The following is a 70889-nucleotide window of genomic DNA, read 5'->3' on the forward strand; positions in this document are numbered from 1 at the left end:
ATCATTGTGAAATAATACTTATTTACTTTACCAAAGTAACAAAAGATTTTAAAAGCAAATACAAATCACTTAAAGGCAAAGAAATTGACATAGTCTGTTAGTAAAAGCAGCATTCCAAGAAAATTTTGTTCTCTTAACAGAGAGAGAGAATCAAATTTCAGTCTACTCTCAATTAACATGGCCTGATGGTTTATATAATTGTAATCGATCATACAGCCTTTTTGCTCACTGAAATTTTTATAAGGAGTCTCAGACTGAACTTTTAAAAGACCAGGAAAGTCACACCAAGGGCTTGTCACAGATTTCGCTTACCAGATCTAGGTGAATTCCTTCCTTTTCAAGGTCCCCAAAATAACTTGAGATTTCTGTACCTGTTAGTGATGTAGCCTTCCTAATTTATCTGATAAAGCTGTTGGGAACCTAAGAGTTTCCAATCTCTGGAGGGAGCAGGCAGAGAGAAAAGATAAATGTTTCAATTCTGCTTACAAAAGTATAATTTACCAAATTACTGTAAGCCATAATTTGCTTGATGGGAAGGTTTTCCTCACACCTGGAAAACATAGATTCAAACCAGTAATTTTTCAGATAGAAACCATAAAAATATAACCATATTCACCAGTTCATTTTGTTCTTTTGTTAACTTTTTATGAAGCCATCAGGTTTTTGCTTGTATTTATCAAAAGTCCTTTCTGTAAATCTTCTTGAAGAGGAAGTGTTTTTGCAAAGGCATCAGAATAAAACCATAACTGTCTATAATGATAAAAGACTTAAGAAGACACATTTAAAATCTGATTACAATGTAATGTAATTTGACAAAGTAACTTGGCTACTGCTGTGACATACAACACCTTAAGATAATAACTGGATTTATGACTGATAACATTTTACCAGGACATATCAGAACTTTAGGAATCCCATATAATTTCTAGAGTATCTATATTAGTAACATTTACCATACAATATAACCTAAGAAGATTTATTACTCATTTGACAATACTTCCCGTGTAATTTAACATACCCAATGAACCTAATTAGTTTAATATCTCTCCTTGGGATGTTTTAGTATCTTATTTTATTTGGAAACGGCCTAGTTATTCAATAAACTTCCATCATTTAACTTAATTTAGCACAACTCTAAATTTTCAAGTTGTCGAGCATCTGGAAGGATTATTCTTAAGTTGACATTCCTAAAACATACTTATTCCTAAAAAGTTTACCCAGAGCTCTTATCTCATTTGTATTGTCTTAAAAATTTCTTCACATCAAGTTACTTTCATTGCTGACAAATTTGCAACAGATATAATAGGATCTTATTTAGTTCATATTAAACCTAGGCACAATAAAACTACTATACTTGATGACTCTAAAGACATGTCTATATTAATTGGATCAAGAAACAGTAACACCAGGTATTAATTTAATACTGAATATTTCCCAGTTCACGAGAACCTAGAATTCGGTTAGCTTAATTTCTCTTGTATTTAGAATTGTTTGATTTGTAAGCACTTACTTTTCTTTTAAGTCAATGAAATCGAGCTCATTTACAAATTAACGTCAGCAGTATTATCCAAAGACAAAGACACATACTGAGATATACACATGTATCAAGACAAACACAGATCTCATAGTTTTCCACTTGGGGCTTAAAATGTCTCTGCCCCTTTCTTTCCCCTCGCTTGAAGTTCTACTAATTAACCCAAAGCTGAAGTCTCAGGCAAACTGGGCTGTGTTTGTATCTCAAGGACATGATAAGAATTCACTTCAAGCTTTCTCCTAGGCATATTTGTGTTCTCTCAGGGTCAGGATTCTGAAAAAAAAAAAAATTTCAACAAGCTAGTTTTTTCTCATTGCACATGCAAAAAGAACTGGTTTTGCAATTTCAAAAAAAGTTTATTTTAACCAATTTTCTCTGGAGTCTAAAGAATATTGTGGCCAAACTGTCAGAAATCATCTTTCTCTTTCTGTAGTCATAGTTTCATAGCTAAAATATAGACCAAATAGTGCTCAAATTGACCCTAATAACAGGGGCAGACTGGCTGATTAAATGTCCTACCAGGGCTTGTTTCTCTGGGGAGGTGGGGTCTTAGTTTGATGAGAAGATTCTGGAGGAGTGAGGGAACTTGCAGGAGCTGGGGAAGCTTCGTTCCCTCCTGAGAGTTGGTTGAAGTTGGAAGGGGATCATTTAGAATGTTAGGAGAGATTTTTTTTGATCCCTCAGGCTTTTGATTGTGGAGCCTCCTAGAGCAGGATTATAATAAAGGGAAAAAGTCCTGAACATAAGGGAACCTCGGTCCATTTTCCCCATCCTGTGGCAATAAAGATCTAATTATAAGAGACCCATTTTTTTTTCCCCATTGGATCATAGCTATAGGTCGACCAGTCATTTAAATTTTTCTCCAAGTGTTCCCAGGTGGGTGTGGAACCTTAGAGGAAGCGCTTCCCATTTTAGCTCAAAAAGTTAGTAACAGATGTCTGTGCGCTCAAACCAAAGTAAACAAACCAAACCAAAACCTCGCCAGCGGGAAGTCACAAAGTAAAACAAAGAGCAAAGGGACACCCCAAAAGGATGGCAAAGAGATGCCCAGAAATCAAAAGCCAAACGGCAAAATGCCCCAAACGTGACTTCCAAGTGACGTTTGTCCAAAACGGTGCCTTACAAACAGAATTTCCCTTCACAGCGAGAATTCCCCAAATTGGAACCAAAGTTCCCCAGATGGACAGAGTCAAAAGGCCTCAGTTGTGCGCCCTGGGGCACTTACCAAAATGCTGGTGGGTGTGTCGCGACGTAACGAATGTAATTGCGAGAATCTTCCTGATCCTCCAAGAGGATCAAAGTCTTCTCGGAGCAGAAGTCCGGGCTGGCTGGTGCGGGGAAGGGAAGAGAGGGTGTCCTTAAGGCAAAAAAAAAAAAAAAAGCCTCAGCAGCTGCTAGGGCAACGACCCCCTGTTCTCCGCCACAGCTTTGGAGATCTGCAGCCTTGCCGGCGGATTGGGTGAGGTGGGACGCGGCCCTGCAGCAGGGAGTCCCTGGCGATCTGGCCTCAGAGAAACCCCCAGCCGTCTGCTCTCCTGAAGGAGGCTGGCAGGCTGGCATGGAGAGAGATCCCCGAGCATCCAATCAGGCCAAGGGGCCCTGCGGGGCTGCCTGCCCGCGACCATATCCTGGATGAGCCCCCAAATTTTGTTGCCAAAAAAAACCACCGTGGCTCTCTGCACCAGTGCCGAACAGAAATACAGAGACAGAGTTTATGGAAGAAAAAGAAAGATCGCTTTAATTCTTTGCCAGGCAAAGGGCAAAACACAGCAGGCTAGTGCCTCCAGAACTGCGCCCCCTTCTCTGGGGAACAGGGCAAGGTTGTAGCGCTGGGACTCGGGGTCTGAGGCAGGCGATAAGGCTCAGAGTAATTAAGGTTTTGCATTTCTTTCTTTTTTTCTGCAAATTTACGGCCAAAGCTGGCGTCAGGCGGCTCAGCAACCGGGTCTGGTGTCCCTGAGGTTATCTGCCCGTGACCTTTCTGAAATGAAGAATGTTACAAGGGAGAGTAGAGGGACAAGAATGCCGGGCGTGGAGTGTAATTCATACGGAGTAATTAGCTTTGCGAAGGACAAGTCTAGCTACAAGTGTTTCTTAGTCTAACAGCTAAAAAATAACCGAGATTGCTTAACTCTTTCAGGCCTGTTTAAGTTGCTTCCCTAGCCTGTTCATTGTTCCCTTGTTTTCTCCGTTTATCAGAAAAGAAAACTCTCATTTCTATTTTTGCTGCTACAAGGGTCCCAGCCAGGAGTCCCCATCCGGGTAGCCCTAAAGCCTGTCCGGCTTCACCACACTGCCTCTCCCCGCCCCCATCTCTGCTTTCAGAATCCCAGTGAGGCAGCCGGGTTGTCCTAGGCCCTCGGGCTGTTGTCAGGCCGAGATAGGACAGCTCCCTGCAGGGCTGTCTTATCTAATCAGGTCTCTCGCGAGTTGCTGTCTCCCCAGGACTGCCCTCCCTCACTTGCCTTCCACCTCTTTGTTCTCTTCTCTTTCATCCTACTCCCCTTTCCTCTGGCATCCTGCACAGCGCCTCGCCTCTGCCCTGCCCGATCAAGTTTTGTAAAATTGTCACCGTGCTGTCTTTCAGTGGGGGATTCTTTCGGAGGTGATTCACGCCACTGTTCGTACGGAGCCGGCTCAGCATGTATAAGGAACCATTTATAAATGCAGTTGTAAGATAACAGTGATGAATTTAGTTTCTGGTTCCCTGAGCTGTTCTGGCTCTTTTATTGTCCTTCCTCACCAGCAATCTGTCCCTTCTTACTCTCCCATCAGACATTTTAGTCCCACTGATGAGTAAGCCATGGGAAAGCAGTTGTACATAAAATAATCATGGTGGTTTTTCAAAGCCCAGGATCACAGGTGATTGCTTTCTCACTGGTCCTTTTTTTTTTTGACTGTGTGTTGGGTCTTCATTGCCGCGCGGGCATTTCTCTAGTTGCGGCGAGTGCGGACTACTTTTTGTTGCGGTGCGCGGGCTTCTCATTGCAGTGGCTTCTCTTGTTGCGGAGCACGGGCTCCAGGCGCACGGGCTTCAGTACTTGTGGCTCGTCGGCTCAGAGAAAGCCCGCGTGCAGCAGCAACGAACACCCAACACAGCCAAAATTAAAATAAATAAAATTTTAAAAATAAATAAATAAATCTAATTAGAACCATACCCATAATATCAAACCCTGTTACACACATCTCACCTACCCAGTTACTGAAGGCTGGCTGACCCCCTGGTTCCAATAAACTTTCGAGTTTACTGACGCCTAACCACGTGACATCCGCTGCTTCCCCCGTCCTGTGCTAGACTGTTGCTTCCATCAACGTATTGCCAGTCTTATTGTGCTTAATAAGACGTGACTCAGCTCTTGCCCAGCTGATGAGAGATACACATTCCCTGGTATTCTTCCTGCCAATGAATAGTTGGCTTCAAACAAAGAACTACTTTTTCCTGTGAAGACCGTTGCTGCATTTGCTGGAGTCCTGTCCTGTCTAGAGCTTCCCTTCTAGCAACTGCCCCACCCCCGGCCTCTTTCGTAAATCCTGGCCCCCTGCGGTGGCCTTACACATGCCATCTTTGGTGTCTGCTGTCTCCCCACTGTGTTGTATGAACTCACATTTCCTACTTCATTGCCTCAGTTCCTTTTCTTGTCAAGTCAGGACAGCCTTCTAGCAGATCTAGCTGTTTGCAGCCAGAACAAGTTCTTCTAGCCAAGGCTTGACTTCATTCATTCCTTCTTTTTTCAATATTATAAAGCTACTCATGCAAAACAGACAAATCAGTGAAACAATAGGCCAGAAGTAGAACCTATTCTAAGTAAGATGGAGGTGATTTTAAAAGGGAATCACAGGACTGCCCTGGTGGCGCAGTGGTTAAGAATTGCCTGCCAGTGCAGGAGACACGGGTTTGAGCCCTGGTCCGGGAAGATCCCACGTGCCGTGGAGCAACTAAGCCTGTGCACCACAACTACTGAGCCTGTGCTCTACAGCCTGGGAGCCACGACTACTGAGCCCACGTCCCACAGCTACCGAAGCCTGCGTGCCTAGAGCTCGTGCTCCGCAACAAGAGAAGCCACCGCAATGAGAAGCCCGTGCACTGCAACAAAGAGTAGCCCCCACTCACCGCAACTAGAGAAAGCCCGCACGCAGCAACGAAGATCCAATACAGCCAAAAATAAATACATAAATAAATTAATTTTTAAAAAAAAGAATGATGTAAAAAAATTTTTAAGTTTAAAAAAGGGAATCACAAACCAGTGGGAAAGATTGTACAGGACCGTGCAATAAGTGATGTTGGACCAATGGGTTAGTAATTGTGGGAAAGAAAATAAATCTCATTTTAGACCCTATTTCATACTATACTTCAACATTAATTCCAGGTGAATTTTTCAAAGCTATATAGAAACTGGAGGTGAAGAGGGGGTGTTATAAAAAAAAAAAACGAAAGGGCTTTCCAAGTTTAGAAGCAACAGAGTAATTCCCCAGGAGAAAAGTTTTAATATTTCTAGGTACACCATCTAGCCTGTACCAAATTAATGACTAATGTGTCTATTTTAAAGAAAATGGTAAAAATTAAAAGGTAAAATAATTTTGGCAGAATACAACACACATAAAAATAATAAATAAGCAAATATCTATTATATTAAGAACTGATTGAAATAAATGAGAAAAATGGAGAATAGTTAAGTAAACTATGGTACATTCAGCCAGTGAATATTATACAGCCCTCAAGAACTCTAAAAAGTGGTAAAGGGCTGTATAATACAAATACATGTGTGACAGTTAAGTGAAAACAGTCAGGATATAAAATTGTAGTTGCAAGTGTTTATAACTATATAAAAATGGAAAATCATACACAAGGGAAACTGAAAAGAGAATATCATAAAATGTGGTAGTATTAGGTTTGTAGAGGTCTTTTTTTTTTCCTTTTTCCTCTTTTGCCTAAATTTGGGTTTATGCTCTATGGTGAAATAAATTCCTTTATTTTTAAAAATCATCTGTTTTTGGAATGTAAAGTCACTGGGGGCAAGAGGGCCTGGGAGCCCTTCCCAGAGGGTACGCTCTGCCCCCTTGGTCCAGGTGGTCCCTGTGGCATCGCCCGTTGGCCCCAGCTGGGGAGACACTGCACTGAGTGTCGGGGAGAAAATGTGCTTGATCCTGAGAAGTGAATGTTTTAAGTAGAGTGTGTTCCTCTCCTAGACTCTTTGGACTGACAGACCCAGTACAACAGAGATCTCCGGAAGAGTTTTCCCTCCCAAGTGACAAGAAAATGAATGTCATCTCAGGGTTAATATGAGCCCCAAATTCCTTTTGCTTGATAAAAGTGGGGTGTCCCTAAAGTCTGCCTGGAAATCAATGCACCAAGATGTGAATTTGTCTGCTAAGCTCATCGTAACATCTAATCATTGATTGAGTATCTACTACGTGCCCAGAACTGTGCTGTGGTGGTTTTAAAGATATGTCCACAAATTCTTGGATACTTCTCCCGCAAAGAGGTGGAGCTTAATCCCCCTCCTGTTAGGTGTGGGTTGGACTTAGTGATTCACTTCTAGCAAATAAAATACGGCAGAAGTGACAGGATGTCATTTTCAAGATTAGGGTATAAAAAAGACTGTGGCATTCCTCTATCAAGAGGCTGTGCTTTCCCTCTCTCTCTCTCTGGAGTCCCTCACTCTGGGGGAGGCCACCTGTCATGTTGAATTTGAAAAGACATCCAGTATGGAGAGGCCCACATGGCAAGGAACTAAGCCCTGCCACCAGCCACGGGAGTGAGCCTGGAAGCAGATTGTATTCCAGTCCAGCCTTTGAATAACTGCAGCTCTGGTCACCACCTCACACACAGCCTCATGAGAGACCCTGAGCCAGAGCCACCCAGCAAAGCAGCTCCCTGATTCATGATCCACAGAAACTTCGAGATAAATTTGTTGTTTCGAGCTGCTGAATTTGGGGGGTTATTTGTTACACAGCAATAGATAACTAATACATGCATGAAATATCTTGCCTACATGAATTATCACCACAACCCTAAGAGGTACTAGATATTACTCTCCCCATTTTACAGATGAGGAACCTGAGGCTGAAAACGATGACACAGCAAGTCAGTGGTGTGGTGTTTTGAAAATCCACCTCCTCTGAGCCATCCTCTAAATATTAAACCATTAAAGCAACCATCTCCTCACCACCATCCTATGAATTTTCTTCATGTGAACACTGGGTTACAAGAAATTAAGAGACCAAGCAATTGCCAAACCTAAGAAAGTGTGTGGTTCCCACAGGAAGGCAGAGAAGCGTTGAGATGCTGATTCCACAAAAGGTACCCTCAAAAAGAGTATTAATCCACTCCACCAGACCAGATGTCTTGTGATACAGGTAGGGTGGGATGACTCAAGATGAGAAGAGGAAAGCTCTGGAGTCTAGAGTACCAGCCCTGATGAGGCTTCAGCCTCAATCAGGATCCTCAGTTCTCTGACCAATTACAACATCATCCCCAAAAGCCAAGTTAGATTCTTCCCTAGAAAAGCAACCAGAGCCTGCATCATTTCACTGCAAACACTTATATTTTTAAATAGGGTAAAAATGCTGACTGGGGAAAGATTTTTGTTAGGCTGTAGGCTTTAAAAAAGCATTGAAGTCAATCCGGCATCCCAGACGGAATGTAAATCTGCTACAAAGTGAAGCTGATGGACAAATATATGAGGTGCTTTCGCCCAAGTATTTAATCCAAGGACATCATAAAACCGATCCATCAACTCTGAAATAAAAAATAGCATGCAACAGATGTATTTAAGCAGGGAAGAAAGGACCACAGACTGTCTCACTCCTCTCTCAATTCTGCATGAATAAGACGGATTTGCCCACCCTTCTGGAGAAAGCCTCAAGCTTAGAGGCCAACTACAAAATCTTTCAAAAGTCTGTCACCTGCTTTTTCATTCTTTTTGAGATATTCCATCTCAGACCAGTCTCTCAAGGCATTCCAAATCATGTAAATTAATTGGATGCAAAGAGTCCCACCAACAACAACAAAAAAAAAATGGCCATGCAGTATCAAAATAGTCAGTGTGTCATAATCCACCACTGTAGTTTAGAAATAAAGCAACTACAAAAATGTATGAGATGAGCCCCTTAACACCAGCCATGTTTAAGTTTTAAATAAGTCAGTCTGTCAGAAGAGGTGCCCAGCAGCCTCCGCTGTGAGACACCGTGGTAGAATAAAGACGACCAAAAATTCTACAAAACTCCTATCAAGATATGAGGTCTGGGGGACTGGCGGTCCATTGGTTAGAACTTGGCGCTTTCACTGCTGCACCCCAGTTCAATCCCTGGTCGGGGAAGTAAGACCCCACAAGACATGCGATGCGGCCAAAAAAAAAAGAAAAAAGTGAGGTCTGTGTCACCTCCCCTTGAATTAGCGTGGCCTCTGGGACTGCTTTGAGCAAAAGAACATGGTGGAAGTGATGTCACACCAGTTTCTGTGTACAGAACAGTAACAGTAAAGCGTCTGTGCTGGGCATCTGGAGGCTAAAATGGAGAATAAGAGAATCAGAATCTCTTTCCTCCTGGAGCTTCCAGTCCAGTAGAGAAGATAGACATTAGACAAGCAATAAGTCCTCAGGACATAGAAAGGAGAAGTGTTGAGGGATCATATCCTGGTCCACTCCCCTCTATTCCCACCTGTGAGGTTGTGATTTATAATTTAAAAATATATATATTGGTCTTCATCCCTGTTTCTAGCACAGAGTACCCAAAACCCTGGGAATTTCCTAAGAGAGAAGAGTGATAAAGGTGTCTGTATTAAGAACAACAAGAAAAAAGCCAATTTCTTTTCCTCCTGTGTGTCTTCTTTACTACTCACACCGAACCCTTCACCCCACCAAGCAATCCTCCACGACCCCAGGTGGCGTCCTACAATTTAACCCAATTCTGACACTATCTATCTGCCTGGAGGTCTGCCAGGACTTCTGCCAGGACTTCTCCTCAGATTTGATTAATTTGCTAGAGTGGCTCACAGATCTCAGGAAAACTGTGACTTACACTTACCAGGGTTTTTTTTGTTCGTTTGTTTTTTAATTTATTTTTGCTGTGTGTTGGGTCTTCGTTTCTGCGCGAGGGCCCCCTCTAGTTGTGGCAACCGGGGGCCACTCTTCATCGCGGTGCGTGGGCCTCCCACTATCGCGGCCTCTCTTGTTGTGGAGCACAGGCTCCAGACGCGCAGGCTCAGTACCTGTGGCTCACGGTCCCAGTTGCTCCACGGCATGTGGGATCCTCCCAGACCAGCGCTCAAACCTGTGTCCCCTGTATTAGCAGGCAGACTCTCCCAACCACTGCGCCACCAGGGAAGCCCCATTTACCGGTTTTTAAAGGATGTGATAAAGGATACAGATGAACAGCCAGATGGAGAGAAACAAAGGAGAAGGTATGTGGAGAGCTTCCATGCTCTCTCTGAGCACCCCAATCTCCCAGCATTTCCACGCATTCACCAACCTGGAAGATGAACACATAGATGAATTCACTTGTATTGTCTTGTTTATATATGCACAAGGCATAGCTATTAAATTTCACTAAATAAATTTAAAAAGCTCTTTCAATAAGCATAAAATAAAAATTGTGATAAAAAAATTGTGTCATAGTGTAATCATTGACAGTTTTTGTTATCCTAAGTTCCATCAGAAAAACAGAAGCCACACAACATATTTCAAACGAGGAAATTTAACGTAAAGAATTTGTTATACAGGTATTGGAGGACTTAAAAGGCACAGGGGATGCTGAGATAACTCAGAGATAATAAATGCAAAATCCAGCAGCACCCCTAGGATGGTGCGGAATGTTGAGAGTGGCTGGGACCCAGACTTTGCAGAGGAGGCATTGCTTTGCTGGTGCTGGTACCTCTTGAGGGGTATGATGAATCTGGTTCTGGAGGGTGGAATCAACAGCTGCTGCCCGGTTGAGTCGCCCTTGCTTCTGGACAGTCGTAAGAACAAATAGGAAGCAAACAGGAAGGAGCAAGGCCCTTCTCCTTCCTCCTGCCTACTGGTCTCCTTCGAATGACCCTTATTGGCAGAACCTAGCCAGCAGGCAGAGGCCAAGTGCAGTTCACAGATTTCTAGCCCTGTTATCGTAAAGCGGAATATAGAAGAGTGGACCTGGGGCTGAGAAACAGGAGCTCAATAATTGGCACAGCAGTTGTTTTTATTTCTTAGTGACACGTAAAATAACAGTGCAACTTGTATTTGATGGTCTTGTAGGTTCTGTGAAATAAGACAGTTAAGCTATTAATATGGCTGCTGTGACAATGCCCAAAATACTAGTGACTTATACGAGATATGTTTAGTCCTCTCCCATGGACCAGTCTGGGCACGAGCGGTCTGGGGCGGGTATGCGGCTCCACAGGGTCAGGGACTCAAACTTCTACCTTATTCCTCTGCCATTTTCAACTCTGTGATCCAAAATAGTTACTCCAGTTCCAGCCAACACATCTACATTCCAGCTAGAGGGAAAGGGATGGTATTCTCCAACCTTTTAAGGCAGAGGCAGGCAAACTACCACCCAGGGACCAAATTTTAAAGCAGCTATTATAAATATACAAAAGGGCATAAAGGAGGATATGCACATAATGAATAAATGAATCGAAAATCTCAATAGAGAAATAGAAACTATAAAAAAGAACCAAATGGAAATTCTAGAACTGAAAAAGTGCAATATCTGAAATTAAAAGTTCACTAAATGGGAAAAAAAGTTCACTAGGTGGGTTTAACAGCATATTGGAGATGACACAGGAAGGTATCAATGAATTTCAAGAGAGCTCAGTAGAAAGCATTCAATCTGAAGAACACAGAATAAAAGAATTGGAAAATCAAAGAGCCTAAGTGATCTATGAGACAATATGAAGAGCTCTAATATATGTGTAATTGGAGTTTCAAAAGAAGAGATAAGAGTAATGGAACAGGAAAAAAATTTTTGAATTTTCCCAAATGTGGCCAAAGACATAAATTTAGAGTCCAGAGTCTCAGTGATCCCCAAGCAAGATAAATACAAAGAGAATCACACCCTAGCACATCATATAAAATCTGAAAACCAAAGATAGGGAAAAAAAAAATCTTGAAAGTAACTTAGAGAAAAACAACACTTTGCACACATGTAACGACAAAACAGATAACTGCATACATCTCATTGGAAACAATGGAAACCAGAAGACAGTGAAAGGATGCCTTTAAATTGCTAACACAAATGGAAAAAAAAAACCCTATCACTCATAATGCCATATCTAATTAATTATTCTTCAAGAATTAAAGCAAATAAAGACATTTTTAGATCAACTAAAATGCAGAGAACTGATTTCCAGCATATATAAACTATAACAAAGGCTAAAATAAGTTATTCAGGCTGAAAGGAAATGATATCAGATGAAAACCTGGGTCTCTTCAAGAACTGAAGAGCACCGGAAAGGGCAAATATATGGGTAAATATTAAAGATTGTATTTTCATCATAATTTCTTTAAAATATATATATGACAGTTTAAAGCAGAAACATCAATATTATATTATAGGGTTCTTAGCCTGTAGATGTAGCACATATGAGAAAACAGCATAAAAGACAGGAAAGGATGGTAAATGGGCCAATCTAGTTGCAAGGTTCTTACATTATTTTATGTGTACAATATTAACTATGGAAAATTGAGGATGTACACTATAATCCCTAGAGTAGCTGCTAAATATAATGCAAAGAGGTACAGCTAAAAAAACCAATGGATAAATTAAAATGGAATTCTAAAAATACATATTCAATTAACGCAAACAAACTGTGCAAAGGAAGACCAGAAGAACAAAAGACACACAGAACAAACAGAAAACGCAAATACTTGAAAACTAAGAGTTGACCTAAATCAAAACATATCAATCATTATGTTAATTGTAAGCAAACTAAACATTCCATTTAAAAGGTGGAGATTGTCAAGATGTGTAAAAACGTCAGACCCAACTATATGCTGTCTATAAGAGATGCACTTATATATATAATCACAGGTAGGCTGACAGTAAAAAGATTGAAAAAGATATATCAGACAAACAGCAATCACAAGAAGGTTGGAATGGTTCTATAAATAGCAGATAAAGTAAACTTCAAGACAAAAGAGTATTGCCAGAGTTAAAGAGAGACATTTCAAGATGAAAACACGGTCAATACATTAGGAAGATAAACAATCATGAAGGTGTAGGCGCCTAATAACAAAGCTTCAAAATAGATGAAGCAAAAATGGACAGACTTAAAAGGAGAGTTAAAAGCAGACAGACTTAAAGGGAGAAATAAATTCACAATCATACTGGATTTTAACAGCCCTCTCTCAACAACTGATAGGATAGCTAGACTGAAAAATCAATAAAGACACAGAGAATCTAAACAACATCTGTCAACCACCTTGACCTCATTGACATTTAGAGAACATGCCACAGAGCAACTGTAGAATAGATATTCTTTTCAAGTGCCCATGGTACATTCACAGACACACCACAGGGTGGGCCATAAAGCAAGCCTCAATAAATTTCAAGATTGAAATCTAAGAGCGCTTACTATGAGCTCTTTACTTGCACTACCCCATTCAATTCTTCACAATAACCCTAGGATATTGGTAAGTATTATTATAAGTCCAATAATACATAAAGAAGCAAAGGCTCAGGAAACTGAGTCACTTTTATTCACTGGACTTCACTGTAACTTTTGGCAGTGACACAAACTAAAGACAAATACACTTAACATCAGACCTAGCCCTACCACATCCTTGTAGGTCAGTGGGAAAAACTTAGGACCTGTGGTCAAATGATCTGAGATGGGCCTGCCCTTGCCTCTAACTAGCTATGTGCCCTTGGTAAGTCACTTTTCTAAAACTTGATTTGCACATTTATAAACGACATCTGAGGTACATACTGCAAGCCCCATTTTACAGATGAGAAAACCAAGCCTTAGATGGGTTACATCATACTGCATGTGAGTGACAGAGCCAAGATTCCGATCCAGGTCCATCTGACTCCAAAGCCCATGTGTTCACCAATCTGGGCTCCACCAATCTAATGCCAACACACCTGAGACATGTCTTCCCAGCACAAGTCTGAGATTTGCACCACCAGGTGAAGCCTATAATAAGACCAAATATTTACAGGGAATTCCCTGGCGGTCCAGTGGTTAGGACTCGGCATTCTCTGCCTGGACTGCCTGGCGTCCAGGTTTGATCCCTGGTCGGAGAACTAAGATCCCGCAGGCCGCGTGGTGTGGCCAAAAAAAAAGACCAAATATTTATATTAAAGGGTAACCTTTTCAAAGAGTATTTACACGTTAATTTTTATTTAAAGATAATATGAAAGACATAGTAGAGCTAAGTTGTTAAGCATACATACACCTCCTGGGGCCAGTCTGCCTGGGTGAGTCTCGGCCCTGCCACCTGCTTGATTCATGATCTAGGGTAAGTTATTTATCCTTTCATGACCTCAGTTTCTCTCAGGTAAAATGTAAAATGCAAGTGTAACAGTATTTTGCTGTAAAATGTGACTAATGACAGTATTTTGCTTACTGTGAGGATACGATGAGTTGAAATGTGAAAAGTGCTAGAACATTCGGGAGGCATGTGTTCAGGACCACAGATGTGCTGGCCGTGATTTCATTATTACGAAAGTTCTTAATCCTTCTGCAGAGTAAGCACTGTTGGAGCCTCATACAGCTAAGGAACAATGCAAGAAGGGTGGACAGATGTGCTCAAGGGCACTCAGTGGGTTAGGGGCAGAGCTAGTGAGGAAGTATATAGTTCCAGTTCTGGACCAGGGCTCATTTTTCTACCCCATATCTGCCCCTATTCAAGGATGGGAGCAGGAGAGCTCCGAAGGGTGAGGGAGGCAAAGGCATTTGGCCAAGAGGAAAGGTCCTTCTGTGGGTACCTCCGCCAGCCTCTCGCAGCTGCGAGGCTATGCCCAGCAGAATCTGAGCCACCAGGACCCAACCAGGTGGGAACACGTGAGGAGTCTCACCCCAACAGGGGGTGGGACCCGGAATGAGCCCCGGTGCCCTGGTGCCCCGGCCCGCATGTGTCTACTGAGGGCACTGGCGGGGGCCAGGGAGATGACAGCATATGCCCCCCTACATCACAGCCATGACACTCGGACCTACCGTCCCAGGCGGGAGCAGCTGCCAATCTAGGAGTCGAGGGTCACGTCACTGTTCCAGTGCCAAGTCTTTATGTTCAGAAAGGGGTGAGGGGACATTGTGTAATTGCTGGAAACACGGCGGAACATGAAACACAGGAAACCAGCTTCTTGAATTGCACAACGTAAATCATGGTTCCAATTGTCCTGCAACAGTGTTTCAAAACAAACCACAAAAAGCAGCAATTGCTATCAAGATGGGAACTGAAAACAAAGATACTCCGGGACAGCGCTCTCCAACCTTTTTGGCACCAGGGACCGGTTTCGTGGAGGACAGTTTTTCCACGGACGGGGGTGGGGGTGGGGGTGGGGAGAAGGGGGAGATGGGGAGCGGCAGGTGAAGCTTCGCTCCTTGTCCGCCGCTCACCTCCTGCTGTGCGGCCCCGTCCCTAACAGGCCCCCTGCTCTAGGAGCATTACCTCTTGAAGAGAAACTCACTGTCAGCTTACACGTGGCCCACCATCTCTCTCTCTCGTTTTTTTTTTTTTTTTTTTTTTTGCGGTACACGGGCCTCTCACTGTTGTGGCCTCTCCCGTTGCAGAGCACAGGCTCCGGACGCGCAGGCTCAGCGGCCATGTCTCATGGGCCCAACCGCTCCGCGGCATGTGGGATCTTCCCAGACCAGGACACGAACCCTTGTCCCCTGCATCGGCAGGCGGACTCTCAACCACTGCGCCACCAGGGGAAGCCCTTGTTTTTTGTTTTTTAATGGCCGCCCCACATGGCTTAGTGGGATCTTAGTTTCCTGACCAGGGATCAAACCCGGGCCCTCAGCAGTGAAAGCACAGAGTCTTAACCACTGAACCACCAGGGAATTCTGTGTTGTTGTTTTTTAATTTTGCATGTTTATATTTACTCTCAATTACATTTTTTAAAATAAAATTTTAAATGAATTTACCTATTTTTGGCTGCGCTGGGTCTTCATTGCTGCACACGGGCTTTCTCTACTTGCGGAGAGCAGGGGCTAGGGGGCTACTCTCGTGGTGTGCGGGCTTCTCACTGCAGTGGCTTCTCTTGTTGCAGAGCACGGGCTCTAGGCGCACGGGCTCAGTAGTTGTGGCACGTGGGCTCAGTAGTTGTGGCTCACGGGCTTAGTTGCTCCACAGCATGTGGGTTCCTCCCAGACCAGGGCTCGAAGCCATGTCCCCTGCATTGGCAGGTGGATTCTTAACCACTGCGCCACCAGGGAAGCCCCCCTCTGGGTTTTTTGAAGGTGCCTTCCTCCAGCCGTGAAATCCTCAGACACATGGTCACTGAAATGTACCCATCCCACAGCCCTGTCCCCTGCAGACTTGAGGGAGCTGGTATCCCAGGACTGTGCCCAGCTAGTAGCCTGGCTTGCCCTGGAGGAGGCTGTGAGACCACACTGCCACCATGTGGGCACCTCCGCTTACAGCCACAGCTGAAAATCGCTGCTGCCTGCCCCGCCACCAGCTGCAAGGGTTTGAGCCCCACATTGCCCTCTGGTGGCCTAGATTGGCTGGCTGGCCCTAGAGGTTGGTGGGAAAACGGCAGCAGCCTAGGGTCAAATCAGATCCTTGCTCGGGGATCTAAAGTACAACTTTAAGCTTCCACCTCCTACTATCTGGGTGACCCTGGACAAGCTACTTATCCTCTATGTGTCTCAGTTTCTCTATCCATAAGATGGGGACTGTAAGAGTAACAACCTCACAGCGTTGTAGGATTAAATGAGTTAATATATCGGGTGTTTGGAACAGTGTCAGATGTCTGGTAACTCTTCAGTAGATCAGTAGCTTTCAAACCCTTTGACCATGATCCACAGTAAGAAATGCATTCTTTATCACAACCTAGGACACACAGCTATATATATATACATAACACTAACAAATATTTCACAAAATAATACTTATAACATGCAACATACTCTGACAATTCTGATTATTTTTTTAAAAGCTGATCATAACTCAGTAAATTGATTTCTCAAACCCACTGGTGGCTCACGTCACGCAGGCTGAAAAACACTGCAATAAATAAGTAAGTAAGAGGTAGCAGAAGCTTTACCCTAGCTCAGGCTGCCAGTCCTGGCTTCCTTCCCTCCCCTCGCACCTGTGCCCTGAGCCTGCCTTGTAACTGAGCCGGAGCCAGGCCAGGTCAGCTCTGGCTGGGCAGATGAGCCACCATAGAGCTGAGGAGACCCTCTGCGGCCTACTGTGAGTGCAGCCTTCTCGCAGGTTCTCGCCCTGCAGGTGGGAAAGATATGCCTTCACTCTCACCAGGCACTAACAACATGGCAGGTCCTGTGCTCTATCCTTCCTGCAACCTCACAGCCCTCTATGAGGAAGGCGTCATTCTTCCCATTTCTCAGCTGAGAAGCCTGAGGTCAGCAGAGGTGAAGTGACTATGGACTATGGATAAACAGGACTGGTCCTCCTCTGGAATTTGGAATGTGAATTAATCAGGGAAATCGGCCTTCCAGAAAATGCTGTGAAAATGCTAAACAGGGTTAATCGGAGGCTCTGAAAGAGAAAGCACTGGAGACACAGGAAAACCGAAATGGAAAGAGGCAGGGTGGGAGTGCCCCTGCCACATGACATCTGGCATTAGCAGGAACAGCTGCACCAAAGGACACTGACCTCAGGAGAGGCAGGGGCACCGGTGTCCCATGTGGATCACCACTGTTGGCTCCAGTCCTAGGCCGGGGCATTGGCAAAAGGAAGAGGTCAGACAAGGTGGAGGAGACCATGCCTGCCCACGCCCGCCCCTGGTCTCCTGTGATGGATGAGGAACTCTATTTAGCGGAAGGCTGAGCAGGGGATGTGAACCTGTTCCAAGGAGTCCATCACCCCATTCCAGAGGAAGGTCCCTGCACAGCTGTGGCTGTGGCCCTGCCTGCCTGGGGAGTGAGGCAGTGAACCTGCCAGTTGGACAGAGGACAAATAACAGCACGATGTGGCCAAGATGAGCTGGAGAAAAACATGGCAATGATTTTGGAAGGGCACAATGGGCCCATGCAATGTGGTGGGGGAAGTAGGATTTGGAGTCAAAGATGTGATTTGGGTCCCTGCTCTTTGTTCACGGAAGAAATAATCACTGAGCACCTATTACGACGCTCCAAGCCCCAAAGTAAGCATTGACGCACTGGTGACAGAGTGGTGAGCATAGCTGCCTCCCAAGTAAGCAATGGAGAGACACAGACCCCCAGGTGCTTATAGTGAGTGAGGAATAAAGAAACTGTAACAATCCAGGGTACTGAGTCTGGTGATTGATAGACACACAGGGGCTGTGGAAGCTCAGTGGACGGAATCTACCCCTGCTCGAGGAGGATCAGGTTTGTGTCTCCAGAGACGATGCCTCATCTGGTACCTGGTAGCATTTTCTCAGATGGACAGTAGAGGGAAAAGCCTTCCAGTTGTAGGGAGTAGCAAGTGCAAAGCGCAGGGATGGGAGAGACATTTAGGTGAACTATGGTTCTGTGATTCCCACTGGCTGGAGTGGAGGTGTGAGATAGGGCTCTGCCAATTTACCTGCCTCATGACCCTGGACAAGTCCTGGAACCTCTCAGACTATAAACTGCTCCCTGGGATATCAAAAGATACTTGGTTTAATTAGCATCTATGGAACATCCTCTGTGAGCCAGGCACTGTATCAGGTTGGTGCTGGGCATATGGAGATGTGTCAAAGCTACAAATCCCTACTCACAGGAAGCACATGGTCTCGTGGAAGAGACAGACACTATGCACTGTGTTACTAAGAACCATGAACAAAGCACCGGAGAGAAGGAGGCAGTTAACGCTGCTCAAAGAAGAGGTGTTGAGTAAGTGCTCTACCAAGTGGACAGAGAAAAAAGCATTTCAAATTAAGCAAAGGCAAGGAGGAAGGAAAAGGCATTGATGTATTCATAGAACAGGTCAGGAATGGTTGTAAGGTAAGGTACAGGGTGCAGGGGAGACAAGGGGTGACTGTGACACCAGCCTGGGACACACAGGTGCCTGGACCCCTGTTGTCCATGGCAGTGACAGTGGGTGGGAAAGCAAGGCCCAGGCCCAAGCAGGTTCACAGGTCACCACACTTTCTGTGGGGTCTCAAAGGCAGGCCCTCCAAGTACTACCACCATCTGGCAACTTGTCCGGGCCCAGTTCCCCAGCACTCCAAAGAGACAAGCTTGAGGAGCCTGGGTGGAGGACAAGCCCAGCCATTTATGTCACGTATTGGGAAACAGAAGCCCCCAGGGGCATGGTGACTTGCCCGAAACCACGAGGTTATACAGTCGCAAGTAACAGACAATGGCCACAAAGCGTCCTCTTGTTGCTCCGAAGCCGCACTGAGACAATAAGACAAAGGGGTGCGATGCTGGCTGATATATACCGCAACAAGAGTTTGCAAACTCCAGAACCAGCCCTCCCTCCCGCCCTTCTTCTCCAACTAGTACCTCCCTGTCGCTCCCTCCTCTTTCACCTCCTCTTCCGGACCCTCCTCTGGGGCCCGCCTGCCTCTTCCGGTCCCTCCCCCTGAGGACCCGCCCCTCTCGCCGGTCCCTTCCCTAAGGGCCCGCCCCTCTTCCGGTCTCTCCGTCCAACAGCCCTTCTCTTCCGATTCCTAACTGAGGCTTCGACCCCGCCTCCCGTCACGCTGCAGAAAGGCTTGCTCTAGGTAGCCTGTGCCCGGAAGTGACGCCTAAGGCCCTCCCCCGAGGAAGTGACAACAGGAGTGCCCTTGACCGGTGGGGAGGGCCGCGCTGTGCATGCCTCCGCTCTCGCTGCAGGGAGGTAGGAGGCCCGTGGGGGTGGCGCGAGGTGGTGTCAAGGCGGCTGAGGCACTCTGCTGGCGCGCTCCTGTGTGGGCCGGCGGCCGAGCGGACAGAGACCTTGGGCTGGGGGAACTTGCTATCCGGGGAGCCGGGGTCCCTGGGGGCGTCCAGTTCCTTCCACACACACGTTCCTCCTTTTTTAGTTCCCCCCTCCTACCCCGTGCCTCTTCGTTCCTCCTTGAATTGTTGCGGTTCCTCTTTCCTGATCCTTTGACAGCCACCCCCTTTGTCCTAAATTTCCCATTAAAACACTTTGAAAAAAAGTAATCGATAGAGTAAGGACTTCTCAGACCGCCGTGGGTTCCAACGTTGATTCTCATTTAATAATTGGGTTATTTTGGACATGTCACGATTTACCTGAGCCTCGGAGTTTCCCGTATACCTCTCTTTTAATGGTGTATTGACTGCCCCTACTCTTCCTGCCTCTTCCCCTCACAGATGGCTCAGCGGCTTCTCCTGAGAAGGTTCCTGGCCTCCGTAATCTGCAGGGAGCCCTCTCAGAGTCGGTGGGCACCCCGTGCGTCCAGGGCCCTGCAGACCCCACAACGCAGTCCCGGTAACCTGACAGTAACACCCAGCCAAGCCCGGTCAATATACACCACCAGAGTCTGTACGACGACCTTTAACATCCAGGATGGACCAGACTTTCAAGACCGAGTTGTCAACAGTGAGACGCCAGTGGTTGTGGATTTCCATGCACAGTGAGTCCTGGGAGTTGGCAGAAGACTGGGGTATCACTCGTTCAGGTATTTGTTTATTGAGAGCCCGCTATGTCTCAGCGCTACATTTGATTCTTCTCATATGTAGACTCATTCCAAAGATTGATGAGACCCAATCCCTTCTCTCAAAGATTAAGTATAGTTTGGCAGGAGACAAACTAGTAAACAATCTTCAGAACTCACTGTGATCGGTGCTGCGAAACACTTATGTTGTGTATCTCACTGCCCGAATGGCCCCGGTCATCTTCAGCTTGGACCAAAGCAGGAAAAATATGACTCCAGCATCATCTGACTTGTGGTGTATCCCAGTTCCTGGCCCGTTAGAGAGCTGATTTTATTTTAACATCTTGCCACCTAACCTGGGAAGGGCTGGCAAAAAGTTACCAGTGCCACCGCAGTGGTGCCCAGGCATGCAGGGGATGGGCAGGAATTTCTTTCCAGTGCTGTGTGAGTTTGTTTTAGGGATGTTTAAATGTCTGTGGCCTTCTGATTGTTGGCCTGGCCTTCTTCATTTCCGGACCTTTGAGGCCTGGCTAGACGCCTGACTCCAAAACTACTGGACAAACCCCTCAGAATGGGGCATCCTGAAAGAAGCCAGAGTTAGAAGTTGGAAGGCCTTTTGCGCAAACCAAACCACTGACAGATTCTTTTGCTTTCTTTCCCATTCTTTCTCTGACTCACTGTGTTGCCTTGGGCGGGCCATGTGGTGTCCTTCTGCCTCCCTCTCTTCACTTTGATAGGAGATAAGGTCTTGCAGACTGGGTTTTTAGGTGTTGTGAGTTCATTAAAATCTCTGAATGCAAAGGGTTTAAAGGCTGAGAATAAAATAGGAGTCACCAGTCGGGGGTTCATGAAAGGCAGAGCTGTCCTGCCCTCCTGGTCTGATGAGCATACCGGAGAAGGCTTCTAAAATGGATGAAAAGTGGGGTGATGCCTTATCTTCTTCCCCATAAAGGAGGCAGGGGTTGAGTTTGTTCATTCAGTGCCAGGCACTGCCCTTAGTGGCACGTACTTAGAGATGACAGTCTAGGCTTACCATCTAGAGGGGAACATCTGTGTTAGTGCAGTGACGGCAGTTGACAGAGGGCCTGGGGGATCACAGGGTAACCTGGGGCTAAAAGAAGACACTTGGAACACAACCTTGGATGCAGTCCCAGACCTTGCACAAGTCTCGTAACTTGTTTGGGCCTCAGTTTCTTAGGAAGATGTTTTCTTTTCCTTTGCAGGGTTGAGGGTTCTGTGTAGTAAAAGCTGAGAAGGTCCTGGCACAGTGGCTGGCAGTCGTAGATACTCCCTAGCTACTGGTTTCAGTTCCCTTAGTTCCGAGTCCGTGAGGTGTTTGAAGTAACTCTGCAGCTTACAAAGCATGTTTATCCACGTTGTCTTAATTGATTTCTCATCATAGCTTCTAGATCCAGAGTCTCGCTTTCAAATGAGGAAACTGAAGCTTCAGAACAATCAGCTGGTTGGCAGGAGCCTGTCTTTGAACCTAAACCTTTTAACTTCAAATCCCGCTTTCATCTATATGACAGTGTATTTCTTTTAGATATAGTGAAATACGTGAAATGACCTTTCTAAGAGTCTTAGGATGAGGCCCGTGTTTTAGAAATCCAGGACCTGTAAAAATTTCCCAATTGCAGAGTCTCCTGGAGTTACCTGGCATGTCAGCATTACAGGTTAATATCCAAACACTGTAAGCAGAGGTGATGAGGCCAGACAGTCCCTCGGAAAGATGTGGGTCAAGGGAAGGTCCTGGGAAACCGTAGACTGACTGGCGAGCGCTTTTGTGACGGGATGCTTCTCCTTCCCCTTCCGAGGTGGTGTGGTCCCTGCAAGATCCTGGGGCCAAGGTTAGAGAAGGTGGTGGCCAAGCAGCATGGAAAGGTGGTGATGGCCAAGGTGGATATTGACGACCACACAGACCTCGCCATAGAGTATGAGGTATGTTTCGGCAGGGGATGGCCACGGGGCAACTGGTGTGGGGATGCTTGGGGCCACAGGGTAGCTGGAGACGTCTTGGGGGCCGCCAGGAAGCCAGTAAGGGGGTGTCTTGATTCTTTCTAGAGATCTCAGGGGTTCAGAGCACTTCAGATGTGACTCCCTTGGTCCTCTGAGCCTCCTGTCTCTCTTCACCACCTTTAGGCAGTGGGATGTGTGACCCCAAACACCAGGTTTTTCTCGGAATCTTGGGAAGTTGATGCCCTCCCTCATTCATGGATTCATCCATCCATCTGTGAGCCCTACGGCGTGCCAGGCGTACATGATTCTGGCGCAACTAAGATGAGCTCCTTGTCCCCGGGGTTGGGGTGGGGGAGTAAAGGGGATGGGGAATGTGTCACGGTAGAGGGACCCTCTGAGCAGAGCCATGAAGGATGGGAGAAGAAGGCAGGGCCGAGAGCACAGCGAACACAGAGACGTGAGCTGTTCTGTGCCTGACTGGTTCGTGCGTTCCTTCAGCAGACACTGTGTTCAGAGTCCCTTTGAGGCCAGGGCTGTTACTTGGTGGTGAGGATGTGGCAGTGAACAGAGCTGACAGAATCCCTGCCTGTGTGGAGCCTGCATGCGAGTATTTTAGGTTGGGCATCCACAAACTTGTTCTCTAAAGGACGAGGTGGTACACGTTTGAGGCTTTGCAGGGCATTGGTCTCTGTTGCAATACTCACCTGTCGTGTAGCACGAGAGCAGCCATAGAAAGTATCTAAACAAATGGGCGTGGCCGCGTGCGGGTAAAACTTCATTTACGAAAACAGGCAGCGGGCAGCAGGTTTGGCTCGTGGACCACCGTTCGCTGATCCCTGCTTTAGATAATAAGTGCCGTGGAGAAGAAGAAATCAGGAGGGGGGGTGGGAGTGCCGGGCACAGGGCTGGGGAGGGTTTCCTTTTTTAAAGGGCGGGCTCGGGAAGGCCTCGCTGAGAAGCTGACAGCTGAGCGAAGACCTGGAGGGAGTAAGGACTGAACTGTGCCGCTCTTCGGTCAGGGTCTCACACGTGTGCGCACAGAACCTCAGGGCCTGTGTGCCTGGAGCAGGGCTTGCCAGAGGAAGAGGGGCAGGAGATGCGTGGGATGCGGAGCGTCCTCTGGGCCTCGGAGGCCACTTTGTCGTTGGAGAAAGGGGAGCGGTCCCTTGTGGCTGGATGGCCACGGTGAAGGGCCGAGCAAGCGGTGAGAGGACAGCCAGCTGGGAAGGCCGACTGCCGCCCAATTGGAAGGGGCCTGGATGGCATTATTCCGGAGCCAGGGTCGCCCCTGGTGGCCTGTGGGCCACATCTGGCTCACTAGCTTGATTGGTCTGGCCCTCAAAGTGTTTTTGTTTTTTTTTTTAAATGCTGAATCAGATGCTGTTATTTAAAACTCAGAAGATTTTTCGGGAACATCCTGATTTCTCGTTCTCTTGAAACATCTAGATCTGGCCAGAGTGAACTACATCCCTCCCTGGTAATAAGTGATGGAAAGAGGTGGCATCTCTCTTTTCTCAGAGTTTGGAAGTCCAGGTTCGACTCTCTAGACCAGGCAAAGTAGAGATGCCCATCCTCCAGCCAGTTCCTGTGGCAGGAGAGGGGTGGGGGTGGGGGTGAGAATAGGCTGGCTGCCCGCGGAGCTGGGGCTGGGGTGGTCACTCAAAGGAAAAGCCGGCTGCGCTGACCGGAGGCAAAGGAAAAAGATGCTGGGCAGGCAGAGCCACAGATGACGACTGCAGGTGATTGGGGGGATATCACCAAAGTAAGACTATGCATGGCACTGGGTGACCGGGGGCCGCTTACAAGGGCTCGAGGGAAGCAATGAATTGTACTTTTTTTTGTTTTGTTTTCAAAAGCTCTCCCACTGATTGCCCAGTCAAGGGGGTACTTGTCTGACCATTTAGGGGCCCCTAGCTTTCACTGCTTGCCCCTCCCTCCCCCAGAGACCCACGGCAGCTGTGGGAGTGAGGGTGTGGACTTCTGGTGTGAGCTTAGGGCTGGAGCTTCTGGGCACCCCAGGGTGATGGGCGGGCTCCAGGCTCCCTCCCTCCTGAGCTTCAGCTTCAGGCAGTGGAACTTAGGCCAACACATCCTGAGCCCCGACCGTGCCTCAGCAACTGGAGTAGCTGTAAGGATACAAAAAAGAATCACCCAGTTCCTCCAGCTGTGGCCGCACGGGTGGTGAGAATCCCCAAGACCACCCCACCTGCATTCCAGGGAGCCTGCATTCCAGGTGATGTACGGCCGGGCCCTGAGCCCTGTGGTTACGCCTGGGAAGTGTGGTGGGGGAGAGGTCCTCTTGTAGGGTCTTCTCCCTCCGTCCACTGTCCACATAGTACGGCGTCATATAGAAATTCCTCAAGGCTGCTGGGCCCACGTCCCCTGGACCCGGCCTCCTGGTTTTGCCAGGTCCTGGGCTGATGTCATTGCAGGGTTTAGGAAGCTCCGGTGGGGATTCTTCCTGACCCCTCCCCGACCCCTTTCCTTCCTTCCTTCCTTCCTTCACACCTGTTGTTTTGAAGAGAGTCTGAGGAAGAAGTTTCAGCTAAGAGACCCATAGTGCCTCCTGGGACAGCTTCCTCCGAAGCCTGAAGGCCTTTTCCGAATGGTGGGTGGACTTGGAGAGACTGCTTTCAGTTATTCAGGGAATATAATTCTTCCCAAGCTCTCCTGCCACCCCCAAGCCCAGCACACACCCTCTTCCCCTCCCTCCACACTCTATGCTTCAGTCAACTGTCCACCCTAGAATTTCACCATCTCCCAAAGGAGAGGGAAGGGAAAGTGGCCCGGGGCCTTGGGGTGCCCCCTCCCACTCTGCACCGCTTGGCTTGGCGGAGTGAAGAGCTCTCTGCTCCCCGTCGCCTCAGGTCCTCTGCTGGGTGCCCCCCAGTCGTTCAGACCCTGGGGAGAGAGCAGAGCGGGCTGCAGACCTTCATGCTTTCTTCTGGGGCTTCTTGCTGCTTGCCTCACACCTGGAGTTTCATCCTTTCATTTCTCATCTTACAGAGAATGCCCTTTAAACAACATTATAAAAACAACCAAGTAGCAATAATCTTAGCATAGAAACAAACCACTGTCAATATTTGGGATACCTCATTTGAATTTTTTATTTGAATTTTTAATGGTCCACACATCCTCATAGACAGTTCATTGAATAGTATTTCAGTATTATTGAAATAACGCATAGCTGGAATGCACAGTACTTCCGTCATTACCATATTCCCTTATTTTGAAAGTTTTCTAAATCAGTACTTTCAAACATGAGTATGACCTGGGATATTGTTAAAAAGCAGATTATGATACAGTGGGTCCGAGAAGGGTCCAAGATTCTGCATTTCTAACAAGCTTCCAGGTGATGCCACTGCTGGGAGTCCAGGACCCAACATCGAGGAGCAAAAGCCCTGAAGCTCTGGGCCGGCCTTCTAGGGGAGGTGCCGTCAGCGAGTGGGTTTGGACAAGTGGATAATGACACGAATCCACCGTTACCGTCTCACACAGAAGAGTTTCACCATCCTAAAATCCTCTCTGCTTGACCTTTTCCTCCCCTCTCCGCCTGAACTCCTGGCAGCCACTGATCTTTCTACTATCTCCGTAGTTTTGCCTTCTCCAGGATGTTATATAGTTGGATTCGATTCTTTCAGTAATAGTTTTTCCAAGAACCCTCCTGTATCCAAAAGCTTCTACAAAGCATTTGGCCTTTCTCATTTGAAGCATGAGATCCTTTTAATGCTTCCCCACACATCCCTCCCTGCCCTGCTGGGACTCAATGTTTTTATCTCCAATCCCTTGCTCTTGGGCCGAGGTATAACGTAGTTTGATGTCACGACAGCAACGTCACACAGATCTTGTTTCAAATTCCAGCCCTATCGCTTAGTCACTCAGCCTTTGAGCCTCAGTCTTCTCATCTGTAAAATGAGCCCACGTTGAGGCAGGAGTTGATGAGCCAGCACACACAAATGGTCCGGGTTGTCCCTGACACGTAAAAAGCACCAGTATGTGGCTGCCGGGGTGACAGTGACCTTTTCCTTTGTGTTCTGCAATTGGCCGAGGAGGAGGTCACCAGTCTCCTGTGACAACTAGCACTGTGCCCGTCCGCCTGTCCCTCGGGAGGTCCTTTGCATTTCACAAATGGAGGAAATTGGGGTGAGACGGGAGAAGACCAGGCAGGGACACCAAGCTCAGTGGCAATGTGGGCTGGGGGGCTGCAGGTTGGTGGGAAGACACACACGCACACCCCTACGCCTCCTGAGTTCCCGGGGCCTTCAGCCAAGCATGGAAGCCTCCAGGTGGCTTCACGAGCAGGAGCTCAGCGCATCTTAGCGCATCTTTTCATCTCTTCTCCGGCCTCTTGCTTCCCTCAGTGGCACCGGAATTGAGAGGGGAGCTGAATTCTCGCCCCACCGCGATCCCCTTACACTTACATTGCCCTTCCAGGAGAATGTGCCAGGGACCTGCGCACTTCCATTTAAGGCAGTCTTTACAGGCACCAGCCCTTCCAGATTTGTGAACCAGACTCAGGGTCAGCAAAGCCACATCCTCCTCCTTGGGGGTAAGGGAAGTCCAGTCACAGCCCAGGTATCCCGGAAGTGTCCTAGGAAATCCAGCTTCTCGCAGGCCCATGGCTCTGTGTGTGTGAGTGTGTGTGTGTGTGTGTCTGTCTGTATATCTAGGCTCAAACCTCAAAGAACTCCCTTGATCAGTAATGACTAGATTTGGGTTGTCATGAAAATACAGTTGCAGCGTGTCTGCTGTACACCCAGCTACAGCATGGTCTGTGCGTGTGCAAGCACACGTGTGAGTTTACACAAATGCGATTGTAAAGGGAATCATCTAGAATTCTGGAGAAGAACTGAGTCTACTCCAAGCCACCTCAGTGAGCACAGCGTCCTGCTCAGAGGGAGGACGGTAAAAACAATCAGACCACTGCTCAGACATTGAGATACAGTTTTACCTCAGTTAAAGACGCACAGGACAGCGTGGGATCCAGCATGGGTGAAGTGGAGCAGTACCTACCTGAGCCTTGGGCCTCAGTTCAGAGCTGCCGGATGTGAGGCCGCTGCCACCACAGACCAGTAGAGGGCGCAGGAGACTGCATGTGCGGGCCCGGGGGCGCCTCCAGGGACTGCATCCTGGAAGGACCCCTTCTGGGCCTGCAGACGGGCAGCCATGTGCTCAGCCTTGCACTTCGTGCTATCACACGTGCCAGGGGCGCGAAGGACGGAGCCAGTGGTGGCGCCATGAGCAGGGGCACGTGTGGTGGTCAGCCCACCTCCAGGTGGGTCTGCCTGCACATTGCCTCTGGGAAGCGTGTCAGCTGCCACCAACAGCAGCCCCAGGACAGCCTTGAGGGCACCTGAAGGCACTAACAGGGACAGGGACTCTTGTCATCTTACCTGTTGTGTTTGTCCCCAAAGCCCGTTAGAAGAGAGGTGCACAGCCTGCCACATACTGAGACTGGGCCGGTCAGGCCCGCGCTTCTGTTTTGTAACTGACATATGCACAGTCAGAACGTTCCAAATCTTAGGCCTGGCTTCCCAGGGTGACTCATGGGCAGGACAGCACTCAGGGCACGTGAAGAACTGGTACGTTTGTAGAAATCGCTACAAATGTAACTGTAAATGTAACTACTTTGTAGTTACAAAGTAACTACAAGTTACTTTGTAGTTAACTTGTGTGTTAGAAAAGTCTGTGTTTATTTTGTTCTGTTTATATAGTTTTTTCAGATGCCATCAATGCCAGGTGGGGAGCCCAGGCAGCAGAATGCGCGATGCCAGAGCAGGTCTTGGGCCTCATTTACATACCACGTGATCTGTACAGGTCCCCTGGGGGAGCTTGAGAAAATGCTTCACAGGCCAAGAATGTCCAGCCCCCCTAAAAAATAAATTTAGGTTCACAAGGCTGAGCCCCTCCTCCCACACTGCCCAGTGTGAGTCATTGAATTTCTGGAGCCTGTTAACCATCGTGGCGTGGAGCTGAAAGAGGTTGTGCGGGGCCCTGGCTTTTCCTTTTGTGACGTGCCCTCTGTGGCCTTCATTTGTTGAGTGCCCACTGTGTGCTGGGCACCGTGCCGAGTGCAGGGCGCTGTGCTGAGACTTTGCAGAGATTAGCCCGTTCAGCCCCTACGCCCGCTAATATAAGCCCCAGTAGTATCTCCATTTGCTGATGAGAACACTGACACTTAGAGTGATGAAATGGCTCGCCCAGAACGGCCTGAGATTGGCTCAGCCGGCCCCAGAGCGTGAGTTCCTGACTACTCAGCTTCATACCCAAATCTTTAATCCCTGTCCTAGACCTGCACCATAGAAACTCATCCCCATTTCACAGAAGAGGGCGCCAAGGCTCTGAAGTTGGCGTGACCCGGCCAAGGCGCCCAGCTGATGAGTGGCAAGGCCAGGATTCCGATTCTCCTGGTCCCCGTGTGCCAGGCCGCCCCTCGGGGCGGTTCTCTTAGCCCCTCAGCTCCTCCCTGCCCACAGCTCTGGCCTGCAGCTGCACGGGTTATTTTAATCTCTCCTGTCATTCCAGCCAAACCACTGGGACAGTGAGTCAGGCACACAGTTGGGGGAGGAAGGGTACTGCTGGGAGCCCACAGTGGAAAAGTTTCTCCAGGAGCGGACCTGCAGGCCCTGCCGTACCCCTGCGCAAAGGGAAGGGGGCCCACCCGTGGCTTTGGGCAGTCACTGCCCTGCATGAACCACCAGCCCTCTCCCCACAGCTTGGGAAAAACGGTCAAGAGGAGGTCACCTCTGAGTGACTTGGCCTCCTTTGTCCCCTCCACCTAGGTGTCAGCTGTGCCCACCGTGCTGGCCATCAAGAATGGGGACGTGGTGGACAAGTTTGTGGGCATCAAGGATGAGGACCAGCTGGAGGCCTTCCTGAAGAAGCTGATTGGCTGACAAGCAGGGAAGCGTCCTGACTGCCCCTCCCGCCTGGGCCCCGTGTTCCCGTGGGGACCCCGATAGCACTCACAGCCCTTCTGTGCTGGCCCTTCCCCGCCTCCTCCCTCTGTCTGGCCCCCGTGGGCCCGTGCTTTGGAGACCAGGCCTCCAAACACAGGAGCCTCAAGTGCTCCCAACCCGGCTGACCGCCAGGGTGGCTGCCCAAGGAGCAGTGCCGCCGCCGAGCTGGGACAGACGTCTCCCCACCCATTCTCTGTCTGCTCCCTCTAGGGCTGGTCGCCACGCTTCCAGGTTGCAGGGACAGAGTCCCGGGGCCAGCCTGCAGTAACGGCTTGGTCTCCCTGCTCCCTTCTGATCTGAACCCCGGTGCCTGGCTCATCTGCCTCCTGCATTTTTCTTTCCTGCTGCTGTTTTGTAAAAAGAAGAAGAAGGAAAAAAGAAACCCAAACAAGTGAGAGTAATATACATAATTCCCTCATTTTTTTGTAGGTCTGTAATAAAGAACTTTATGTGGTCCCGTCTACCTCCCGCTGTGAAGAACAGACCCTGGGCCCTGCACTAGCTTACCGTGTCCACCCCCCACCCCCACCCCCCAAAGAGCCACCTCCCTCTTTCCTCCCAGGCGCCGGTGCAGCGGACGTGTGTTGGGCTGGGGGCATCCTGCAAACCCTTGCCTCTGAAAGGCTCGAGACACTACCCTCCCTTACCATCATCTGGCCCTTCGGTTCTCCGAGCAGGAGACTTTACGGAAAGAACTGGACCAATAAAACTAGGGTTTGCACTGTCGACGGCTTCCATTCTGTCTGGGCCCTGGGAGCACCGTGGCCCCTTCCCAGGCTCTGCCCCTGTTTTCTCCTCTGACTCCCACAACCCTCTTGCCCTCGACCAGCCCCTCCTGTGACTAATACCGGTTTCAGTGGTGGCCACTGTTCTGAAGACGCCTTTACATACAAGTAAGGCAGAGGGGTGTCTGTTGTCCCCATTATGCAGATGAGGACACAGAGGCTGTCAGGGTACAGAGCCCAGGTTTCTACCCAGAGCTGGTTGCCTCTGCAGCCTGAGCTCTTATAACTGATCCTCGGAGGGCCTCTTCTGCTGACAGGCCCACACTCCTGCAGAAGCCTGGCCTGCCCCTCTCCCCACCCCAGCCCATTGGGAGGTGGGCTGTCCTTCCTGTGTGTGCGCGCACAGGAACTCCGAGGCCTCAGGGCCAGGCTCTCTGCCCCTTCTTGTTCCCAGCCCCGCCTTGGCCCGTGGAGGAGGGTGTCAGGCACACCAGGCTTACCAGCTGGGAAAGCCCACCCCTCGTCTTCCTCATGTGGCCAAGCTGCCCTTTGGCTCACTTGCCCAGCTCAGATGCCCGCTCACTGGGTGCCAGGCGGCAGGGGTATCCCGGCACCCTTCCCTTAGGCCCTGGGGTGCTGTGTGCACTCTTCTCAGTGTCCTTGGTGTCCCTATTGGAACTGCCTGTGTTACCGCAGGGTCTTTGAGGGGGCGGCCCCAGGACTGCCTCGGGAAGGCTGCTGTGACTGGCGCCAGAGGGCGGAGTTGGCTCAGAAGCAGGGCCTGTGGCCTCTGGAAGGCCGCAGGCCTGGGCTCTGTCACAGGCATGAGGACGGGAAGTAAACCAGCAGCTGGCATTCGTGGAGAAAGGCCAAGAGCCGTGTGTAAGATGAGTAAGAACAGCCAGTGCGCAGAGGGTACTTCCTGGGTGCCAGGCCCTGTTCTAAGCACCGCCCCCCCCCCGGCAGCCCCACAAGGCAAGCACTGATCATCGCTCCCGTTCACGCACGACACCCACTCAGGGAGGGTGGGGACGTTGTCCAAGACAGGAAGTTCACAGGCACCTGGGCTGGCCCTGCGCCTGCACCTCCCCCGCCGCCTTACGGAAGGTAGCGTGTGATCCTAATCTCACCGCGGGCTGACAAGGCAGGCAGCTTCAGCTCATGTTAGAGAAAAGGCACTGATGCAGAGTTGGGTAACTCAGAGACGCCCAGCGGGTAAGGGTTGGGACGAGAATTCAGAGCCGGGCCGCCTGACTCCCGAGCCCGGCCGTTCCCGCTGTCCTCTGCCGCTCCTTCACAGCTGCCCACTGCCAAGCGCTTTGCATACACGCTGCCTCCTTTAGTTCCTCTCTTCTCTCGCGAGGCAAGAATTATTTCCACGTTACAAGTGAAGGCACCGGTTCCAGGAACTTGACTTGCCCAAGGTCACGTCTGAAACGTGCCAATGCCGGATTTGAACCCGGGTGGGGGTCTGGCCCCTGTACCCGCCCCGGGCAGGTGTGGAGAAGGGCTGGCAAAGGCCTCTGAGCTGCCCGGAGCGCCCTCTCCTTAAAAGGTGTGCTGCGGGGCGAGGTGAGACGGTGCCGCCTCAGCTGGCTTCTCCGCCTGTGAGGCTGGACGCGGCATGAGTCACTGGCTGTGAGTGCAGGATCCTCAGGGTGATCCCGTCTGACTAATTCCACGGCGCTGATCTCACCAGGTCACCGCTGCCTCTGCATCGTCGGCCCCACCGTTGCCCTCTGGGTGCCTCGGGCTCCCGGGCCTGTGGAAGAGGGGTTGGCAGTGCAGCTGTGGGGCCTGGCAGCTCTGCTGGGGTCAAGGGGACACCCCCCTCCCCTCTGAAGCACAGATACGTGCAAAGCCCAGGAAAGGGGGCACAGCCACGGGCTCCCCCTCAGCCCCGAGACGTCCTGGGGTGTGGCTTCTGTACACTTATTCTCGTAATACCAAGTCTATCCAGTTGATCCGGAGGCGGGGGGGGGGCGGGGGCAGAGGTGGAAGCTTCAGTTTGTAGAGTTTATGTTCTCTCCTGTGACCCCTACAGCTCCCCTGCCAGGCAGTTCTCCCCATTACACAGATGAGGGAACAGCGCTGAGTGACATCAGCGGAATGGCCGAGACCCTGTTCCGGATGGGAATGCTCACTACCAAAGAGCCTTAGCAGGTCTTAGAAACATTTGGATGGAAGAATGGTGGTCACCACTGTGGGTTCCCTCTACGCTGATGAACATGGGAGGGAAACTGACCACAGCCCCAAGAAGCTCACGCTCTAAGACAACAGAGCAAAGGGCAGCAGGTCACCCTAAACGAATGTCAGAGCGCGAGGGGGCCTGGGGTAACTTCTAGGCTCTCAGAAGGGCACGGGAAGGCGGAGGCTTGCCCAGGTTGCAGAATGTTTGTGACGAGGACCTGAAGCCGAGTGCCCTGACTTCAGCCAACCCTGAAATGAAGATAAGTCGCGGCCTTTTCTTCCCTGGGCTCCAGGAGCGGGAGCGAGGAGGGCAGCCGTGTCTCTGAGAAGGGCAGTCTCCGGGGTCAGGACCTGAGGTCAAGGGCATGTTATTGGGGCCGCGCCAGTGCCCTTCCCAGCACGCCCTGCCTGGGGCTCGGGGCTCGGGGCCAGCTCAGCCCCTACCCCAGCTGTCTGGCGAAGGCTTCTCCGGAAAGTGAAGGTAGTTTGGCCAGGCTGCCGGAAACCCCTAATGTTCAGCCCCTGGGCTGAGAGGGTCCAGAGAACAATGTCGGCGGAGGGCAGGATGCTGCGGACAGGCCGGGCTTCCAGGCATGCTGCCGCAGTTCCTCTCCGCTGCCTGGAACACCGGCTGCAGGCGTGACCCTGAACCCCAGTCCCCAGGCTGGCTTCCATGTCTCTGCCGGAAATCTGGGAGCCTCCCCTCTTCAGCCACCTCCTGACAGCCTTTTGGAAGCTGGGGGCCACCATCAGTCAGTCCACAGTGGTGTAAGTAGGGCCGGAAGAATCGTATCTGGGTTCAGACCCTGAACTTGCCACCCACCAGTGGTGGGCATCACCATTCTGAGGCTCAGTTGTCACATCAGCAAAATGGGGATGATGGTGGCTGGCGCTCGCTGAGTGTGTGTCACCTGTGCCATCTCACCGAGCCCTCACAGCCACCCAAGGAGGTAGGGGCTATCATTATCACCATTTTACAGATGAGGAAACTGAGGCCAAGAGGGCTTAAGTAACTCGGCATGAACAGGTGTCAGAGCTCAGACCTGAACTCAGATGTGTTTGATTCCAAAGTCTCTGTGTTCTTACCCATTAGCTGTACCATTTTGTCTTTGGGGCAAAGTTTTCCACCATTTTGAGCCCCGATTGCACAATCTGCAAAGTGGGGCTAATAACAGTCACCACGGAATGAGGTCATCCTGAGGATTAGACCTGCTGGCATACCCAGCAGGCTCTTGAGAAATGTCCTTTGCTTTGCTTTTCCCCTCCCCCCAGCTTCCCCCAACTCTAAGCTACATCTTAAACAGGAAACACCAGATTTCCCGAGATAAGAACCCCAGCACCTCACAATGCGAGGGGCCGGTCGCGGTGCCAGGCTGTGGGTCTTGTATTTATTTGGCTCTGTGTCCTGGCTCTGACCACCACCTCCACCCCCTCCTGCTCTAGAGCTCGGCTCAGTGGTGCCTGTGGCTCTGGCAGCCTGGGGAGCTAGGTGGCGACCTCACCCTTGGAGAATGCCCACTGGAATTCACCCTGAGTCTGGTCCCCTGTTCTCCATGCCTCCCGGCCACGTCTGACTGGCCTCTCGCTCAGCCTCTGAGCCAGCTGTCCACACACAGCCACGGATGGGAGCACCTTTTGTGAGCAAGGGTGCCACTGTTACACAGTTGCTGATTTCTGACTGAGCTAGTTCCCCACCTTTAGCCGGCATCCCGGCTGACCGCAGGCAAGTAGCTGTCCGTCTGTGGTCCGCTGCCTCAGCAGCCGGCAAGCAGGCAATCCGGCATCGGTTCCTTTGTGTCCCACCCTGCCAGGTGTGCCACCCACATCTAAGCCCCCAGCGCCCACCTGAGGTAGCAACTCTTGTTACCATTTCACATAAGAGGAAACTGAGGCCCAGAGAGGTAGTGTGATGTGCCCAGGACACACCCTGGGAAAGGAGGGTGCGGTGGCCCGACCCAACCCCTCTACCTCTCCCTTTGCCACTGTGCTACCCCCAGGGGGGTCATAGGACACCTGTTCTCATGCCAAGAGTGGGGACTTTGGGCGTCTCTTTCATCTATCTCCCCCACCCAGTCCCCGGGCAGGAGGCGGAAGATTGCTTTGCTTAGGATCTACTGCTAAGGCTGGAATATTCTCTCCAGTCCCAGCATGGCAGCTCCACCCCCTAACCTCAGCCAGCCAGTGTGTGTGGGTGCCTCTCTGGGCTGCCTGGTGCTAGGAGTTAGAAGTCAAAGCAGAGGAGGACACAGCCCCCGCCCTCAAGAAGCTTACAGCAAGCACATGGATACAATGTAGCCCCCGCCCTCAAGAAGCTTACAGCAAGCACAGGGATACAATGTAGCCAACCCCCCCCCAAGAAGCTTACAGCAAGCACATGGATACAATGTAGCCACCCCCCCCCCCAAGAAGCTTACAGCAAGCACATGGATACAATGTAAAGTATAAACCGCCACAGTAGAAACAAGTAACATTTACCTTCTCGAAGATAAAGCACAGAATGATTGGAAGCCCTGAAAAGGAGCAAATCTGCAGGGCTGTCAGGTAAAGCATTGAGAGGAAGTGAGGTTCAAGAAAGGTTTTGTTGGGACTTCCCTGGTGGTCCAGGGGTCAGACTCTGTGTTTCCAATGCAGGGGGCCTGGGTTCGATCCCTGGTCAGGGAAATAGAGCCCGCATGCATGCCACAACTAAGATTCCACATGCAACAACTAAGAGTCTGCATGCCACAACTAAAGATCCCGCATGCTGCAATGAAAATCCCACATGCGGCAACTAAGACCTGGAGCAGCCTAAGTAAATGAATAAATAAATAAATCGTTTTGTTTAGGAGAATTGAATAGGAGTTAGCCCGAGAGGCAAGCAGTAGGAAGAGCATTCCAGGCAGAGGGAACAGCATGTGCAAAGGCACAGAGGTGGGAAAGTACATGATCTATCTGTCCAAGGAGGAAAGCTGGGGATGGAAGGGGCTGAGTGGGGCCCCACCAAGGGGAATGGAGCCAGGCTTTGAATGGGGTCTTGGAGTCACATAGACCTGGTTCCAATCCTAGCCCTCCCCCTCACTAGCCAAGCCTCAGTTTTCTTCATCTCTGAAATGGGAGGATAGTACATAACCTCCTCATGGTTGAGAGATTGACATGCGATAATAAATGTAATGTTAGAACATAGAGTTGTTATGTGGTAAGTATCATGTTAAACTTTTCTAGGCATGTGCATTAGTGTGCTAGGGCTGCCTAACAAAGTACCACAGACTGGGTAGATTAAACAACATAAACTTATTTCTCACAGTTCTGGAGGTGAGAAGTCCAAGATCAAGGTGTCAGCAGGGTTGTTTCCTGGGGCCTCTCTCCTTGGCTTGCAGACGGCTGCCTTCTCACTGTGTCCTCACAAGGTCTTTCTTCTGTGTGTGCATCCCTCATGTCTGTTTGTGTATCCCAATTTTCTTTTCTTATAAGGCTACCAGTCATATTGGATCAGGTCATTTTAACTTAATTACCTCTATAAAGGCTGCATCTCCAACTACAGTCACATTCTTTGTTTTTTTTCTGTGCTAGAGAAAGTCACATCCTAAGGTCCTGGGAGTTAGGGCCTCAACAGATGAATTTGGGGAGACACAACTCAGCCCATAACAGCCTGTTTTACATAGTTTAACAGTAGTGACTAACACCGAGGGGTTCTAGACACTGTTGCAAACACTCTGTGTATTAACTCCTTCAGTGCTCACATAATCCTAGGAGGTAGGTCCTATTATGAGCTCTAGTTTATGGATGAGGAAACTGAAGCACAGAGGGCTTCAGTTATAGCCTCAGGTCACACAGCTGGGAAGGGGCAGAACCAGGAGGTAAACCAGACAATCTGACTCCCGTGTCCCTGGCTCTCCTCCTGTACAGCCTTCCCACCACCCCACAGCTGCGGCTCTCTGCATTCCCATGACCACCCTTTAGTGTATCCCCAGCCAGGGGACATCACTCAGCGAGGGTCACACCCTTAACCTTTCCCCCATGGTCCAATATTTAGGGAGTTTTCAGTTAATTTTTTTATCCATTATAAATAAGGCCAGAATGAACATGTGTGGACACAGAGCTCATTTCTTCCTTTAAATTTTATAGATGTGGGACTCCCAGGTCAAAGGGAGCATTTTATGGTGGCTGGGAGCTCGGAAGGCGTGTCCCCAGGCCTGTAACCTGAGCTGGAGCCCTCCACCTGCACCTCTCACCTGCTGGTTTACTTTGGGGGAGGGGAGGCCGAGCAGCAAGAATGTCATCAGACCTGGCCCACCTCCAGCCACCTTTTAGTCTCTGCCACCTTTGCCTTAGAAAGTTCCAAGCCCTGGAACTTCCCTGGTGGCGCATTGGTTAGAAATCCGCCTGCCATTGTAGGGTACACGGGTTCAATCCCTGGTTTGGGAAGATGCCACAGGCCATGGAGCAACTAAGCCCATGCCCACAACTACTGAGCCTGCGCTCTAGAGCCCGCGAGCCACAACTACTGAGCCTGCGAGCCACAACTACTGAAGCCCGTGTGCCTAGAGCCCGTGCTCCACAACAGAAGAAGCCACTGCAGTGAGAAGCCCTCGAACCACAACAGAGTAGCCCCTGCTCGCCGCAACTAGAGAAAGCCCGCGTGCAGCAACAAAGACCCAGCACAGCCAAAAATAATAAATAAATAAGTTTATTAAAAAGAAAATTTTCCATGTCCCAAATTCTGACATTTCTGAGATGCCCCAAGTCCAGAGCAACCTTTTTCTTTTTTTGGTCAGGCTGTGCAGTGTGTGGGATCTTAGTTCCTTGGCCAGGGATCGAACCCGTGCCCCCTGCAATGGGAGTGTGGAGTCTTAACCATTGGACTGCCAGGGAAGTCCCCAAAGCAACCATTTTTATAAGGATCTGGTGATGGTCATGGGTCTGGGGTAGGACCTAGGAATGTGCATTTTTAAAGCCCTAGTGATTTAGATGCAGAGGCTTGTGGACTAGGCTTTGAGAAAACGCAGCTGCAAAGATCACAGCCCTAAACCCCTCCTGGTTCAGCTCTTTGGGCTGCCTTCCCTACCCACACCCTTCCCATGGGGCCAGGCACAGAAGAGGACTCTCCCAAGATGAATGAATGAAGCAACGGATGAAGCATGTCACCTACTAGGGAGCTGCTCCACACCAGGCCCTGTGGCTGGTCTGGCCCTCATCCTCATCCCACCACCCAGACTCTATTACAAAGGACCCTCTCTCCTCACCTAGGAGGCCTGGCTGGGCTCCAGCACCTCTGCCACTTCCCATGTGACTTTGGGCACCTCTGTGTCCTTGGGTCACCGAGTACTCCCTCCCCATGAAACAGATGTATTTGTTCCTCTCATGTTATTTCCTGGATTAATCGTTCCCATCTCACAGGGACCCTGTGATGTTGAAATAAGGGAAGGAATCTACTGAGGCTGGACCAGGAGAGGGAGAGGGAGCCAGAGAGGATGGGGGCCTTGCCTGGGGTCAACCAGCAAGAGGAGAGAATCCAGAGCTGGCTCTGGGTTCCCACTGCCAGCTTTTTTTTTTAATTAATTAATTTATTTATTTATTTTTGGCTGCGTTGGGTCTTCGTTGCGGTGCGCGGATTTCTCATTGCGGTGGCTTCTCTTGTTGGGAGCACGGGCTCTAGGCACACAGGCTTCAGTAGCTGTGGCACGTGGGCTCAGTAGTTGTGGCTCACGGGCTCAGTAGTTGTGGCTCACGGGCTCTAGAGCGCAGGCTCCGTAGTTGTGGCACACGGGCTGAGTTGCTCCACAGCATGTGGGATCTTCCCGGACCAGGGCTCGAAGCCGTGTCCCCTGCATTGGCAGGCGGACCCTCAACCACTGTGCCACCAGGGAAGCCCCCCACTGCCAGTTTTGAGGTTGTTCTTGACTGAGGTTGGCAGGGAGGTTGATGGGGAGAGTATTTCTACAGGAAGGGAGCGGGAAAGAGTCCCCCTGGGGGTGCCTTCTCCCTGCCAAGTCCCCCCCAAAAGGCCTTGCCTTCCATGTCCGCATTTGCTGGCCCTGCTGAGTACCACGTGGCCCGGGGGGTAGGGGGGCTTCACGGTGGCTACAGGCGGGGGACCAGCTGCCCAGAGGGCCTGGTGTTCGCTCAGCCTTTGGCCCTGACCACCCAGCCATAGCCAGGCCAACGTCAGGGATGCGCGTCTCAGGCCACAAGAGTGGGCGTCTCCTCCTCAGCAAGGGGAAGGAGGGCAGGCTGTGTTGAGCCAGCCCTGGCCCTCTGTGTCCCGGCGCTGGCCCCGGGGCCTCTGGGGAACCAGCGGAGAAGCAGCTGCCCTGGACAGTGGCCCAGGAGGATGAGGCCAGCGGGGCGGGAGCTGGGTCTGCTCGGGCTGGGGCAGCCTGGGAAGATGAGTCTCTTTGCACATGTGAGGCCCGGGCCGTGCCGCCACTTGCTCAAGAGGGCTTGACCTCTTCTGGCTCCTCTCTGGGGGCTGCATTTCCCAGCACTCTGCTGGCCCCAAGTCTAACTTCAGGGCGGGAAGGCCCTCAGAGACCAGCTCCCTTCCCCTGCTTAATAGAGGAAACCGGGCCCAGCGAGGGGAGGGGCGGAAGATGGCGTGGGAGCCAGAGGCCAGCTGGGGAGGGGCCAGGTCAGGAGGTTGCCCTTCAGAGACCCTTCTCCAGCTGGCCAGCCACGAGACTGATGCCACAGGTCCACACGTCCCTCTCCCCCGCCAGCCTGAGAGCCCTGAGGAACCTCCTTCTCCAGTCACAGGAGTGGCCATGAGGCTGTCAAAGTGAGCTGAACTCCTAGCCCCAAGTCTGCGCCCTTCTCTTCCCCCCCACCCCAGTTGTGCTGTGAGTTTGAATTTTGGAGAGAGTAAGAAAGAGTAAGAGGGAGACTGATTTTTTTAGCGGCCCGGGCCCTCTGGGCTGGAAGGCGTTGTCTCCTCTTCAGGAAACTCACTAAAAATCTTGGAGACAATGACACAGGCCCAGAGGAGGGCGGAGGTGGGGTTCCTCACAGACTAGGGTTTGGAACTTGATCTGGAATGACCAACCATCCTGGTTTGCCTGAGACTTAAGGGGGTCCCCGGGACACAGGACTTTGAGTGCTAAAAGGGGACGAGTCTTCACTCTGCCTCTCACTGTGTAATTTCACCTCCGCATGCCTCAGAGGTTCACCTGGACACAAGGGGATCAAGAGCCATCCTACATCCCTCCCGGGGTGCCCTGAAGCTCCCTGGGGAGGCTGTGGAGGGAAAGTCAGAACATGCTACATCCCAGCAGATGCGTGGTCTACTTTTTCAACGTGAGTGGTGGCCATTCCCGTGAGGGACCACCTCCACCCCTCCCCCCACCACCTGAAATTCACTCATTCACCCCCGAGAACAAAACATCGGCACCTGTGCCAGGCGCAGGATATGCACGGCGGGGAGAGAAGAGCCCAGCTCTCATGGAACTCGGAGCACGAGCGTGGGTGAACATAGTCAGATGAATTTGTTCAACACACTGTCTTGAGCGTGGTACAGACATTAACTCATGGGACCCTCACAATAACATAGTGAGGTGAGCATTAATTTTTTAATTAATTAATTAATCCTCATTTTGCAGATGAAGAAGTTGAAGCTCAGAAAGATTAAGTAATCAGTAGAAAAGTCGGGGGAGGACATTAAGAGGTACCTTTTTGAAGGATAAACATATGTCTGAGTGTGTGCAAAGGAAGGGTTTTCTTGGAGGGAAGCACGGAACAGCAATGATGCCTCCAGGGAAATGCATTGACATAAGACAGATTAACAGGAGAAAAACGAACAAAAGCTTAGTAACATGTATACCTTCTGTATACATGGGAGATTCCCAGGAAACTGAGTAACTCTTCTGGCCGGACAGACTGACGACTGGCTGCAACACGGGAGGTGCGTGGCAGGGATGGCGCTGGTGCGGGCCTGGAAGCAGATGTCCTGGTTCTACTACCAGTAGCTGCCGGTCATGGCACTGTACATGCTGGAGCCCTGGGAGCGGACTGTGTTCAATTCCATGCTGGATTCCATGTGGGGATGGCACTATACATGGGATATGTCTTCACGCCTCAGCACATCATGGCGATACTGCACTACTTTGAAATTGTACAGTGACCAAGATGTGACCGAAACCAAGAGGTTCCTTAAAGAGTCGCCATCTGAAATTGGAATGAGACTGTCAGATGTCATAAGAAACTCTACTAGATGTCAACATAACCAACCCTATGAATATAAAGACTCAGATTCTTGAGTAGAACAGGAAAAGAGTCCTTACTCATGTGTGTGTTGTGTTCTTTATTTTTCATTTTAAAAGAGGCTCTGGTATAGTAGTTTTTGTCTATTTTAACATTGTAATCATTTGCACTTTGATATCAGTATTTTCGTAACCTTTGTGACTGTTTCAATATTACCCAGTGAAAGCTTTTCTTAATGTAACTTTGAGTACATTTTAATTGCTTTCTATTTCTAAAACTCAAACTCATTTGTTGGGCTTTACCATTCTTGTATGGCATATACATCTGCCTGGTTATATTTCTACTCTTGACCAAAGTTTTGTAAGAAAAGATTCAAGATTAGAGGCAAGGGGCTGGGGAGAGAGAATATTTTATTGAGAACTATTTACAAAAGACGTATGTGTAAGTTTGAACTCAGGATTACAGTTTTAGCTATCTGGACTCTACTCTTAACAGCTTTTGCTTTAAAACTCTTCAAGTGTTTCTTAACAATGAAAAAGAAAGATCTTGCTAAAGTTAGAATAAGGAACATTTCACCTTTTAAATATTTAATTCTTTGTGGGCTCATTTCCAGAAAACTTTGGTGATGGTTCTTGCGAAAAATGGTGGTTAAGTAGCATTACCGTGTAATGCTTATACACTGTAGAGTTTTTAATAGAAGGTAAATCAGTTTCCTCTGAGGGCCATTAGTAACAATGTACTTCCTTAAATTTAGTTTCATGATTGTAATGGGTGCTGCAAATGCATTTGCACATTGCAATATGATGAGATGAATTGTTAAAAACCATAGCAAAAAGAAACGTACACTTGGTTAAAATCCCCTTACTCTCTGTATTGGTTATTTTTTTTTTAATTTTTATTCCTTAAATGTAAAATGACCACCTAATTTTTTGATGTAAACTCATTAAATTAAAAAAAAAATGTTGGGGCTGAGAGTCAGTTATGGGAGGTGACCATGAAAAGCACAGTAAAGGCGGGTAAGGTTGTTATGCAGATTTAAGTCCTTACCTTCTCCTTGGATAAGAGTTTCTAGAGATTAAGAGCCATCCTACTCTCCCTGGTACAGAGAGGGAGACACCCTTACAAATAGAGATTTCCCTTATAAATGTAAATTTTTCTTCCAAAAAGGTAACTTACACTCAGTTTTCAGAGCTTCTCTCATGTTTCATATACCGTATTTTGGGGTGGTATATTTTGCTCCCCTTTCAACACAGCCTGTGGGCGCCTGGGCGTCTGTGAAGGGCTGTAAAGAGCAATTGGACAGATTAGGGTGGTAAAATGATCTGGGCAGTGAGGAGCAGGTGGAGGGAGAAGACAGGAGGTCAGGGAACCAGTGGGCTGACTGATGCTGGACACTTCCTCTTAGGTTTGGAGTCTTGTCCCACCAGGAAGGGCTCAATCAACCAAACACTTCCGATGAATCAATGGCTAATGTTTAGCCAGGCCCTAGGCTGAGCCCGGGGTTACAGAGACTTCCTTAGTGCGAGTTAGGAAAGGCATCCACTTGGGACAGACCCGGCCGGGTAGGCGCACCGTCTGACTCTAAGACCCGGTGAGTGAGCGCTCCAAGATGCCGTCACTAAAGCTACCCCCGTCGCCCCCCAGGTACCCCAGTAAGGACCTGCGACCGCGTTGAGGTGAAGAAGCCCGCCCACAATCACAAAGGGAGTCAGTCAAGTTCAGCCCGTGTGAGACGGGGCCGGCGAGGGTCTCAGCCTGGAGACGGGCGCGGCGGGAGTCCTGAAAGGGACTCTGGGCACCAGGGGGCATCACCGCATGGGCCCACCCTTGCAGGAAAGTTTCCCGCAGAGGTTCTTTTGACTTAGGGGAGGGGCTCGCAGTGTAGGACGCCCCGCCCCGCCCGCGCCGTCCCGGCCCCGCCCGCGCCGCGCCGCGCCTGCCCATATAAGGTGAGCACGGGTCGAGCGCCCAGTTGCAGGAGCTGTCGTCACCTGCGTTCGTCTGCCGGCCTCTCGTTGCAGCCCGACCGCCGGGGGCAACCTTCCAAGGCCGCGCCCCTCAGCGCCTTCCTGCCGGGAAGCGTCGCCCCTCCTCGCCTCGCCTTGCCGCCGGGGGCGGCTGCCCTGGGGCGCCGGCTACCTTTGGGGCGCGCACAAACCCCGGCCACACCCGGCCCAGGCCCGGGTCCCGAGCACCTGCACCGGCTCCGTCCCGCTCGCCGGAGTCTTGGACCCGCGGAGCGAGCGGGCAGGAGTGGTTGAGGCAGAAAGTTGGGGAAGAGGGTAGTGCTGGGCTACCTGAAAGCCCGCGTGGGGTGGGAGGAAATCAGCCCCCTTTCAAGGACGGCGCAGCACACCGGGCGCCTGTTGAGTGCCTGGCATGGAACTCAACTTTTAAAAAGTCAGTGGCCTCCGCCAATTTGCATGGAATGGCTCAGTAAGAGCCAACACTCAAGAACCACACGACTTGGGTTCGAATATAGCTACATTGCTTACTGGCTTCGCGTCCCCGAGGGTCGCAGGTAACCCGAACCCCGGTGTCTGCGATTCTGAGTTCAGCCTTAGCCCTTGGACTTGTTTGCCAGAGTTAGGGAGTGTGGGTGCAGTTTTTAAAAACAACGCGGTGCTTATTTTTCACGTTGCAGTAAATCCTGGTTAGCGTCAAGGAGGGTTTTGCCAGATTTCTCTAACACTTTAGCAATCTCTTTTTAGCAAAGGAAAGACAGGTCTCAGACTGGGAGCCTTGGGCAAGAGATAGGTAAATTTAAACACATGACTTGTGTATGTATGTGTGTGTGTGATGATGATTTAAGAGTTTCCATTGAGAGTTTAGAATGACACTTGGCTTTCCATATGTACATGGTGGTGACATATTTGCTTAATGTTTTTAGTATGAAAATGTTCACACATACAGGGGCATAGAGAATAATAGTACAACAATCCTTCATACATTCCTCTAATGTTCACTTTAAAAATCCATGCATGTGGTCTTCCCTGGTGGCTCAGTGGTTAAGAATCCGCCTGCCATTGTAGGGGACACGGGTTCGAGCCCTGGTCCGGGAAGATCCCACATGCCGCGGAGCAACTAAGCCCGTGTGCCACAACTACTGAGCCTGCGCTCTAGAGCCCGCGGGCCACAACTACTGAAGCAGTAAGAGAAGCCACCGCAATGAGAAGCCCGCGCACCACAAGGAAGAGTAGCTCCCGCTCCGCTCGCCGCAGCTAGAGAAAGCCCGCGTGCGGCAACGAAGACCCAACGCAGGCAAAAAAAAAAAAAAAAAATTAATTAATTAATTAAAAAAATACATGCATGTGTTAAAACGTGAACTGACTTTTTAAAAGAGAAAAATCAGATGAAAGTATAAAGAGTGCAGAGACAAAACTGAGCGTGCTGCCTGCCTGAGGTTGGACCTGGACCGCCTGCCGCTGCGCTGAGCCTGGCGGAGTGGAGGAGGCCTTCTGCCCATGTGCAGCGGGTAGAGGGGAGGCGTGAGCCGCTGATCCCCCCTAGGGAGCCCAGATTGGCCTTGGCCTTGGCTGCGCACCGCCTGCAGCATGCAAATTCCTCCGCGCCAGAGCGCCCCACTCGGCTGCCTGTAGACTCAAGTCACCCCGCCTGGGTTATTTCTCCATTGGCTTTTTTGCCTGCCCACCTGGGTCCCAGGAACGCATTCCACACACTGGGGCCAGAGGAATTTTCTTTTTTCTTCCTTTTCTTTTCTTTCTTTCTTTTTTTTTTTTTTTTTAGTATTTATTTATTTATTTGGCAGTGCCGGGTCTTAGTTGCAGCCTGCGGGCTCTTTTTTAGTTGTGGCATGAGGGCTCTTAGTTGCGGCATGCCTGCGGGATCTAGGTCCCGGCCAGGGGCCCCTGCATTGGGAGCACGGAGTCTTAACCACTGGACCACCATGGAAGTCCCTAGAGGAATTTTCTAAACCCTGAATCTTACTACCTGTCTCCGTTATAAACCCCTCCACGGGGCTCCCTTGTGCCTGTAGGAGAAAGACCCAGCCCTTAGCAGGGCAGCCTTCCCGTGGTCTGGGGCCCACAGACCCCTCAGCCCCTTTTCCTACCACTTCCTCTCAGGTCAACCTGAGCCATTTGCAGTTTCCTGAATGTTCATTCAGCAACTATTTAATTCGCTAGGATGCAGCACCAGAAATGGTGCTCAGCAGTGGTGAGCGGCACAGCAAGGCAGCGGCCAAGCCCCCTCTCCTGGAGCGTAATGTATAGTGGAGGAGTTCAATAAATCAGTGTTTAAAAAATTATTTTAAAATGTCACGTGCTATAAAGAATCTACAAAGTAGCAGGAGAGTTTTTGCCTTTTGCCTGGAAGACCCCCATCCCACCCTGACCTGCTTTAGTCCTTTCCCTGGTGGCTCTTGTCATCCTGTTAGATGCTGGTACATAGTCATCAGCTCCATGGGGTCCCTTTGCATGTGTCTTTACTGGGGCTGTTATCACACTGGGATGGTGATTGACATGACTGTCTCTCACATTGGACCATGAATTCCTCAAGGAAAGTCGCCTTACTCTGGTTCGTCTAGTGTCCCCAGTAGCTTGTACGGTGCATGGCGCTTAGTAGGTGCACAGCAATTGTTGGATGACTATTAAAAGCAGTAAACCTTTGCACCAGGACCCCCAGACCCAGAGCAATTCAACCTTCAGTCAATATACCCCCCCTTATTTTAAAGGAAACATTTCATTCATTCATTAAATCAGAGTGTGCTAAGCTCTCCCACCCCCCACCCCGCCTGGCTACGCTCCCCCTCCCCAATATGGACCAGTTGATTTACAGAGGGTGAGTCCTGTGCTGGGGCAAATCATGGGGCTGCCAACAATGAAGGGGTTATCCTGCCCGGTGGAGTGTCATGTGAACTGTGAACTGGGCCTCCTTGGGTGAAGCCAGGATTGGGCGTCAGGCTGAGAGAAAGGGGAATTTGAAGGAGGCAAAGACGTGTGAATGAATGCAGCTGCCGGGGTGGGGTCCCCAGTGGGGTGTGTCCAGAACATGAGCTCTCCTGGGTGAGCCAGGAGCTGAGGCAGGTAGGTTGGGGCCAGATGGGAAGGGCCCTGCATGCCAGCTCACTTTCTCCTGCTGGTGAGCAAAGGGTTAGACATGGAACCTAAGGCAGTGGCTTTTCAAGGTTTCTTGACTGTGACCAGGAGTAAGATGTACATTACATCACAACCTGGCACGACACCCAAAATTGAAACAAGAATCTCATGAGACAATTTACTCTTACTCTGATATTTTCTCTTCTATTTTGTTATCGGTGTGATCATTATTCTTATTAAATTCCGAGTGCAGGGACTTCCCTGGTGGTCCATTGGTTAAGAATCTGCCTTCCAATGCAGGGGACACGGGTTCAATCTCTCGTCGGGGAAGATCCCACATGCCGCGGAGCAACTAAGCCCACGCACCCCAACTACCGAGCCCACGTGCTCTGCAGTCTGCACACCACAACTAGAGAGAAGCCCGCATGCCGAGAAGCCCATGCACTGCAACTAGAGAAGCCCGCGTATGGCAGCGAAAGATCCCTCATGCTGCAACGAAGATCCCACGTGCCGCAACTAGGACCCAACACAGCCAAATAAATTAAAAAAAAAAAAAATCTAAGTGTGACTCACTAAATTAATTTCAAGATCCACCAGTGCGTCACAATCTGCAGTTTGAAAAACACTGACCCAAGAGTTCCTCTCCAGCCTCAAACCTAAGGGTCTATGCTGTGAGGCTCCTGATTCATAAAGAATTTTAACTTTTAGGATCCTGAGAGGTGGCCCTTCGCTTCACAGATACTTTAACTAGTAAAGCAGCCTAAGAGGGTGGGGCAGTTCCACCAGCCTCCTCCGTATCCGTGTGCCCATCCCCCATCACCAGGACCCCATGGCGGCAGGGTGCTCCCAGACGGAGCTCCCAGGTGGGTCTGAGATCCAAACAAGAGCAGAGCAGCCTCGGGACATTTCCCCCTGCTTTCTCCCTCCCCAGCCCCCCAGCCCCCCCACCTTTGCTCTGAGAAGTCTCTACTTGGCATCCAGTTCCCTTGCCAGGCTTTGAATGCCATGGGTCCTGGAATGCTGGGGTAGGATAAGGAGAAGTGGGTCGTTGAGGCCACATCTGGGCTTTGACCTCTGTGCCATCCCCAGGGGCCAGCTCTCCCCTGTGCTCTTGCCTGTGCCAACCACACACAGGCTAGCACTTTGGCTTAGTAGAAGGTGACTGTAGGGGCCACAGTCCCTCCACCCGTCCAAGCCTCTGTCCAAATTGCTCTTCCATGTGCCCTCGTACACTGTCGGTGGGAATGTAAATTGGTGAGCCACTGTGGAAAACCGTGTGGAGGTTTCTTAGAAAACCAGAAATGGAACTACCGTATGACCAAGCAAGTCTATTCCTGGGTATATATCCAAAAAAACCAAAAACACGAATTCAAAAAGATACCTGCACCCCAATATGTTCATAGCAGCTCTATTTACAATAGCCTGGACATGGAAGCAACCTAAGTGTCCATCAGCAGATGAACGGATAAAGAAGGTGTGGTACATACACGCAATGGAATACTACTCAGCTGTAAAAAGAAATAAAATCTTTCCATTTGCAGCAACATGGATGGACTTGGAGAGCCTTATGCTAAGCTAAATAAGTCAGACAGGGAAAGACCAATACTGTATGATATCACTCATATGTGAAATCTAAAAAAATACAACAAACTAGTGAATATAACAGAAAAGAAGCAGACTCACAGATACAGAGAACAAACTAGTGGTTACCAGTGGGGAGAGGGAAGCGGGGAGGGGTGAGATGGGGTGGGGGGTTCAGAGATACAAACTGTTAGGTATAAAATAAGCTACAAAGGATATATTGTACAACACAGGGAATATAGCTAATATTTTAAAATAATTATAAATAGAGTATAACCTTTAAACATTGTGAATCACTATACTGTATACCTATAACATATAATATTGTACATCAGCTATACTTCAATTTAAAAAAAAGTTCCTCTTCCATCTCAGAGGATCTGAGGCCTCTGGAGAGACGGGGGAAAGCTGGGCTGGAGGCGACTGCAACTCATCATCCTTGGCTCTCAGAACATTGGAGCTAGAGGGGACCTTGGAAATGGAGCCCAACTCCCTGGTCTGATCGATGTGGAAATGGAGGCCCAGAGAGGGGAGGGAACTCACCCAGGATTATGTGGGAGTTAGTCTCAGAGTGAGTCTGGAGACTCGGGTCCCTGGCTCTTAATCCAGTGCTCTTTCTTTTCTTATTCTTTTTCTTGTGTGTGTGTGTGGTACACGGGCCTCTCACTGTCGCGGCCTCTCCAGTTGTGGAGCACAGGCTCCGGACGCGCAGGCTCAGCGGCCATGGCTCACGGGCCCACCCGCTCCGCGGCATGTGGGATCTTCCTGGACCGGGGCACGAACCCATGTCCCCTGCATCGGCAGGTGGACTCTCAACCACTGCGCCACCAGGGAAGTCCCCGCTCTTTCTTTTCATTGTTACGTCTTGGTGGAAAGGGGGAAAGGGCTTGGAGAAATGTCCTGTCTGGGAGAAGTTGGGTTGTGTGCTCGCCAGAACCCCAACCCGGGCGACCTGTGTCCTGGCTGCACTCGGCCACCTTCTTTGTGTGGACCCTGCTGGAGACGCTGCACACTCTGGGCTGCGGAACGAGGGGGCGGGACCAGGTGAGTCCTGTCACCCATCAGCTCTGAACCTGAGCTGCCCTGCCCTTTCCTCTTGTGTGTGTGTGTGTGGGAGGGGAGCCCTCCCTCACCCCAAGATAAAAGGAGACCCCTCTCCCTCCTCTCCCCCGCCACACTCGAGCCTGAGCCACCTGGAGGAGTCACAGGGGAGGATAAAGCCTGTGGGAACCTGTTTTACCCAGGAACTTGCTGCTTCCCTGTGGGCCTCGGGATTAGGGTGGTGGCTTCTAGTCCTTTTTTTCTGGAGACACTGGATATGGCCTGAAATCCAGGCAGAGGGGCTCTCCCTGAGTCTTCCTGGCCCTCGTCACAGGCTTTGCCTTCTCAGTTCACTTACCTTTTCCATGTAGGCGTCTTGTCTCCAATGGGACTCACAGCTTCTTGGGGCTTTGAGACCCTTCTGTGGGTTTGAGACCCTGTGTCTGCAATCGGGGGATCTTACAGCGGGGAGGGATTGGAGCCTCTCCCCAGGAGAGGCGGGGCGAGTCCTGGATAAGATCTGGGGCTTTCAATGAAGAGTACCTGGGTTCGAGCCCAGCCCCCTGCTGGCCTGCTGGGTGGCCTTGAGGAAAGCAGATTTAACCTCCCTGTGCTCAGAGCCCTCATCTGTGGACTGAGGCTAGTCGTTACCACTGTGAAGAGTAAATGAAGGGATACAGGTCACACTCTCAGTGCTGTGCTGGCGTACGGCAGGCAGGCGCTTAATTGTGCTGCAGGGAAGAAGGGATATTCATCTGGTGTGACTACACGTGGTGTACACCCTGGAGAAGGGAGAAGCCTCAACTGTGCTGAGTGCATCTCCCAGTTATCCTCACAGAGACCCTGTGAGATAAATGTGTTCATCGCCTCATTTCACAGACACGGAGGCTCAGAGAGGGAAGGGACTTGCCTAAAGGCCACAGCCAGAAGGGAGGGAATCTAACCCATGGCTCACTGCCTAAGGGGCTCTCGATCCTCCCTCCCATTTCCCAACTGATGCAATGACATTCCCACCAAATGGACCCGCAGTCCCTGTGTCATAGTCAGCGCCACCCGTGGTACCACTACACCACAGGCTGGGGGGCTTAAACAGCAGACACTTATTCCTCGCAGATCTGGAGACTGGACGTCCAAGATCAGGGTGGCAGCATGGGCAGGTTCTCGGTGAAGGCCCTCTTCCTGGTTCACAGACAGCTGTCTTCTCGTTGTATCCTCGCAAAGTGGAGAGAGAGAAGGTTAGCTCTCTCCCTCTTCTTTGAAGGGCACTAATCTCATCATGGGGGTGTCCCTCCCAAAGTCCCCACCTCCAATCCCGTTAGGGCTTCAGCATAGGAATTTGAGGAGTCACAAACATTCAGTCCGCTATACCCTCTTTTCTCAAGTCCCACCCAACTACAGAGCTTCTCCAAAGTTGAACAGTTCTGATTACTGGCCGGCTCCTCCTTCTAGAGAGACTGTATAATATTGATTGGGGTTCTTCGGTTTCAAGCCACAGAAAAGAACTCTGAATAACTGAGCAGAAAACAATGGGGGTGGCAGTGTTTACTGGAACACAACCAGCCTGGCTGCTGGAATGCAGGGAGGGTCAGATGCCTGAACCTCCCCAGGACGCTTCTTTTCCCGGTGGTTTCTGTACCTTTGGCTGTTGGTTCTGAAAGAGATGACTTTAAGGTTAGGAGTGTCTGAGCTCCATCTCAGGAGTCCCACAGAAGTGGACTCTACCACTTCCTCTTCCGTGGCTGAGTTTGGGGACCACCTCTCCAGTCTCTCTCCCGAGTGCCTCTCATCAAGGTTCAGATTCTGGGAACTAAAGTTGGGTTGCCGGGTTTAGTCACAGGCCTGCCCCAGGACCTTATGATTGGCAGTCCTGCCATAACCAAATGGAATGAGGGGGAGGGGTGGATCTCCAAAGGAAAGGATTGCTGTGATCAGAACAAGAACGTAAGAGATGCCAGGGAGGCAAATCAGCAGCTTTCCAGCCAGGAATTCTACCTATTGGCCCTAGACCTGGCCTCCCTGAACATAAATTTCTTTCCCTACTTTCTCTCTCCTTTCTGACCTCTTTCCCTCCTTCCCTCAAATATTTATTGAGTGTTTGCTCTGTTTCAGGCACACTGCTGGGCCCTGGGCATAAAAAGATGAATCAAACTCAGGGCCAGCTCCAGGGAACTCATCCAATCCAGATCAGCATACGCTGCTGCTCAGCCATGGCAAGGCCAAGGCAGACATTGCTAGTCAACCACAGAGCAATTTCCCTGGGAGCCTGGGCTTGGCCTCAAGATCCTGCTCAGCACAGAGCTCCAGGCAGCCAGTGCACATCAATTAGGGTTGGTTCAAAATATGGAAACTCTTTGCTGTGCCCAGCCAAAAACATTCCTCTTTCCCATAACATTTCTGACATTTAAAAACAGCAGAATTGGGGCTTCCCTGGTGGCGCAGTGGTTGAGAGTCCGCCTGCCGATGCAGGGGACACGGGTTCGTGCCCCGGTGTGGGAAGATCCCACGTGCCGCGGAGCGGCTGGGCCCGTGAGCCATGGCCGCTGAGGCTGCGCGTCCGGAGCCTGTGCTCCACAACGGGAGAGGCCACAACAGTGAGAGGCCTGCGTACAGCAAAAAAACAAACAAACAGCAACAATAACAAAAAAACCAGCAGAATTCCCCTAGGCTCACCACCAGGGTCATTTCTTCTCCTTAAGGACAATGGCACTGGTGCCTTCAACTCCTGACTCTGGTCGGCTGTTGAGTCAACGTCGCGGTTGGCAGCCTGAGCAGAGTTCCTGAGGACAGAAGGACTGCATCTGAGTCCCATACCTACCACTGCAGCCTTCTGAGCATCCCTGAGTTTTGGATGAATCGTCTACAACTCCTGTAAGAAAGTACCACACGCTTAGCGGCTTAAAATAAGACAGATGTATTAACTGACAATTAATTCTGGAGGTCAGAAGTCCAAAATGACTCTTATGGGGCTAATATCAAGGTGTCAGCAGGGTTGTATTCTTTCTCTCCAGGTAAGAATCTGTTTCCTTGCCTTTTCTGGCTTCCAGAAGCTGTACACACTCCTTGGCTGATAGCCCCACCCGCCATCTTCAAATCATACGGCTCCAACCTCTGCTTCCTTTCTGACTCTCTGCTACGGTCTTCTTTAGCAGTGGTTTCTTCGTCTTTTTTTTTTTTTTTTTTTTTGGTACGTGGGCCTCTCACTGTCGTGGCCTCTCCCGTTGCGGAGCACAGGCTCCGGACGCGCAGGCTCAGCGGCCATGGCTCACGGGCCCAGCCGCTCCGCGGCATGTGGGATCTTCCCGGACCGGGGCACGAACCCGTGTCCCCTGCATCGGCAGGCGGGCTCTCAACCACTGCGCCACCAGGGAAGCCCAAGTTTCTTCGTCTTTAAACGGGATAATAAAGCCTGCGTTTTCTGGGCTTGTGTGAGGCTCGGGGGGGATTAGGTACACGAGAGCATTTTGCAAGTTGTAAAGAGTGGTCCAGATGTAAGAGCTCGTCCTCATCATTTTCCCAGGAGCCATCTGCAAAGGGCTCCCTGTGAATCTCGGGGATGAGTCACTGAGGTGATGTACTAGCAAGCGCTCCATAGACGGTCACTGTCCTATAGACCCAGCAACACTCCAGGTGCTCAGGGGTCGCGTTATCTGAGGCTGCAGGTGAGCCTCAGGGTCTGCATCAGGACAGGGACGTCTTGACCCCCGGCCCGGCGCGTCTGCTGCCCACACACCTGCCCCCACCACTTCGGGAGTAACCTGAGCAAGTCGCCCTCCATCTGCCCCCAGGCCTGATGCGGGTCGTCGTCAAACCTCACTGCTAGGAGGGCTTTAGAGGTCGGCTGATCCTGTGGTTTTTCTTTTTCTTTTCTCTGCGTTTTTTCAACGTATGTATCAGCAGCAAACTGTTTCTCCAAAGGACACCCTACCTGGAAACCCAATAGATGGGCCATGTGAGTGTGGAAACTCTGAGTCCCCTGCTGACCTCTCCAGCCTCCTGTCTCCTTGGGCCCTCACCCCAGACCCACCAACCAGAGGCTTCACAGCCTTGGGAGGTAGAGCTTGTTCAATCTTGCTCCCCTTCCAGAACTTTCCTTCTCCTCTCTCCCCGGAGGCAATGTGCCTAGTGCTTAAAAGTGGGGACTCTGAAGTCCCAGGACTGGCCCCTGCACCTACCTGCTCTGTGCCTTTGGACAAGTTACTTACCCTCTCTGGGCTTCATCCCTCTCATCTGAGCTATGGGTATGTGACGATAGTCCAGTGGTAGGGTTTTACGAGGAGGAAATACAAGTCCACACAGCTGGCCTGCAGCCGCTCCTGACCCCCGGGGCACACTCCCCAAGCTCACTATTGACACAGGTGCAGCCCCTCACAGACACCCCAGGTCTCACCTGCCCTGCTCTTGTTTACCCATCAATAAATTCATCTGGGGCACCTCCTCAGTGCCAGGCTGGGCGGGGTCTCACTGGGAGACCCGCAGGAATCAGGCAGGGCCCTCCTCTGGGCAGCTCTGAAGACAGGAGCTGTCTCTCTAACATTCTAGGGCTGTGCGCTGGCAGCCAAAGGATCTGGAGAGCCTGGGAGGGGTGTCAGGGTTCAGACTTAATTTTGCATCTCAGGCTCTGTCCCTGGGCTGAGCAAGAATGGCCTCTGGCCCCTTGACTCGGGAATGCAGAGAATTCCTTACCACCACTAAGAAGGAAGGGGCCAGGCCTCCCAGCTCTAGAAGGATCCAGTTGTTTGCTAAAACCACCGCCTAGGAGAGGTCGGGGGAAAACGAGGTCTGGGGTGTGGGCGGCAGAGATCCTGACTCTGATTACCCTTTGGGGGAGGAGAGGTCTGTCCCTAAAAAGGAAATTGATCCACAGGGTGGATGGATGGAGAGCAGGCAGGAAGGGAACTGTCCCTCCCACAGTGGCTCCGGCCCTGGCTCCCGGCTACCGGGGCCTGGGGAGGGCTGGTCCTTCGGCCTCTAGGCACCCCACCTCCCAGTCCAGGGCCCTTCTCATCCCAGCTCCCTGTTCCATCCTTTTCTCTGTTCCCAGGACTTCATGTCAAATGCCTCATTTTAGGGTCTCTATGGACACAGCCTCGTCTCAGGCAATGTGTTCAGTAACTATTTATTGTGTGCCAGGCACCGCACTTACTGGGCAACCCGCGGAGGGGGACAGTATGACCCATGAGGGCAGCAGCTGCCCCTTATCTTCTGCTGGGTCCCCAGGGCCCAGCTCGGCCACACAGCTGGTCAGATGGGCAGGATTTGGTCCAGCTTTTCCAGTACCTCTAGGCACTCTCTCTCCCCCAGAGACCTCTCCCAGCATCCAGGGGCTCCAGGCCTTACCCCCTCCCCTCCCCCATTCCCCAGCTCTGCTGCCTGCCATCCCCCACTCCTGGGTTTGCTCAGCTGCCTGTGGGATCTGTACTCCACCTCCACCTCTCCCACGGCCAAGGTCAGCGGACCAGCCTCCATGGAGACCCGGGCCCCACGTAGACCCCAGCCGAGGGGCACATGATGTCCTAGACTATTCCTAGGCTGGTTCCCCTCTGCCCACCAGGACCCCATTCTGAGTGGTCTCCCAGATGGAGACCTCAGAGGCCAATTTCCCTTGCCCCATGCATCGTTCAGGGTTCAACAAAAGAAACAGAACCAGTAGGCTACATATATGCTGTGGACAAAAAAAAGGTCACCTGCCACTTCAGCGAACAATGAAGATTGCCTGCCATCAGGCCATCAGCCCCTGCAGCTACTTCCAAAGGTGCACGCTGAGGGGATACAGGTTGGAGGAAAACAGGCCACTGGCCCTAGATAGTGAAGATGTACATCAAAGGAATAATTCCAATTATTCCAGATGCTTGCATCTTCCCATACACAGAAAAGAACTATCATTAACTTGAGATGTCTGGGTTTTTTGTGGTTAGCAGTAATCTTTTGATGTTCGACTACATGTGTTTTTTGTTGTTCGTTTGTTCGTTTGTTTTCAGCAAAAACTCCTATATCCCGGCTCCTCCCTTACTTCTTTGCAATAGTCCCTCAGAGCTACCCGAGAGGCTGCCTCCCGGGCTGTGGTCTCAGTAAGGTCACAGAATATAGCAGAATTCTCACCTTTCAGGGTGCGCTCTTTTTCATGGACAGTACTGAGTGATGGATGGACCGATGGTAAGGACCTGGCTCCTGCAGCTGTGGGAGCTGTCCAGACGGGTCTGAAATCGGCAAGGCAGGCCATCAGGAAGGGCCCAGGCCCAGGCTGAAGCTGTGGTCCGCAGTGGAATTTGTTCCCATCGCTGCATCTTTAACTTAAACACACCCGCAAGGTTCCTTTTGCCTTATAAGGCAGCATATTTGCAGGTTTTCCAGATTAGGATGGGAACAACTCTGGGAGGCCGACCACAGCCCCCAAGAGGCCGCCACCCTTCCCATTCATTCATTCATTCATTCTCTCATCCCTCCCCCGAATGGTCCACCTAAGCGCTAGGCCTGTGCTGAGGGCCGGGGCACAATGGGAGGCAATCTGCGGCCCCGCCCTCGAGGGAGGCCACTGTGGAGGCCAAGGCAGCCAGAGAAACAAATGACCGTGATGCACAGTGGAGGTCGGGGTTCAGAGGACTTTGGTGACGCGGTGCGGGGTAAGATCTGGGAAGAGAGGAAGGAAAGGCTGGCTTGTATGGAGGGAGGAGGGTGTCTGTGGGACAGGGGCTGTGCCAGGGCGTGAGGGATGCCACGGCTAGAAAGGAATGGCACCCTCTCTGCAGTCAGGTTTACTCCCACCCTTCGTGGCAGGAGGGGAAGGAATCGGGTTCTAGGAAAACCAACACTGAGGTACTAGGGAGTGGAAAGCAAAATTCCCAAGGTTTCTGAAGAAAACAATGGAGACCCGAAGGGATTGTCGAGGGGACCTCTGGTTAGTCCTTGAGCCGCGGCCCCCTCCTTCCTCCCCTCCCCGCGCCCTCCCGCTCCTTTTACATCAGGTGCTGCTGGTTTGAGAAGCGCTGGCAGGTGGAGAGTCCAGGCGGGACCAGCGAGACCGGGGCGCGTTTGCTCTGCCCTTCATCCCACAGAGAGTGGCAGGAGAGAGGCCCAGCCAGGCCTTCCCTGCCGAGGGGCACGCCTGAGGCTGGGGCACTGCCAAGGGCCGCTGGGCTGGGCCTCGCTGCGGGTGAGGCCTGTGAAGGCCTCTCCTTTCACCGCCTTCTCTGAGGGCCCCCGGCCTCGCCTCCTCCAACTGCTGAGTGCTAGGGACGCAAGGGAGAGCCAGGGTGGCCTGTAAAAGGAGAGTTCAGGCTCCCACCACTTGCAGCTGAGTGAATGGGGTGGGAGGTGGGGGAGGGCGGATTGGGAAGGTCTCCTTTCCTCTGCTGTCACATTAGGGTAATTCCCCACCCTCATTCCTGGCCCAGGGTCATCGGCTCCGCTGCGGGGGTCATTAACCACATCCGCAGCCCATTCGAGAAAAATCTCCAGCGAAGCAGCGTGTTCACCACACTATCCACAGTGTCTCCCTCAGTGTCACGCTGGGGGGCACAATAAATACCCCTCTTCCTTCCCTCCTTCCTTCAAATATCGCACATTAATTAGTCTATAGTGTGGCAGGCGCTAGGCTGACACTTAGGCTTTACACCTTTCTTCACTTTACAGCTGAGGAAAGGGAGACTCAGAGGGGTGAAGTGACTTGCCCAAGGTCACACAGCAGGTAACAGAACGGATATTTGGACCTAGTTCTTCTACCTGACTTTTTCCACTTGACCCAAAGTGTCCCAGCGGGGAAGTGTGGAGGCAAGGAAGGGGGTGGCCTGTTAGGGTGGCGGCCAGAACATCAGGAGATGAGCTGGGACAGGTGGGCTGAGGCAGGGTCACGATGAGCATCAAAGGTCAAGGGAGGAACCCGTGAGGGTTTGGCCTTCATCTTGTGGGCCACAGGGACTGGAAGTTTTTTCCTGCTTTGGGCCCTTGTACACCGAAAGTAGTCTCAGGCAGAGGGTTTGTCCCAAGCATTCAGTTTTCTCATCTGAAAAATGGCACGAGTATATGGATAAGTGTTGATAATCCCAGTGGAAAGTTTGAGCGAAACACACCTGGGTTAAAATCCCAGCGCTGCCCCTTCATGGTTGGGGGATGTTCACAAATGATGAAATTATTTACCTTTCCTGCACCTCAATATCCAGCAGGGGGAAATGGGCCTGATGACACTCTTGCAGGGCCCTGTGAGGCTCAAAAGGGACAAGTCATGTAAGCACCCAACAGTATAAGCATCTGACAGTGGTAGCTGCCACTATTATTGTTATTACCATTAGTCAGGTCTTCTGGGTGGGTCATACCTAGCACCAAATTCGCTAGCCAGGGAGCTCCCAGGTATTCTGTGGGTCCTCCTCCCCTCACAGAACTTGAAGCCCTTTGTTTTTGGCTTCCTGTCTGTTCCTGTGCACAGAAGCTCAGACTTAGAATAGCTGCTGTTTATCCCCATGATTATCCTACTGAGAAGAGTGAGAAAAAGACTGGCAGGGAGACGGGAGACGCAGGGCCTAGCCCCAGCTCTGCCCTGACTTGCTGTGTGATCTTGCGTGAGTCATTTCCCTCTTTGGGCCTCATACAAGGGAGGTAGACTGGACGACTCTGAGAACCTTTCATTTCTTACCTTGGTAACTGAGGCCTGGAGATAGAAACCCTTTGCTGTGCCCCAACCCTGCTATGTGCAGAGTCCAGTTCAGAATCAGGCCTGGGAATGGATGCCCACCAAGTTCAGGTGCCCAATTCGTGAAGCCCCCGAGGATTTGATTATAAGGAGTTCCCGTAATAGAGCGAGGGGGGCTAGATTCAGCAGGTTAAAATAGCTCTTTATGGGCCAATATGAAATGCTTGCAAAGACATGTTAAGGGAAAAAGGAAAGTAAAGGACAGCATGGGGTAACATGCATCCTGTATTAAAAAGGGGAGATGGGGGCTTCCCTGGTGGCGCAGTGGTTGGGAGTCCGCCTGCCGATGCAGGGGACACGGGTTCGTGCCCCGGTCCAGGAAGATCCCACATGCTGCGGAGCGGCTGGGCCTGTGAGCCCTGGCCGCTGAGCCTGCGCGTCTGGCGCCTGTGCTCCGCAGTGGGAGAGGCCACAACAGTGAGAGGCCCGCGTACAGCAAAAAAAAAAAAAAAAAAAAAAGTGGAGAAAAGGAGAGGAAGGATGTCTGTAGAAGCAACTGGAAACACAGGCTGCCTCTGGGGAGCGGGCCTGGGTGGCAGGAATGGGAAAGTGGGAGACTTTTCATGATGCCTTCTTTGTACCTTTTGAATTTTGTACCACGTGAATATTTTATCCAGGCAAACAAATTAAATAAGTAACATAATCAGGCAGTTTTGCCCTGACCCAGCTTTGTCCTGACCCAGCTCCCCGCACGCTTAACCTCCTGCATTCTGGAAATACTCCAGGGCTTGTGTTGTCCTTATCAAAATTCCTTTAGGCCTTTGACTCCTGTCTCAGCCTGACTGCAGCATCCACCAGCCTGTGGGAGTGGGGTGAGTCACAGACACCCTCGGCCAGCTGTTTGCCATCTGCAGGCCTTCCTGGAAAAGAGCCCCTTCCAGCTGTGGCCCCCATCTCTGGAAAGCCGCTGGTACCCCTTTCATCTCTCTTTCTCTTACCTCTCCTGATTGACTGGAATTCAAATGAATTCAACCCCCATTTATTGGGTGTGCCAGGCACTGTGCTAGGAGCAATGAAAACCTCCCGACAGATCTGAAAGGGGGGGATTACTAGAGCAAGGAAAGAAGTGTGGGGGTGGGGTGGGGGGGTCATTCTATATGTATGTCTGCAGGGAGGTACTTCTGAGTACTTTTCTTTTGCGGTACCACCTCCTCCAGGAAGCCTTCCCTGATGACTTCTCCCTGCAGACATTAAGGGCCCTGACTCCCAGCCCAGGGCTCGCCTGGAGCTCAGACCAGCAACACAAAAGGCTTCCAGAAGCAGGGATTGCCAGGCACTCAGACCCTGGGCAGTCCTTTGGCAGGTGGCACAGATGGGTGGCACTAAGTGCTGTCCCAGAAAGGGACCTGCCTACTTTATAACATGGGGTGACTCTGCCCTGGTTGGGCTCTGCTCACAGCAGCCTGCCAGGGCAATCCGGGGAGGGGAGGGCCACCTGATAAAGCCTATCTCATGGGCCCTCCTAAGGGAACCAGATAGGAATCCTGCCTGTTTACAGGTAAGCAAATGAAGGTTTAGGGAAATGAAGTGGCTTGCCCCAGGCTCCTAGGCAGGGATGACCCAGCTGTGGCAGGGCCTGTACTGTTTCCACGACACCATTGACACCATTCTGCCTGTGCTTGGAGGTCCACAGCCCTCCCACAGAAACACACACGCGTTCCTGACAAGGAGGCTGGAACCCTGCCATGAGCTCGCTTTCTTCCTGGTTACCATGAACAGCCCCTAAAAAGCAGCAAGCACCCCTGAAGGAATTATCAGCCATTTCTACGTGAGTGGAAATTAGTTATCAGACCCTGAGACTGGAGCCGAATGCAGGGCCCTGCACCAAGTGACACATGGCAGGTGGAGAGGGAGACGTCCCTGGGCAGGGCAGTGCCCTGGGAGTGGCTGGGTGGAACTTCCCTGGAAGCACCTGTGCCCTGGGCCCTGTGAAGTGTCCAGGGCTGGAGGTGCAGGGCGACGTGGAAAGAGCACTGACTTTTCTCGGGTTCCAACCTGAGCTCTACCACCTCTTACCTGCGTGGCCTTGGGTGAGCCAGTCACCTCCCTGAGCCTCACAACCTCACCTGTGCCACGGGGATACTATTAGCATATCTACCTTGCAGGTGGGGGTCCTCGAGAAGATGCTCCATCCCAGGGTTCTCAAATGGACTGAACATTGGAAGCCCCTGCAGGGCTGCTTAGAACCTAGGGTCCCCACCCCAGAGTTTCTGCTTTAGTTAGTCTGGGGAGGGGCCTAACTAACTAACTAACAAGTGCCCTAACAAGTTCCCAGGTGGTTCTGGTGCTGCTTGTGCTGGGACCACTCCTCTACAAAAGATCTCTATGAGAACAGACTTGTGGTTGTCAAGGGGAGGGGGAGGTGGGGTGGGGGAGGGATGGAGGGGGAGGTTGGGATTAGCAGATGCAAACTGTGATACAGAGAATGGATAAAGAACAAGGTCCTACTGTACAGCACAGAGAACTGTGTTCACTATCCTGTGATAAACCGTAATGGAAAAGAGTATGAAAAAGAATATATGTATGAATATCTACATATATAAAACAGTCACTTTGCTGTACAGCAGAAATTAACGCAACATTGTAAATCACTGTACTTCAATAACATAAATTTTTAAAAAAGATCTCTATGAAACTAGGAGATCAGGAAGGGGGGCAGGTGCAGAGCAGAGTCTATAAAAGACACTAAATACACACTTGACATTTTGCAGGGATTTCACGCCCCTGTCACCACAGTTGGACAGAGGGTACCCAGGAGGCAAAGAAGAGGTGGCTACGGCGCCGAGGTTCAAGGGTCAGGGCTCTGAGCTCTCTCCAATAACCCCTCCTTTAATCCCCCCATCTACTCTGTAACACTGCAGTGAGCAGGTCTTTTGCACCTACTTCATACATGAAGAAACAGGCTGGGAGAGGTCATGGGACATGTCCAAGGTCATGCAGGCAGCAAGGTGGAAATTGAATCGGAAGCCAGACCTCTGACTCTGAGCCCTGGACGTTTTCTAACCACCACACCGCCTCTCCTAAGGGTCATCCAGCGGATGTAAAAATATATTAAGAGCAGCGCAAACCCGTGCGGGTGGTTCTCCCCCCGCTGGCTGGCCCGGAAGCCCCAGCTCTGCAGAGACCGCTCTTTGCCCCCAGGCTTTGGTTCGTGCCACCCCGCCCCCCAGTTCCTTGCCCTTATGGGTCCTTCTGTCTTCCTGGAAAGGGACTGTGGCCATTGATGCTCCCCCCGCCCCCAGGCCCTGATGCAGTGCCAACACCCAGGAGGTGCTCAGTGAACTTGGGCTTCTCCTCCCCTCCTCCCCCCCTCCCCCGGCCCCAGCCCAGCTCCCTGCTCTCCACGCTCCTGGGAAAGGCGGTCCTCAGAGCCCCTCAAAAGTGAGATCCTCCCTCCTGAGCCCCGGGAGCCTGCACAGGCTGCCTGAGTGGAGCGGGAGGGAGGCATGCTGCAGCCCCCCAGGCCAGCTGACAGGGTCAGAGGGGAAACTGCATTTCCTGCTGGGCCCCTGGGGAGCCTTGTCTCTCAGAGAGGCCGGCTGGGTCTCTGCACAGGAGCCCCTGGGGAGAGGGGGCAAGGATGGGGGAGGAAGGAGGGAGGAAGGAGGGAGGAAGAGGAGAAGGGGAGAGAGAGGAAGGCAGGCATGGAGAAGAGGAAGGACAGGGCAAAGGGGAAGGGAGGCAAAGGGGAAGGGAGGCAGAGGGGGTTGTGAGAGAAAGAGAAAAAGAGGCAGAGGCGAGAACCAGAGACAGAGGGTGACAGAAGATTGGAGAGCATGAGATGCAGAGAGGAAGAGGCAGGAGAAAAGCGTCAGAGAAGCAGGAGAGGGAGAGCACGTTAGAGACGAAGTAGAAAGAGGTGTGAGAAAAAGACAGAGAGGCTTAGACAAAGGCCAACAGACAGGCAGAAACCTCCTGAGACCAGGCAGACGAGGCCCCGGGAAACACTTGAATTTCCCACACGTCGCAGATTTTCTTTTGGGTTTTCTTTGCGTCTGTGCTGTGAGGCTTAAGGCCTGGGGCCAGCACCACATCGAATTGACCAATAAACATCACCGTCATGGCCACTGATGGCCTGATGGGTAACGGCCCAGCCGTAGAATTTGGAGGAAGATGGCTGGGCCCGGGGCGGGGGGTGGGAAGTGGTCAGCTCCCTACAAGCCATGGGGAAGAGTCCCCCTGGGGCCCTGACTTGTAACAGACTCTTGGGAAAGCCCCTGCCCACCCTCCCCCAAGCACATCCAGAAATTCTTTTTTTTTCTTTTCTATTATAGTTTATTACAAGATATTGAATATAGTTCCCTGTACTATACAGTAAGACCTTGTTGTTTATGTCTTTTATGTATAGTAGTGTGTATCTGCTAATCCCAAACTCCTAATTTATCCCTCCCCGCCCTTTTCCCCTGTGGTAATTGTAAATTTGTTTTCTATGTCCTGAGTCTGTTTCTGTTTTGTAAGTAAGTTCATTTGTATCATTTTTTTAGACTCTTTAGGGTCTCAATTTATGCCTCTGGGACAAGGACATTTCTCAAGGGGGCATGGAACACTTTAAACCAACCATTCAGTGGATAAAGAAGATGTGGTACATAAATACAATGGAATATTACTCAGCCACTAAAAAAATGAAATAATGCCATTGGCAGCAACATATGGACCTAGATATTGTCATACTAAGTGAAGTAAGTCAGACAGAGAAAGACAAATATATGATATCACTTATATGTGGAATCTAAAATATGACACAAATGAACTTATTTACAAAACAGAAACAGACTCACAGACATAGAGAACAGACTTGTGGTTGCCAAGGGGGAGGGGGGTGGGAGAGGGTTAGATTGGGAATTTGGGGTTAGCAGATGCAAACCATTATATATAGAATGGATAAACAACAAGGTCCTACTGTATAGCACAGGGAACTATATTCCATACCCTGTGATAAACCATACTGGAAAAGAACTTTAAAAAAGAATGTATGCGTAAACCAACCATTCAGCCTTCCTAGTGGAAAGAGTCTGGGCTTTGAGGGCAGGCCAAGCTGAATTCAAATCCAGACTCTAATATCTACTTGCTGGGTGACCTCAGGCAAATGACTGCCCCTCTCGGAAGATTCCATCTCCCGAATGTGACTGAGCCCCCTGAGGAGCTATTGCTCTCATCCCTGTGCTCACCTGGCAGGAGCTTTCAGGGGTTTCAGGCCTCCTTCCACAGGCAAAACAACTCCGTGAGACTTTAGTGAGTCATGTGGGGCTGTGAAGGAGAGTTACAGTGCACAGGAGGCAGGAAATTGAACAAAAGTGCCCATTAGTCCCCCTGATTCTCCCTGTACAGTCCGCTCTGGGCAGTAATAGCTCTCTCTCTCTCCCCCTTTCCTTAGGCAGCCACTCTAGTCTCCCTGGCTCTGACATTTAGTCTTTTCACTACTTTTCTTTCTCTATGTAGCACGAGTTCTTGGAGTCTTTTAGCCTTTTTACCCCAGGAAGGAGTTGAGCATCGCTGCTAAGAGCAAATCTCCAGAGTCAGACGAGCTGGGTTCACATTTCAGTTCTAATTCCTATTACAAGTGTGGCCTCGGATAAGTGGCCTCGCCTCTACATGCCTCAATTTCTTCATCTGTTAAATGGGTTACTAATAACAATGTCTACCAGAAAGAGCTGTCTTGAGGATTAAATACGTTAATATACATAAAGCATTTAACAACAAAGCCTGGCACAGAATAAACACCAGATAAATGTTAGTGATGATTATTATTACCCCCTAAGTAGACAAAGGACCCTGCTTAAGATCTACCCTCTTTCAATGGCAGTGAGGGACTGTAAATAACAATTTTCCCCATCGCAATTTTTCCTGATATACATCAAGTAGGCACACTAAATCCATGTTCATCGGGCTCTGTGGCTGCCTGACATTTTTGAAAACCCTTCCTATGTTTGGGAACATTTTCACATTATGATTCTTACCTCCTTTTCCTGCCTCTTTTGCAGCTGGGAAGCAGGCACGAGACTCAGGCTCTGCCAGTTAGAAGTGACACATGCAGGAGACTTCGGTTGCAGGCACCAGGCTGGGGATGACGGGTTGGGGTTGGTGACATGCCAAGTCCATTTTCTAGCAAGAGCGATGAATGGTGGGGTGGTAGGTGCCCAGCACCTCAGGTCAGTGGGCAACCTTCAGGTGGGCCTTCCCTGGAGCTGTCCCATCGTGTGGTTTGGGTTTGCTTCTTGCTGTGTAGCCTCTATGCCTGACTCTCGGTTTCCCTTACTGGTTCTATAACGTTCTTTTTTTTTTTATTGGAGTATATTTGTTGTACAATATTATGTAAGTTACAGGTGTACAGTATAGTGATTCACAATTTTTAAAGGTTATACTCCATTTATAGTTTTTACAAAATATTGGCTTTTTTAACAAAATATTTCCACATGTTATAAAACATATCATTTCATATGTAGCTTATTTTATACCTAACAGTTTGCACCTCTTAATCCTCCACCCCCATATTGCCCCTCCCCCTTCCCTCTCCCCACTGGTAACCACTAGTTTGTTCTCTATATCTGTGAGTCTCCTTCTTTTTTGTTATATTCACTAGTTTGTTGTAATTTTTAAATTAATTAATTAACTTATTTATTTTTGACTGTGTTGGGTCTTCGTTGCTGCATGCAGGCTTTCTATAGTCGTGGCGAGCGGGGGCTACTCTTTGTTGTGGTGCGCAGGCTTCTTACCGCAGTGGCTTCTCTTGTTGCGGACCACGGGTTGTAAGTGGGTGGGCTTCAGTAGTTGCAGCACGCAGGCTCAGTAGTTGTGGCTCGAGGGCTCAAGAGCGCAGGCTCAGTTGTGGCCCATGGGCTTAGTTTCTCCACAGCATGTGGGATCTTCCTGGACCAGGGCTCGAACCAGTGTCCCCTGCATTGGCAGGCGGATTCTTAAGCACTGCGCCACCAGGGAAGTACTTGTTGTATTTTTTTTAGATTCCACATATAAGTGGTATGGTACAGTATTTGTCTTTCTCTGACTTATTTCACTTACCATAATGTAACCTTCTTAATAGCATTTAGTCCAGTGGCTCTCAAAGTGCAGTCCCAAGACCTGCAGTTAGAAACTTAGCAATACTGGGAGCTTGTTAGAAACACAAATTCTTTGGCCCACTTCACACCTCCTGAACCAGAAACTGTGAGGATAGGGCCCCGCAGTCTGTATTCAACAAGCCCTCCGGGGGATTCTGCTGCTGGCTCAAGTTTGGGAATCACTGTTCTAGTTAATTCCCGTTCTCGTTTCAAGGCAGCATGGATTCCACTGTTTGCGGCTGCGTGCCCTGACGGAACTGATGTCTCTAAATCTCTGGAGAGTTACCAGTACAGCCTATTCAAAAGTTCTGGACATACTTCAGTGCCCAGTCTGCTTCATAGTCACATCATCATGTACATCCTGTCACCTTTGCCACATTCAGTTAGTTAGAAGCAAATCATGGTCCCACCGACACTCAAGGGGAGGGGATTCCACAAGGATGCGACCACCTGGAGGTGGGCTCATGGGCCTGCTCTAGGGCTCAGCCACCACAAGCAGCCTGAGCAGCTCCTAGAGTCGAAATTCAAGTTAAATGAGAAGAGGACATGAGACCCATACAGGAAAGTTGTTCCCATCTTTTCTTTTCTTTTTTCTTTTTTGCGCTGTGAGTCTTGTGGGATGTTAGTTCCCCGACCAGGGATCGAACCTGGGCCCTCAAGCACAGAGTCCTAACCACTGGACTGCCAGGGAATCCCCTGTTCCCATCTTATGCCATGATCTCTTGAGAGTAAGAAATCTCATCTTGGGCTTCCCTGGTTGTGCAGTGGTTAAGAATCCACCTGCCAATACAGGGGACACGGGTTTGAGCCCTGGTCCGGAAAGATCCCACATGCCGTGGAGCAAATAAGCCCGTGCGCCACGACTACTGAGCCTGTGCTGTAGAGCCCGAGAGCCACAACTACTGAGCCCGCGCACCTAGAGCCCATGCTCCGCAACAAGAGAAGCCACCGCAATGAGAAGCCCGCGCACTGCAATGAAGAGCAGCCCCTGCTCGCTACAACTAGAGAAAGCCCGTGTGCAGCAACAAAGACCCAATGCAGCCAAAAATAAAATAAAAAATAAAACAAACAAACAAACAAAATCTCATTTGTTATTTGTGATTTTCTTCAGTCCCCAGCCCGGCTCCTGGCACATAGTCGGCCCTTAGCAATACCGTGTTGGATTGAATTGTTAAACTAGGTGACAGGGCTTCCCTGGTGGCGCAGTGGTTGAGAATCTGCCTGCCAATGCAGGGGACACGGGTTTGAGCCCTGGTCCAGGAAGATCCCACATGCTGCGGAGCAACTAAGCCTGTGCGCCACAATTACTGAGCCTGTGCTCTAGAGCCAGCGAGCCACAACTACTGAGCCCGCATGACACAACTACTGAAGCCCACATGCCTAGAGCCCGTGCTCTGCAACAAGAGAAGCCACCGCAATGAGAAGCCCACTCACCGCAATGAAGACCCAACACAGCCAAAATTAAATAAATAAAATAAATAAATTTATTTTAAAAAAACAACCAGAAAAAACCTAGGTGACACATTCAAGCTCTCATTCATTCAGCAAGCATTCACTGAGCCCCTCCCGGGCGTCAGGCCCTGTGCCAGGTGCCGGGACACCGGGTGGAGTAAGGCCAGGGCTTTGTGCTCCCTGGGATGGTAACTTGCAGCTGAAGCGTATGACAGTTTCTGGTCTCTGAAGCCCTCTCGTGTACGCGTTGTGTGACCCTGAAGTGTGGGTGCTGTTGGAGAGACGGAGGTTCGGAAGCATAGACTCTTGGGTGGGGCCACTCTACAAGTCAGCAGCGGAACTCCCTTCCCCGTGCTCTCTCCCAGAACTGCCTGGCCCGGCACACGATGGACCCCAACCTCAGGGCACCACCTGGGGATCCTTCTCTGGCTCAGTGTTTTTTGCGGGTGCCCTCTGGTGACCCCCAGTGGAGCTGGGATGTCCTCCTTGGAGAAGGCGCCTGGGGCCCTGGGAGCTGGGGAAGGGTCTGATGTGTGTGCCCTCTGCCTCCACCGCAGGCCCGATAAGAAAGTGACCACAGTCCTTTTTGGGTCACTTTCTTGGTCAAAAGAGGAACATAGTTTTGAGTGAAAAGGGAAGATATAGCGAGAACTGCCCCTGAGTGACTTGGTCAGTGCAGAGGATGGGACAGCAAGTTATCATCACAGGGCCCCGCCTCCTACCGCCCTGGTCCTGGGGTGCCTGTGCTTTCCTGTTTACTACCTTCCTTTTCAAAACGTATTTCTCTCGCTCAAGATCCAGGGTTGAACCTGAAAACAACCCTGTGAGTCCCATTTTGTAGGTGGGAAAAGTGAGGCTCCAACAGAGCTGGAAGGGACAGAGAGGGGAAGATGCATGGGCTGGGTGGCTTCCTCTGCTCCATTGGACGTTTGTGTTTTCCCTCATCATAACCTCATCACTCTGTCCCATGTCTGCAGGCCCCTTGAAGGGTGGGGGGAGAGGGGGTGTCTGGTTTGTCACTGTGTTCTCAGTGCTCCTGTGGGATTTTGCTGACTGAATGAGTGAGGGTATATAGATACGTAAGTCACAGGAGGGGGCCTACAGGAGCCAAAAAAGTGAGGCCATAGGGATGCCAGGCTGCTTGCCTCTTACCGTGTTCCTGGCCCTCATTAGTGCCAAGCCTGAGCCTTCGAGAAGTTTTCCAAAGCCAGCATTCACTCCAGGCTTACTACAAGCTGGGCAATAAGGTAGGTGCCATTATTGTACCCACTTCACAGATGAGGAAATTAAGGCTTCCAGCAGAAAAGCATCTCCTAGACCTCTGACAGGATAGTCAGTGGTTCTGTGCAGGCCCCACTGGGAGACTTTTGGTCCAAGTAGTTCAGAGGCATGTGACTTCTGTTTTATCCCAAATTAAAAAAACACTCATAATAACACACGAGAAAGGTCCATGTGGTCCAACCACCCAGCAGCAAACCTTCTGTTTTCCTTCGACATTCAAGTCTGTCTGTGGAGATTGTGCCTGGCGGCTCCTGCCAGAGTCTTCTGGGATCTCAGCAGAACTCATGTTTTCTAGATGAATACAAACGCCAGTCTCTGCACCCCCTGGCTTTTCTTTGGCTCTGTGGGAATGTTCACCCCTTTGCATTCCTCCAGCTGTGTATGGGAGTCCCTAAGGAATTTCCTCTTGACCAGTGACCTCTGAGACTTTAGTAAGCAGACCTTCCTGTTTGGCTCACTCACTCCTCTCCCCTCCCCAGGAGTCAAGCTTGAACTCAGGAGGGCTGCTTGCGGGAGTAATCCATTCATCCGTTCAAAGGTATAAATTGAAGCACCTCATACATGGCAGGCACTGATCAGAATGCTAGGGATATAGATGTACCTTCTGTGTGGGCCTGCCACCCTCACGGATTTACAATCCAGCAGGGAAGACAGATATTAAGTTAACACTGATTAAAACAGCGAGATATCACTTCACACCCATCACAGATCAGAAAGGTCAATACTCTCAAGTGTTGGTGACAATGTGGGGAGACGGGAGGCCCCAAGTACTGCTGTGGACATGTGAATTGGTGCAGCCATTCTGGAAATACCTGGCAGTATTTGGCAAAGTTAAATCTGGGAATACCTTGTCACCCAGACATCTTATTTCTGGGTAATCATCCCATAAACATAATCATCTCTTAAAACTCCCTGAGGCAACTCGGGTAGAGATGTTCACTGCAACGTTGCTAGTGGCAAAATGTAGCAGATCCGTGCTAGGGAAGCTGGAGCAGCATCAAGAAACAACATACAGGGGCTTCCCTGGTGGCGCAGTGGTTGCGAGTCCGCCTGCCGATGCAGGGGACACGGGTTCGTGCCTCGGTCCGGGAAGATCCCACATGCCGCGGAACGGCTGGGCCCGTGAGCCATGGCCGCTGAGCCTGCGCGTCCGGAGCCTGTGCTCCACGACGGGAGAGGCCACAGCAGTGAGAGGCCCGCGTACCGCAAAAAAAATAAAATAAAAAATAAGAAACAACATACAATGTCTATACAACAATGAGGAGAGGTAGATCGCGAAGTATCAATAGTAAAGAGAGCAAAATTTCATTTTTGAAAATTAAAATGCATGCAAGAAGTCCTTAAAAGGAAATTTACAAGATTCATGCGTATTTGGGGAAAGTGAATAGGAGTGGGGATCAGAGAAGCAGGAAAACATAAAATGAATAAGAACATGGTCTTGGGGCTTCCCTGGTGGCGCAGTGGTTGAGAATCCGCCTGCCAATGCAGGGGACATGGGTTCGTGCCCCGGTCCGGGAAGATCCCACATGCCGTGGAGCGGCTGGGCCGCTGAGCCTGCGCGTCCGGAGCCTGTGCTCTGCAATGGGAGAGGCCACAACAGTGAGAGGCCCGCGTATCGCAAAAAAAAAAACACAAAAAAAAAACAAAAAAACAACAAAAAACAACAAAAAAAAGAATGTGGTCTTATATAAACCACCAAAGATGAACTGCTATACCCTGAAAGAACGTCAACTCAACTCTATGTAGCTGGTGGTCCATAGATGCTAAATAAAAACAAATAACTAAGCCTAGTAGAGACCATCTGAGGGTCACATCCCGGGCTACTCTGTGTCCCTAATTCTCCCTTCTGGCCTTGGCCCGGTGCCCTGAAACCAGCCTTCCATGTTTGGACTCTCTTTTACCTTCCAGTGAGTTTTCTTTCCCAGAACTCTTCTGGGCCCCATGCAGGTAGGACCATGTTGGATGCCCCAGAACCTCCAGTCTTACCTGAATCACAGGTGAACTCGGCTTAGGTCTCAAGTGGAGATTCCAGCTGCACCTGAACCATGGACCCATTCACCCCCACCCCGTTCTGTAATCATTTACTGGGTGCCTGCTTGCTGTCAGGAACAGGCAGCATAAAGACGACTGGCAATGACGAGAAGCACTTCTCTTTTGCGTGCAGCGTGGCAGGCTCTATCCTAGTGCTTCATTTATATCAACCCCCTCAAATCCATTTAAACTTGTAGACACTTGTGGCATTGGTTAGTTGATCACTGTGTCCCTAGAAAAAAATGGTTGGGCGGTCTACTAAACCCTTTACTTGATCAGTGTAAGTGGCAGAATTCCAGCTCAAGTGAACAGAGCCTAACTTGAGTCACCAAAACAATCACTGCCCTTGACCAGCTCCTGGACTTGAACCAGTTTACAGACCCAGACAACTTGAATGAGGAGGGTGCTGGTTCCCCTTGAGGAGAGACCCCACTACACCGTCAGAAAGTTACCGTCTTTATCCTTCTCCCAGCCTTCCCCAAAGGGACGTCCAGCCATATACCTGGGTGACAGTGTATTAGAGAGAAGAAGATAATCAGACTTTTCTGGCTCTGAATTGACCCTAATTCCAGGAGACCCAAAACGTCGCTGTGGTCCACCACCAGAGCAAGGGCTTATGGAAGTCGGGTGATCAATGGAGTTTTAACTCAGGTCTGTCCCACACTTGGCTAAGTGGGTCCCCGTAACCCATCCTGTGGTTATTTCTCCAGTTCTAGAATGCATAACTGGAACAGACATACTCAGCAATTGGCAGAATCCCTATAAGGCAGACACTGTCATTATCATCCCCATTTTACAGAGGGAAATACTGAGGCTTAGGAGATTAAATTACATATCCAAGGTCACACAGCTGGGAAGCTGGGATTCAAGCCATGGCAGTTTGGCTCCAAATCCACATCCTTAGTCATCATCCTATACTACCCTTAAGTGCTTGCCGCTTCGTAGAGGAGAGAAGCAAGTACACAAATAACGGCAATGCATTGTAGAATTGCTGTGACAGAGATGAACGCAGGGGTTATGTGGGTCTGGGTGGTGGGATGGGGTCAACCAAGGGTTGCCAGCAGAGATGGTGTCTAAACACAGTGGTAAAGGATGAGCTGGAGTTAGTGGGACTAAGGTGGGTGGAGTGGGCAGAGGGGTCCTACAGAGGAGAGGGGTGGTGGCAGGAACAGCGAGGGGGCAGCATGAGTGTCCATGTGGGTGGCCCAGGCTGTGTGGGCTCAAGTGCAAGAGATCACGAACTCCTGGACGTGAAGGTGCCAGGGTGCCTGGGAGGGCTGCACGGGCCGAGTCCTGGTCCTGCCTCTGAGGCCCAGCCCAGCTATTCAGACCCAGGCCCATTCTCACACTGCTGCAGCCTGTGACATTCCAGAGCACCCCAGCATGGAGTTTCTGTTCATCAGGCCTTGTGGGTAGTATTGAGCAATGCACTCTCATCCCAAAATAAACATGTTTTGGGCTTTATTTTTGCTCCTTCTTTATTTATCTCCCTGGGCATCTCCCTGACCCCCATCCGAGGCCCTGGGAGGAGGGAGAAGGCTCTGCTGCAGCCCTTGGAGGGTGGGTGGCCTTTTGTTAACGTCTCTCATCCCGGCCACGTGGACTGAAGCGGCTCCTTGGAGACAACGGTTCTCTGGTCCTTTACAAACCAGCGGCAGCCTGGGAAATGAGGGAACACACTGCCCCAACCCCCCAGGCCCCACCCCTGCCATGGATCCAGGAGGAAGGGAGGGATGGACATGTGTGGGGTGGTCCATTCTTTCTCTTAACCCTTGCTTCACCTGTGAGATAGGCAGTAGTTTAACCATTTCATAGAGGAGAAAAATCTGGCACAGAGAGGTCAATGAACCAGCCCAAAGTCGCACAGCAGCACATGGAGGGGCTGGGTTGAATCACCCTGCTGACTGGCTATGACACTCATCTTTTCCGCTAGCCCACCCTGTGGCTTGAAGCATGGACAGTCCAATGTCTTTAGGCTGGTGGAACCTGGAGGAAGAGACACAGAACGTACAGAAGAAAGAATCATCATTTTTCTTCTCTCATTTAGTCTTGGTCCGAAGTGACTGTATGAAAATAACAATAACTAACTTATTGAGTGCTTACTTAGTTCCAGGCACTGGAACTAAGAACTAAGTTCTGAGGACTTTATTGGTATGAAGTCCTTTAAACCTCACCACAGTTCTGTTGAGCTAGGTGCTATTGTGATCCTCATTTGATAAGTGAGGAAACTGAGGCACAGAGACGGAAAGCAACTTGCCCAAGGTCACACAGCTCATGAGTGGCAGAGCGGGGATTTGAGAGCAGGCTGTCTCTGGAAACTACTCTTTTTTCTCCTTAATTAATTATTAATTGGGGTAAAAAACTAATATAAAATTTACCATTTTAACCATCTTTAAGCATATAGTTCTGTGGCATTAAGTACATTCACATTGTTGTGCCACCATCCATCTCCAGAACTTTCTTTCACTTGCAAAACTGAAACTCTGTATTCATTGAACAATAACTCCCTATT

General features: G+C 50.5%; 1 protein-coding gene and 1 pseudogene across 1 annotated transcript; both read left to right on the forward strand.

Moving 5' to 3' along the window:
• The first annotated feature begins 19326 nt into the window (after nucleotides 1-19326).
• On the forward strand, nucleotides 19327-29835 carry TXN2 (thioredoxin 2). The gene is made up of 4 exons (XM_060165343.1): nucleotides 19327-19431; nucleotides 19911-20173; nucleotides 22009-22132; nucleotides 28933-29835. Exons 2-4 carry the CDS (start codon nucleotides 19911-19913, stop codon nucleotides 29044-29046), a joined length of 501 nt encoding a protein of 166 aa, XP_060021326.1. The 5' UTR covers nucleotides 19327-19431; the 3' UTR covers nucleotides 29047-29835.
• A 10072-nt stretch (nucleotides 29836-39907) lies between these two features.
• LOC132529131 (serine palmitoyltransferase small subunit A-like) lies at nucleotides 39908-40116 on the forward strand (annotated as a pseudogene).
• Nucleotides 40117-70889: the final 30773 nt, after the last annotated feature.

The sequence above is a fragment of the Lagenorhynchus albirostris genome, chromosome 11 (genome assembly GCF_949774975.1).
Source record: "Lagenorhynchus albirostris chromosome 11, mLagAlb1.1, whole genome shotgun sequence".
Taxonomy (NCBI): Eukaryota; Metazoa; Chordata; class Mammalia; order Artiodactyla; family Delphinidae; genus Lagenorhynchus; species Lagenorhynchus albirostris.

Bases quoted from the DNA above. Each gene is read 5' to 3' on its own strand.
- TXN2 (XM_060165343.1), top strand. From the start codon at position 19,911: ATGGCTCAGCGGCTTCTCCTGAGAAGGTTCCTGGCCTCCGTAATCTGC. The intron at 20,174-22,008 runs GTGAGTCCTGGG...TCCCCTTCCGAG, and splicing joins GTTGTGGATTTCCATGCACA to GTGGTGTGGTCCCTGCAAGA. The intron at 22,133-28,932 runs GTATGTTTCGGC...CCCTCCACCTAG, and splicing joins ACCTCGCCATAGAGTATGAG to GTGTCAGCTGTGCCCACCGT.